Raw genomic sequence first — 64,584 nt, 5'->3', positions numbered from 1 at the left:
GATTGGAAACATTCTTGCATTTATTAGTACTGCCAATCACTGGTTCGATTTATTCCCGCTGTTCCCGCTGGACAACATTCTCAAAAAAAAAAATATTAAAAAAGCACAGTTTCACATATTTTTTCATAAGATGAATGAAAACAAAAATAAATTGAAGCACAAATAATTCGCTCACTTGAGTTCTTAAATTAAGGAGTATTATTGAAAATGCAAAAAAAGAAATAATTGCCAATATAAAGCTCAAACTTTTGGTATTGATTCTAACCTAAACCTAAGCAAATGTTCACTCAAATAAATAACCTCCATGGGCAGCAAAAACAAAAATTATCCATGTTGCGTTTTTCATAGTTTAGGCACAGTGAATATAAGGCTTAAAAAGCAAAAAAAAAAATCTGAATACAATTTGATGAAAAGTTTTCAATGATTAGTGAAACATGTGTTTTAATTTGGAAACAAAATATATTAACTCAACAAGTGGGAAACAAGCGCATTAAATGATTTATCAATCGGGAAAATACGAGGGAAAGCTACCAAAAATCATAAAAAAAACAGTAAAACGAATAAATACAATTACAACTGACAAAGAGAGCTATTGAAAAAACTGTCTAAAAATTCCCACCAATAAAATAATTTTTGTGTGATACATTTACTCTCGGGACCTCAATATAAATCCATTTTTCCAACTGCGCACAAACGTAAAAAATCGTCCATCCTTTTAAATGTGTGACCAGAAAAATGCTCTGCAGTAACTTTTTCTCGTGATCGTAGTACATTGATAAATGTATATTTTGCTATGGGTACGCAGATAAATCGTGTTGTAGTGTAATTCGTGACCTTGGGTGTACTGCTTGATGACAGACTAAACTTTTCTCTCTACACAGATAACGTCATTAGCAGAGCAAGCCGAATTCTCGGCCTAATAACTCGCTCAACAGTGGACTTCAATGATCCTCACTGCTTTAAAACTCTGTATGTTGCTCTGGTTCGATCTCTATTAGAATATGCCAGCATATTATGGAATCCTACCAGTATAAGAGGCATTACTGGGCTTGAACTGGGTGCAGAAAAAACTTCATCAGTGTCACTATTTGGCGGATGGCGCCCTTTTCTCCTTTTTCCCCATATGCAGTCCGTTGTCAACATTTGAGAATTGATTCTTTAGAAAAAAGACAAAAGAGGCATATTGCACAGGTCCTGCTTCGCTGCTGGTTAGCTCCTTAGCACTATCGATGGTCCTGACCTTCTCTTTACCATTCATTTTTACGTTCCTTCTAGATTACTCTGTCCTCGTCCACTACCTGCCATCCCAACTCGTCTAAGCTTATGCTGTCATAATGATCCCTTACTAACCTTACTAAAGACAATTTAATACTGATTCCGACCATGTCGACTTTTCGAGTTCTTTACCATCCTTCCGTTTCCGTCTCCAAGCCTCCTCTTCTCCCACTTTCACCACTAAATAGCGCTATTATTTACGAATTAGAGCTAGACAACGTTAGTTTCCAAGCATCATTCGTAACATTTGTAAACCCTTCATAATGTACAAATTAATTACAATAAATAAATTAATTAATTAATTAAAATATGTTACAAACATCCATTTATTACTGTAATTTTAAGTCCCAAAATGTGTTTTCATGCATTCTATTTTGCGGTTTACCCTAATTATCATACTCCACACTAAAACTCAAAGCGAAGAGGTGAAACATATGATTTCACAAACCGAAAAAAAGTCCCAGCTCCAACTTCCATTTGTCACGGGACGATAATACCAATAATAACAGTATGCGCATCTTTGCTGCGTGTGCACTCGGTCACGCCAAACAGCTTATCATGCTCGTTATTGCCGGTTAATTTTAAAAACATGTTCCTCCCGAAACCGCATCCCATCAGTCAGTCATCCAGACGGGGACACGCACTCGCCCTTTGCGTTTGGGGCCAAAAGAGACGGCGACGAGCCACGGCTTGTGTGCCACGTGGCTAAATTAATTGTCGTTCCCGAGCGTCGTCTTCCAGCACTCCCAAAACTCCAATGGCCAACGGGTACAGGATACATTAAAGGGGAAGGAAGGCAAGACAAGAAGCAGCTCGTGCAGAACGACTGTGGGACATTTTTGCTGGCGAACGAATTGAATTGATAGGATCAACAGCATATGTGTGTGTGTCTGTTAGAAAATAAGAGGAAAGATGACACAAAACAAAAAACAGACCAGCAACAAACGGTCCCAGGATCACTTCAGCCTGCTTCAGAGAGGATAGCCTCCCAAAAAACACGAAAATGAAGCAAGTACAGCAACAAAAGCCGGCACACACACAGCGCCGTGTTGCGATGCGACGATGACTTGCCATCCATTAAATATCATTATTCAATTTATGCTCTCGGTTACAATCTTACGTCATTTATTTCCCGCCGTCAAGTTCAAGTTCACGCACAGGCAGCGTCTGCTGCTCGCCCATGGTCCGACCCCGACCTGGCCTCCCCCCCCCATTCGACGTGCAGCAGCAGACAGACCGTCCGACAGGTTCTGCCGGCAACGGCCAAAGTCTTAAAGTCGACGGGCAAAAAGCATCGGGCCGGAAAGGGGGCCGGGGGTGGAGAAAGAAGGACCGGCAAGCATCTGCAAAAAGCCGCAAAAAGGCGAGAGTGTTGGGAGGCGAGGGAAGTGTATGCAGCGAACAACAACAACAACAACAAAAACAGCAGCAGGGGGAAACAAATGGAGGGTGAAACCAAAAGTAAAAAAAAAAAAAATGACGGCTGCTCTGTTTGCGGTTGAACATTTGGGATCGCACAGGGATGGGTGATGGGCGGTGGAGCTGGAGTTTGTGGTGGTGCATTTTGTCGTCGAAGGAAAGGACGAAAGAACAACGCGCCATGCTTGTGGGCTAGGGCATCCCTTTGGGCAGGATAATGCAGATCACGCTGGCCGCGACACGCGGTGGTGTTAAGTGTAAGTGAAAGGATGCGAAGCACCCTGCGCGGGCCCGGTAGGAAAGGACGCCAACAGGAAAGAAACACCACAGCAAGCAAGCCACGGTCAAACGAAAATGAAATGGGAGTCAAATATCGGTGGTGGTATGAGTTTGCTGAATTCTGCTTTTTTTTTTAATTTTTTTTAGCTATGCAGTTTACAGCCCGTGTGGGTTTGTGTGTATGGCTGGACACTTTGTAACGACACTCGCTACTTCTCTCCTTCAGGGCCGTTGCTCAAATGCAATTGAAGGTGGCAAGCCAAACATTTGGTTCAAACGTTGTTTTATGAATTATTTTAGAACGAAATAAAATAAATGCAAAAATACGATCGTCTAATATGTTTGAGTTGTTTTATGACTAACATGTTTATAAAACATCATAAACAAACTGATAAGAACAAGGAAATAATGGGAATGGAGAGCTTAATATAACAACCTCGAACTAAAGGCAACAACATTGAGAGAGAAATGCAGATTTAAAAATAAAACCAGAGACAATAAAGAATTTGGTTAAAAATTAAAATAAAAACATTTATGAAAAATATTAAAAATTGAAAATACTAACTAATAACTTACATTTCCTGCCCATATACTCGAGGGATAAATAGGATTGAAAGATGAAATTAAAAAAAGTGGAGCAAATATATTTAAAACTAAGGAAAAACCTAAAAAAATCATACCGGATGTTAAACTTGAAAAGAGCTAATCAATAAGCGAAAGGATAGTTTAACAAAACAAACGATATGTAAAGGTAAAAGAGCATTGAATAAAAAGACAATAAACATAGAAAAATAGAGAGACAGAGAGACAAATGAAAAATAAAAAATAAAAACAATTAAATTAAAATTATAAAAAAAAAACTAAAATAATATCTATAAAATTGCAATAAATCATTTGTATGCTGCAGAGGATGAAAATAATGAAAAGATAAAAGATGCTGAAATTATTTCATGAAATTTAGATCTAACTGATTGTTTTGTATAAAATAATGCAAAATAGCACTGTTTCTAATCATTATTGAGTGTTTTAAAAAAAGTCAATGAAAAATAGATTTTTAACTTACTAGCATTTAAAATAACAATAATCCAAATAGGGTTTTAAATTTTAAAAGTTTTTTCGTAACATTAATGATAATTAGATTAATAAAAAATAACCATTATCACAAAATAATCCATACCTTTATGTTGATTTTCAGTTTTTAAAATAATTCATTGATTTGTGACATAACTCTGTTGCAGGAAACCGACTCCAACCTATCCATAACGGTGTAAATTTCATTTAATTTAAATTTCAAGTGATTCAAATCAGCTGCCCGAAAAAGCTTCATATTTTAGCGCACAATGTGATTAGTTTTTACCACAACTTGCGTCTTGTTAAGACAAAACAACAGCAGCAAAAACGCTCAATTCTCCAAAACCAACTCGTCGCCCCAGCTTGGTGGCATCTTTGCCCCGCCCTGGCAGTGGCTTTGCCGCCGCTCTCTACAGGGCGAACAGGACGAAACTTTAACAGACAAAACATTCCTTCCATCAACCGCACCCACACCTTGCACGAGACATGACGAATCCGGCCGGCAAACCGCGCACCGAGGGTGAAGCACGCCTCGCTCAAGACACACGACCGTTAAAGCAAAACTCCCGAGAGTGAGAGAGAGAGAGAGAGTTGTAGCGAAACAGACATCCACAAAACCCAAAACCAAAAATTACACCACCACCCCGAAGGGCAACCGAAAGTGGCCAAAAGACGGACGGAACGGAAACAAAAAGTAAGCAACCGTCGCTCAACCACCACCCCACAACTTTGTAAACGGTCATACGCCGGGGAGAAATGCCAAAAACTTAGCTCGCGAAACGAAACGGGGGAAGAAAAAATGTAAAACGTCCATGACGGGATTTTAAGTTTTTGAAGACACAGCGACGTCGTCGTCGCGGTTACCGTGGTCGTCGTCGCCGTCGTCGGGTCGTCCTTTTGCGGGTCTGGAGTTCAAGTTCAATTTCCATCATATTTCTGGCATGTTGTGTAGTTATTTAATAAACTTTTCCTCTGTCCGTTTCTCCAGCCTTTCTATCCGGCAACGTCTCTCCCACGGACCGCTGTTTTCCCACGTTTTTTGTGTGTTGTATGTGTGCTTCGCGAGAGACGGATCGTCTGGGTTGGCTCGAGAGGCTCGAGGAAGGCAACGTCAGCCGAGCAGGGCGGTATCGTTACGCGGTAATTCTATTATCCTTTAGCGCTGGGCGAATGTGTTTTATTCGCCCGCCCAGCTCATTCACCGGTTAGGTGAAACGGGTCTCGTTGATGGTGGGGCAAAATCTCGGCCGAAAATCATCGTCATCACGGTGTTGGCACACGAGGCGACGTTACGGCATCGCGTACGGCTCTTGCCGAAAGCACGATGGATGCGGTGCGAAGGATAATTATAATCGATTGCTACCCGCCGTGCTAGTAATAGGCAAACTTTAAGCTTAATGTCGATTAGGATGGATGGAAAGGAGCTCATTAGGGTGAATGTAAAGTTATTTTTAGCCCAAATATCGGTCATTTTCGGTTAAATAAATTTGAATCAAATGATGTATTGCTAATTTCTCAAAGAAAAACTCACCGTGCCATACAATTCTTCACACGCGTTTTACATCCATTAACACCGATTTATTCTCACATCAACCGTGCTCACTCGGTATCCTCGCTGCTTGCCGCTTCGAACACGGTGGACCGTTCGAAGCGTTCCTGAGTTTTGCGCCAAATGCTGTGCCTCCGGGGATCGATCGGTTTCGCGTTGTGCGGACCACCACCGATCGCCATCTGACCGTGGCTGCCCAGCCCGGACGTGCCCACGTTCGTGGTCAGTGCGATCGGTTCGGTCAGACCGGTATCGTTCTTGCCGAGCGGTTTGCCCTCATTCCAGCCGAGCTTGGACAGCATCTGGAAGCCCTTGTTGCTGCTGCTGATCGATTGATCGAGCGACGCGACCTGCGTTTTTTCGTGCTCGTTCGAGCTTCCCTTCACCTTGCGCCGGACGGCGGCCCGGTCCTTGTAATCGACACTGTTGCCACCCGGTTCACCGGAACCGACGTACTCTGGAAGTTGGTGACAAAATGGCAATGAAATTAATGACAATTTGCTCATATAAAAGACAACCACTGCACAAAACTCACTCTCATTCTCCAGCCCAAAGCGCTTCTGTATCAGCTTTAAGCCTTCCTTGTGCGAGACGGGTTTGGTGATCTTCGAAACCGTTTCCGGCACAACGACCGGCTCCACGCTTACCAGCAGTCCCGGCTCGCACTTGCCGCACGTCGAGTTGCCCTCGTGCACGTGGCACAGCAGCTTTGTTTGATTGAGCTGCAGAATGCTACCGTGCGAGAGGTTTTGCGGTTCGCTCTGCGCCTGCTGCTCGTCCCGCTTTACCCGCACACCGTTGTACAGGGTGCCGTTGCGCGAACCAAGATCCACAAACTGGTACGTGGCCTTGCGGTCGTTGTACATAAACTGTAGATGCTTTTTGGAAACGTTTATGTCCGGTATGATCACGTCATGGTTGCCCTCCCGGCCCAACGTTCCACCCTTGCAGGTGACGATGAAGAGCGAACCGATTTTAAGCTCTTTCACGTTCGTCTCCTGCACTATCATGCGCAGGGACGGCGGGTACCGTTTCGCTACATCTGGGGAGGGAAGCAAAGCGTGAATGATATAAGTGTGAGTTCCGTTTCATTCGAAAAAGGAAATAGATTGTAAAAAAACGTAGCATTCGGCCCCTGTTACTGCTTTTCTTGTATGTACCTTTGTAGCCCGTTTGAAACTGTTCGGTCTGCGAGTCGGCACTATCCTCCGGGCTCGATTTTACCTCTATCACCGAACCGACCGACTTGGAATCACCGCTTTCGCTACTCTCCAGCTCGCCCTCCTCCTTGACCACCGCCTCCCCATCCGAGGAGGACGCGCGATGGCGCCGTTTCGATTTCCGTTTCTTTTTCGAGCGCTTCGAGCGCACCGCTTCGCTACTGTCGCTCGAGTCCGACTCCGAGCTGGAGGGCGATCGACGGCGCCGGTGCTTCCGATGGGACCGTGATTTCTTCTGCTTTCGATTACGCTTTCGGCTCCGTCGCCTACCACTACTACGCTCGCTGTCATCACTATCGCCCGGTCGAGCTTTCTTTTCACGCGCCGCATCGGAGCGTTTCGATTTCTGTGCGGTTCAGTGGTTGTGGAATGGAATATAGAAAAAGAGAGAGAGAGAAAGAAAACGGGGGGCCGCTGTTAACAACGCCGCACTCGATCACCTACCTAGCGCGTTTTGACGCATGTGGTCGATCTCCAGCGAGGAAAATCGGGCTACAAAACTGTCGTCTAATGAGAGAGAAGGTGAAGTAGTAGTGGTAGGAACCTACAAGAAAGCCAGGTTCAGAATGTGGAGTTAGGTTAGGGGTGGATTACGGGGTTACCCCAATCAGGGGTTGCTATAGTTGTCGGACGCTTCCTTGACTCTTTCCTATTGGAGCTGAACTTCATATTTTGGAAATTGGACTCTAAGGAATGCGTTTTAGATAGGCTCCTTGGGAATTCCAATTGAATTTGTCCAACAAGTGTGCTACAGATTCCAATTCCCAATAGATTAAGTTCATTTCACGTATGAAAGAGACAATAACAGGTTCCACAGCTATGAGAACTCCTGGAAAACCCTGTCAGCGCACTGAGAGGTGTTGTACCTTTTGTTTGGCATTCGGTTCGGCTTCTACCATTGTTTCGGGAATGACTTGCGAGTAGAAATCGTACTCCTTCGTTTCTTCGTTATACTTCAGGTAGCAGCCGCGGTGACCATCGTAATGTAAGCCGTAAATCTGTAACGAGAGTGGCTTTTGTGTTAGAAACTGAACTTTCCATCAAACGGGTAGTACCGTCGCGTACCGAATTGTAGTAATAACCCGTCGCCGGATCGTAATACATGCCGGACGTGGGCTCGTAGATGTATCTATTCTGAATGTCCACATCCTGAGCCGTCTTCTTGATGTCGTCCACAAATGCTTTTATATCGAGCGGTTCCTCGGAAACATCCTCTTCCTGGGCAGGACATTCGCCTTCCTCTGCCGGTTGCTCCTTCTCCTTTGTACCATTTTGTCGTAGGAACTTGCGTTGCAATCGCTGTGACCGAAACAATTAATAGTTTTGGTGAAATTGCATGTAAAACCTGAATAGAATAAATTACCAGTGCGTGAATCTTCTTTTTGAGCCTCTGTATGCGGGTACTTTGCCGGCGGATGTGGCGATGTAAGCCCTGCACGTACAGGGACAGCTGGTGGGCCGTCACATCGTACAGGTTAGTGATGCGAAACAGCTTAAGCTTGTGGTTCGGTTTTTTCGCCATCGGTAAGAGGTTTCATTTGCTTTTAGCTGAAATTTTGCGGTTTTTTTTTCTGGGAGTTACACATCCACAACAAAAGGGCAAGTGTTTATTTGGCGGCTTCGCACTGACAGCTGAAATGGTGTGGGGGGAGCCATTGACAGACGATGAAACAAAATCGATCATAATGGGCGCCAGCCGACCCGGCAAGCAGTGAGAAATCGATGAAAGCCAAAGCTGATGTAATTTTCGACTTGGAGAGCTCACAGCCACTGTTGAGAATTTTTCCACTAAAATGGGCAAAACTTTAGTTTTATGTGGCAATTAGTTTATTTTCTGAGAAAATACTATATTTGATTTGAAAATTAGATTTTTTAACGACTTTTTTCTTGATTATTGCTTGTTTAATAGAAATACTTTAATTTTGCTTATATTTTGACAACATTAACTAAAACTCTCCCGAGTGTTTTTTTGTTTTCAAAATGAAGAATTAAATTCAAATCTAACAACTGTCAACTATATCGATGACAGCCACCCGTTATGTCAACTTTGTTTGACGGGTAGCTCGCTCGATGACAGCTCACATCGTTGAAGCGCGGGCACCGGCATTTGGTCGTTGTTTACAACGGATTCCCGTAGCAAAAAGGGGCAGATGCGAAAAGCAAGAAGAAGCTTCCATTTTCTTACCAACCGCAGAGTCACGCTGCTTTCGGGTGTGTGTAGTTTCGTGTGGAAAAGTTATTAAAACCGGTACCAACAAGAACGTTCGCGATTTGGGGCACCCGCTTCTTCCGGCCGCGTGTGTAGTGCTGAGCGTAGCGTAAAAATGAAACCACCATCCTGGCTGGGGCTGACGCTCGCCCTGGTGCTGGTGCTTTTGACGGCCACCACGCGCTCGGTATCCGGCACCAAGCTGAACTATCCGCGTGTTTTACTGCCGATTTTCGATCACATTTCCGTCAACTTCACGCTTGAGGTGGTCGAGAAGGGTTGCTTCAAGTGGTAAGTGGCGCGTCATCATAACTCCTAACCTTGAAAGTGATACCTTCCCCCGCCAAGGGTAACCGGTTGGCTGTGGCGGTGGACAGCGGACCGGCAGTGACCTCACGGCGGGGTAAACAAACCAAAGTACCCTCGTTGGTGTGGGGAAGAGTACGCCGTCTGGCTATGATGTCAGCGGAGGTTAAATTAGCATATTACCGCACCAGCGACTCATTCTCTTCTTCTTCTCTCCCTCTTTCGTGGTGGCATCTATTTTTAGGACTTCGTCACGGCTTGATCTAATCCAAATCACACCCTCCTACGATGACGTCGATGAGGATTGCTCGTACCGCGTGGTGGTGACGGTGATCAACAAGGAAAAGCGTCGCAACACTGCCATCGTGCTGGCGGAAGATCTAGTTACCGGGGAGGTGCTGCGCTGCGATGTTATACTGGACGTGATCGATCAGCTGGGCGTGCTGACGACGACCCGCGAACTCTACCTAGAGGAGGCACCGGAAACGTTCGAACTGTGGGCGCAGGATGCACAGGGCAACGCGTTTACCACGCTCGAGGGCATTGAGTTTCACTGGCAGATTGCTTCCCACCGGTCGCACGAATCGCGCCACGGCGGGGCAGGTGACAGCAGCTGGAGTCAGGTGTTACGGTTTCTTACCTTTTCCGAGAGTAAGTTCCACGTGGTGCCGCGTGCAATTGAACGACTGGAGGCGGCCGGTGTGCAAGGATATATGGTGCTGCTGGAGGGCATCAATACCGGTTCGGCACGGGTTACCGCCCGACTGCCGCATGGCGAGTACTCGCACGTCCCGCCGGTGGACGTGAACATCATGGTGCTGGCCAACCTGATCCTCAACCCGAGCGATGTGTACATCCTGCCGGGCGATACGATCGAGTTCAAGGTGTTGCAGTTGAAGCAGGGCAAGCTGCACGAAATTGCCCTCAACAGTCAGTACTATCTGGAGATTGAGGATGAAACGTACGCCAGCATGAGCGGTAATGCGGCCAAGGGGCTGAAGGTGGGCCGTACCTTTGTGCTGTTGCGCGATCGTAACGTGCCGCACGATGCGCTCGCCGGGAATGATGAGGCAAACTCGAAAGCGACGCTGCCGAAGGCATCGCTCACCGTGGTGGATCCGATGAAGCTGACCATTAACCTGCTGCCGCACTACAACTGGGTGACGGTTGAGGGTGAAAGTCACGAGATTGCACTGAACCTGTTCACGCACGATGATCACCAGATAACGCTGGGGGCTAAGTACAAGATCCAGTCGACGTTCGACGAGTCGCTGTTCTATCCGATCCGAGTTACAGCCAACGGGAGCAGCATCTTTGGTGAAACGATCGCAACGGGTAGCAGTCCAGTGGCGGGCAAGTTTGAAAAGGTGAGTTACAACCTGGGTTTGTTTAGAATATAAAGGTAGTTTGGTTGGGATATAGCCATTTTGGGAATTTCAGTAGTCTCTAGAATGTTCTATCAAAGGTTGCTTGGACTACATTCGAGTTAACATAATGAATTTATCATGTACATTAGTGATAGGTGAAGTTGGAAAAATCAGGAGCTGACTCCGATTCGAATTCGTAAATTTTGGAACAGAATCCGGAATGTAGAATCGTCCATTATTATCCGGAGCCGTTTGCAATCGTCTGGAGTCGTCCGAAGTCAATTGGGGTTGTCCGAAGTCGTCCAAAGACTTAGTCATCTGGTGTCGTTCGAAGTCATCCGGAGACTGTAGGAGTAGTCTGGAGTAGTCCGGAGTCATTTGGAGTCATCTGGAGTCGTATGGAGTCTTCTGGAGTCATCTGAAGTCATCTGGAGTCGGCCGGTTTCGTCTGGTTTCGTGTCATCCGGAGTCGTCTGGAATCGGCTGGAGGCATCTGGAGTCATTCGGAGTCATTTGGAGCCATCCGCAGTCGTCTGGAGTCGTATGGAGTCATCCGGAGTCGTCCGAAGCCTTCCGGAGTCTGCCGGAGTAGTCTGGAGTCGTCCGGAGTAGTCTGGAGTCGTCCAGAGTAGTCTGGAGTCGTCCAGAGTAGTCTGGAGTCGTCCAGAGTAGTCTGGAGTCGTCCGGAGTCATGGAGTCATCTGAGTCGTCTGGAGTCATCTGGAGTCGATTGGAGTCATCCGCAGTCAGTCAAAGTTATCCGGAGTCCGCCGGAGTAGTCTGAACACCAAACTGTTTGGAGTCGTCCGGAGTGATCCGGAGTCGGTTGGAGTAGGTCGGAGTAGGTCGGAGTAGGTAGAGTCGGCCGTTGCAATGTGTTTGTGGTCAGGCATTTGATATCCGACTCCAACTTCTGCTGACTCCAGTTTACTCAAACCGAAATTCTTAGAAAGAATTCGGGCCGACTCCGGACGACTACAGACGACTTCGACTCCGGGCGAAACTAGTGGTTCAGATTTTTTCGGATCGGAATTGTGGGTTCGCTCCAAAGAGCACACCACTAATATACATAAATTTCATACAAAATCCTCAGCAACCATTTCTCCTCTGCAGTCAATTTCCATAGAAACTTCCAACCATCATGGCGACCAAAATCAATGCCATAAGCCATAACTTCACACTAACATTCGGTCTTCTCTTTTCACATTCTCCACAGCTTTCGGCAAAGGCGGAACTAGTCGTGTACAAGCGGTTGGCGATCAACCCACCGGAGGTGATACTCCCCTTCGATCCGAACCTGCGCCGCCAGAAGCTCCAATTCACTGCAACCGGTGGCGATGGTTCGTACAGCTGGTCGTCGCAGGACTCGAACGTTGTGGCCATTTCCCAAACCGGGCTGGCCGAGGCAAGACTCGATCAAATTAAAGGCGTCACCGATTTGGTGAGCGACACGGAACTCGCCAAAGTAACGCAGGTAAAGGTGGCCATGTCCAGGAACGTGCGCATCTACGTCACAGCGCAGGTAATGTTCCTGCCCCCGATAAAGCTCGAAGTCGTGCGGTACAACTTCGAAACGGTGCTGAAAGATTACGTCCGCCTGCACGTCGGCCTGTGGGCACGCTACAACGGAACGCTGAAACCGTTCACCTCGTGCGAGAACCTACACTTTGAGCTGGAGTTTAGCAATCCAATCTTCATGACGGAGGCACAATCGTCGAGCGAAGATGAGGAACCGCTGGCGGACGGTGCCTGCCGGATACTGTACCTCCGCTCGACGATGGTGGGACAGACGAGTCTGAAGATAACGTACCGGTACTTTGACAAGCTGCTAAGCGATCACGTTAGCTTGAACGTGTTCGAACCGCTGTCGATTGAGAATCCGATCGAGAACGAGGTCGTGCTGCCGATTGGCGCTTCGCGCAACCTTTTCTACTACAACGGGCCGGAGCGGCTGTTCAACTCGGAGGCGGAACTGCAGCGCCAGCTGCTGTACGACGAGAAGGCGCTGGAAGTGACGGAGGTTGGCAGTGGGTTCTCGAAGGACAAGCACATCCTGCGCGCGCTGTGCAGGAAGCTGGGTGATTATGAGCTTAGGCTGGAGGTGTTTAATACGCTCAACGCGCCGAATGTGGTCCCGTACGTGACGCAGTACGTGACGAAGGTGTACTGTGTGAAGCCGCGCTTTGTGAACCTAATCACGACGGACAAGGTGAAGACGGGCTGTCCGCTCGAGCGCCGCAACTCCATGATGCACGTCAAGACGGCGGACAATGCGGAGCAGATGATGATCGACATCGAGGTGCTGGATGTGCAGAACCGTAAGCTGGCGAACATTTCTTCCTTGCTGTTGGAGTGGAAGTTTGCGTCGGTTGATACGCAGTCCGCTTCCGGGGCGACGGTTGGAGCTGGGGAAACGGCGCTAGCGCTGAGCTACGACCACAAGACGGAGGTGGAACGGTTGGAGGGCGTGGAGATTCCTGGACGCGATTATCTTGTGCTGAATTTGCCGCGTGATCTAGAGGCAAGCTTGAAGGTGAAAACAATTGTTACGGATTACCGCACGGAAGTGCTGAAACGGTACGCAATCAAGCCCGAAAGTCCTCCGTTTGGGGTGCAGAAGAAGGCAGGAGCGCCGCTCGTGAAGCCCACCATCGAGAATGAGCTTAACTTTGTGTCGGTGAACCGTACGCTGCTGCCGTACGATCGATTGACGCTGTTCCTCACGCCCGATGCGGTCGAGCGCATCAAGGTGGCCCAGGGCAGCGGATTTTACGACATTAAAGCGTCCGAGGCGGGCATCGTGTCGGCACAGTTTGATGGCACTACGCGGCAGATCGTGATCAGCCCGCGCAAGATCGGCGAGGTGAAGCTGGAAATAACGGACCAGTGTCTCGCGACGGAGGCGAGCTTCCTGCACGTATCGGTGGTGACGGTCGGGCGCGTGACGCTGCTGACGCCGGATCGGGTCGAAAAGACGAAAAAGATTGAAGCGATCGCGCGGTTGTACGATAGCAACGATCGGTTGCTCGAGCTGAAGCGCGACCGGCTCGAAATGTACGAGCTGCGGACGGAGGTATACAATCCGGCGGTACTGAATCTGGCCCTGGGCAGCCAGTCGCAGCTGGGCGTTGGCGAGGTGCGCTACATCGTGACGGGCATGGAGCTGGGCGAGACCAAGTTTAGCGTTAGCGCGGGAAGTGGCAAGGAAATGGTTACGAGCGCACCGGCCCCGGTACAGGTGTTCCCGCCACTGATGCTGCTGCCACGCAATGCGACCATCCTGGTGGGAAGTACGCTGCAAATCTACTCCAAGGGAGGACCATCGCCGGACACGAACATAGTTTACAGCGTGCAGAACATGGATGTGATTGGTAAGATTTGAAATTCCAACCGTAATAGCAATCTCTTCCTGAAATCTAATTGGAATTCCGATCAATTTATTTGCAGACGTTGAATCCAACATCGCCAGCGGGCTTAAGGTCGGCCGCTCGAAGGTTACGGGCCGCTGCGTGGGCGTCAATCCCACCACCGGTGCGCAATTCGTTTTCTCCGAGGACTCCATCACGATACAGGTCATTCCGCTGGACGCGATCGAGCTGCGCACGCCACTGAAACGCATCCAGGCCGGCGCGACGATGCCCGCGTACGTGTGGGCCGTACCGAACATCTCGCCGCTCGTGCTCGGCACCGTGCCGGGCGTGCAGATCCGCTGGTCAACCGACCACGCGGACATTCTCGATGTGCGCGGCGTGTTCCAGGACGTGGGCGTCGAGTATCTGGACCGCGACGCGATTGCAATGCGCTTGAAGGCGCTCGCCCCGGGTCGGGCCACGCTGCACGTAACGCTCGTAACGCAGGGCGGACTGAAGCTAACCGCCAAAACGGACGTGACCGTGTTCCGCACACTGGAGCTGGTCGCACCGAAATCGATCCGGTACGATTCGATACTGCTGCCGCCGCGCGGTTCAATACAGCTGAAGGCAAACCTGGACGATGCCGTGTACCAGCTGGACGGTGAGGACGGTACTGCCAGCGGTGTGCTGCAGGTATCGCGCGACGGACTGGTTAGGACGGGCGACACACCGGGCCGGGTGCAGGTCGTTGCCTCGTCCCAGGACCAATCGCTGACGATCCCGCTCGAGGTGAAGCAGGTGCACTACATCATGGCCTCGCTGCAGCCGGGCATGGCGAAGCTGAAGCGCATCGAAAGCAGCATCCCGCAGGGGTTAAGCCTCTCGCTGAAGGTGTCGCTGCACGACAGCCTTGGCAACGAGTTTTCGCACGGGCTGGAGGACGTGTCCGTGCTGAAGCACAAGCTGTCGAAGCGGGGCAATGTGCTGATCAGCACCGGCAGCAACTACAGCGTGGCGGTTGAGCTGATTCGTGAAACTTCCGACATGATGGTGGTTGCGTTGCGCGACCAGACGGGTGTCCGATTCGGGGAGGATTTCCTCAAGCTGGTAGTGGGCGATGAGACGAGCGGATTGGCCTTCCCCGGCAGGGGTGTGTTTGCCGTTGGCGATGTGGTGTGCTTCAGCTCGCCGTTGCTCAGCTCGGATGCGCGCTGGAGCAGCTCCGATGAAGCGTTGGTGAAGATCGACGCGAAGACGGGCGTCGCTCAGGTGCTTGCCAGCTCGGCCAGTACCGGTGGGACGGGTTCCGACGGGACGGTAACGATTCGTCACGGCGATCGCCGGCACGGTGGGATTTCGTTCAGCGTGGACGTGCTGGAAGCGGATCGGATTGAGTTTTTCAAAAGCTACGACATTTTCAATGGGCAGTCGTACCGCGGGCATCTGGTGATCAAGAACCACCTGCAGATGGACAAGCTGGTGAACGTGATTGCGATGAATGTGTCCACTTGTCGGGAGCAGGTGGAGCGTTCGTACGCGGGGCTGTTCTCGTGTAAGCTCGTCGTGCGCCAGGGAATGCCGGAGCTGTTGAAGCACTTCAAGGTGGCACCGGGTTACGATGCTACGATCGGGGCGTACAGTTGCAACATTGAGCTGCTGACCACGCTGGACGATGTGGCGAATCTGATCAAGGCGAACGAGTACACGCTGGAGCTGGAGGTGCGGCTGCTAGCGTCCGGCCTGACCGACACATCCACGCTCAAGATGGTACCGGCGGTACGGATCGAACCGGAAGCGATCGCGGTAGAGCAGATCAACAAGCAAAGCCTGATGATTGCTGGGCTCGATCGGGTGCTGCAAAAGGTGGAGGTAACGTCGACGGATCCGGCCGTACTTGCGATCCGGCCGCAGCAGAAGCAGCCCGGCCTGCTCGAGTACCGGTTGGAGCTGCTGGACAACTACAAGGAGGAGTGGGCTGATAGTTTGGCAGTGCTGGTTAACTCACCGCTAACGCAGCAGAGTGTGAGGGTAAGTGCCGACATGGTGTTTGATGGAGAAGGAAAAAAGAACTTCTAATTAAAGGTTTTCGTTTTTTTTTTTCGTTTTCGTTTAGGTTCCAATCAATTCACCGATGGCACCGAGAAAGTGTGGCACCCAACCGTTCACCAGTGCGCCCGATTTGTTGGTAAACTATGTGAGCAACTTCGGGCTGCTAATTTCCGCTGTGACGGTGCTTGCTGCGACAGTCTGGGGTAAGGTGTTGGGCGTGTAGGCGCCTGCCGTCTTTGGACAGTTAAATTATGTATCATGTGCTAAGTCATCTAATAAGAGCGTGGATGAACGGTTCAGGGCTGGTGGAGAAACGGTGGTTGTTCACCTTCCCATCCGACTAGTGATGGAAAAAATGAAGTTTTTGTTGGAATCGATTTCGGATAGTAGGTCTGCAATCAGTTTCCGGAAACGGCTCCAGAATCTGAATCGGCTTCAGAATCGGAATCGGCTCCAGAATCGGAATCGGCTCCGGAATTGGAATCGGATCCGGAATTGGTTCCGCAATAGGAATCGGTTCCGGAATCGAAACCGTCTCCGGAATTGAAATCGACTTCGAAACGGAGTCGGTTTCGGCATCTCCATAAGAAAAGGCGGTAGAGTCCAATGATAGCCGCAAAGAATCAAAATTTACTTAATTAATTTAATAATTTTATTTCGCTACTGAAACTTCTTATCTCAATTCAAGAACTAATTCTCATTCCGGAGCTAATTCCATTTCTGGAGTCAATCCTGATTCAATTCGATTCCGATTCCGGAGCCAAATCTGATTCCGGAGCCGATACCGATTCCTGAATCGATACCAGATCGTCGGAGTTGGAATCGATACCGTAGCCGACTTCGAAATCGGCTCCGGAATCGATTTCGGAATCTGCTCCGAAATCGACTCCGGAATCAGAATCGGTTCCAGCATCGGATTCGGCTCTGGAATTGATTTCGAACATGGAATTGGAATCGGGTAGGTCCGATTCCGAGCTCCCACCACTACATCCCATCCCAACAACCGAACGGCGACACCATTAATTACTTGGACACGGGTGGGGAACCAGTGGCTAATTTCTTAACCAAACTCTTTCCCATTTTCTTTCCCTCACAGTCGTTGTGTTCTGCTTCCCCCAGCGCCAGAAGCCGGCCGCGAACGGAAATGGTACGTGTTGCAAAAACAAATCATTCGCGCTTCCTCTGGACTTCCGGAGGTCGCCGCCGGAACAAAACCGAACCGAAAGCTGCTGCTCGAAAGCTTCCGCAGGTTTCGTTTTGTTCGGCGCGACCGTATATATTCTCTTTCTTCTTCTTTGTAAGCGTTTTCCAATTTTACACAACCGTTAACCTAACCGTTGGCTTTTTCTTCTTCTACTTTTCCTCAACCCTTCTCGCTCGCTCGGGCGGATTCTTTTTCGTCTACAGTGCACTCGCCATTTAAAAATGAGCACAATTTATCATCCTACGATAATAGGATAAGCGGCAGTCCATTTGCTAGTCCATTAGAGAAGCGCGGCAGTAATCTACAGTCATCGTCACCGTTCGCCGGCGGTAGCCCCGGCCAGAGCTTCGGCAGTTCGCAAGGTAAGCCACCATTCCTCGTGTTTGTAGGTGTGCTTGCTAGTGGTGGTGGTGGTCGTTTTACCAACGTTCTTTCATCCCCATTTTATGCCACTTCCTCTCCTTGCTGGGGAGCTTTATACCTGCATGAACACCCTTTTTTTACATTCTTATCATTTGAAGGGAATATTTTGCTGTGTTTGGATAATATTAGGTTTAAGAACCCTGTGTAGATTTATTGCTGTTTTGCTTTAGCTTTTCTTTGCATTTGCATCAACCAAAAAACCCACTTCTACAACAACTTCAACACCTTTCCAACCACCCTTTTTACGTAAAAGATGTCTGAGGATGCATTTAATCCGATTACCTTTTTCTTTTTTTTGTTTGGAGATCGGGGGGCCGCCGGAGTGGGGGAATAAATTAGTCAAAGCATGGATCGTTAGTGGGTGCGCTATGGGGCATGTCGTAGCAGCAAAAAAAAGCGAATTACACCAAATCTGGCCAAAAAATATTCACGATTTCCATGCGCAAATCCTTTCACTATCCCATCCATTCCATTAGGTGTGTGGTGCTAATTGTTATTTCGTCCTTTGAGCTTTTTTCTTGAAAACTCCTTCCTCTCCTCCCATGTTGTGTGGGCCGCTCCGTGCGATGAAGAATTATGTTTTGTTCTGTTGTTTTTAAACGTCTTTTGTTGTTGGAGCTGGTTTTTTTTGCTTTTCAGTAAGGTTGTTTGTTTTGCTCGAGCTCTGCTGTTGGGGGGTGTTCATTAAATTATATTCACGATAAGGTTCGCGCACGCTCTCTCTCTCTCTCTTTCTCGTCGTGCCGGCTTGTCTTGTACATGCCCCGAAGGGTGTGTTGAAAATTGAATACAGAAAATTATTGCACCGGCAACAAAACAAAAGGGCAAAACAACAAGCCGGCCCCTGCCCACAGGTAATCAGAGGGAATGGTCTTCAACGGTCCATTTTTTCACCCGGATTCGGCCGCGGATCAGCAGGGGCGGAAGTGTGTGTGTGTGCGCGAAGTAATACCAGACGAACAAAAAGGGGGCGGAAACGAGAAAATATGTCCGGCCCGAAAACGAGCATTTAAGGAAGTGTGCCAACCCATATTTCGTACACTATCCACCACCATTCCCGTTTCATTGCACCAGACGCTCGCGCTCGCTCGGTACGGATTTTGGGGGCGGTTATTTTTTTGGGGTCATAATTTCTTCCCACCTCCCTGCACTCCAGTGCTATGCACTTTCTCGCCCTTGTCACGGGGCTTCAGCGCACGATCGCGAAATTATTCCCGCCGACAGGGGCGATAAGAGGAACCCCATTCTAGCGAGTGTTAAAAAGAAGCTTTCAAAAACGAGCTTTCGACCACCTTTTTTCTCTCTGTTCAGTATTACGGACATGGATTGTGGATGTCCCCGGGAGAGTGGATGATGGGGCATGAAAAATGAATGCTATATTTTCCGCTCACTCCAACTCCTATCTCCCTCTCCAGGCAGGTTCATTGTGGCTGGTACTTTACGGGGTTTGTGCGGGGTTGTAAAATAAAACGAAGCATAAATTAAAATGTTTCCCCCAGTCCTTTCACACACACACACACACACTGTCGCGCTTGATCGTGATGGTGGTGATGGTCTGGTAATAATTGTGGTCAGCTCAGCTCAGTACAGTCGGCGTTTGCTCTGCGGAGGCGTTAACATACGGGGAACCGATGTCTCTTTCCACTGCCAACCAGACTAAACCGTCGTTATTCTTTTTTTATTTTATTAATCCTTTTACAGCTCTTCCTCCCCAGCTGGAATTTGATTTGCCGTACAACAGGGGGGGTGTCGGTAGCCTGGAAAGTGAGTGCGCGCGCGAGTGTGTTTGATGCTGTCCTTACAGGCGCACCAAATTACAACCGACCGAGTTGATTGCATGCTTGACAAATTCATAAACGAGCATTTATTTGATTACGGAAAGGGGTGTTGTTTAACTACTCCTCCTGATGGGGGGGAGGGAGCTGGTGAGGCAGGTGAATTGGTCAGGATGTGGCATACGATCGTTTGTTCGTTTTTTGTTGTGTGTTTCAGTGTCCCATTTAGCACCTAAAATTTAATAAGGGTGATTTGAAATTTAACTAAAGCGCCTGAGAGGCACAATTCCCTATCTCTCTTTCTCTCTCTCTCTCTCTTGCTGCTCTTTGTTTTATTGAACGTGTTGTTGCCCTTCCTGGAAGCTTTCTTATATTTTGCAAATAGCAAGGGAGATAATTTGTTTACTATCATGCACATCAATCAACAAGCGCAGGGGACGAAAACATGCCAATGAGAGGAGGTTGCGGGAAATTGGCCGAGCAAGTAAACACATCCTGTATCGCCTTAGGGGTGCAGCGGGATGGTTAATATGATGAAAACACTTTGTTTTTTAACTTCACTTTACAGTTGTTATTTTGCAAACAGCACTATGTGGCAAACAGTCTGCTGCTGCTGCGCTCCGTTGATGGTCGCCCGAGGCGTCCGGCGTTGGATGATCAAAGCTTTTCGGCAGCGCACACCGCGGCGGTGTGTTGTTTAAGAACGTGTTTTAAGGAACTTCTAGCATACAAACAAAAAATATTGAAGATTCATTTAATCACTGTTCTGCTATCGACCGTTGGAATGAGTACGCGTGAGTTGCTGTAGAACCACCAACTTACCATGCCCAGCCCAGTCGACTGGGCAATTGTTTTTGCTGCCTGCCTCGGTGCCTGTTTTCTGTTTCGTTATTTATGGGTGTGTTTGTTTGCACTACACAGTGTGTGTGTGTGTGTGTGTGTGTGTGTGTTATGTTTGGCGCATACCTATTGCGTGTGTGAAAATTGTTTCAATGCGTTTGCGACATCAGCCATCCCACTTCCCGATGATGGCACGTGTTAGCAAAGGCTTCCGTTAGTTTGCATGGGCAGTGATTTTTTGTCATTTATGTTTCGTTTACATTTGAATTTCAAATGCGCATGTATGTAGCGTGTGTGTTGCGTACTGCCTGCGGCTAAGGGGAAGGATATGGGTACCCGTACACGAGTGCGTGCGTGCGTGCCTGCGTGCGTTGCCTTTGGTTTTGGTTAGTTGTTATGGAGGGAGAGAGTGTGTGTGTGCATTTGTTTGTTATTTTTTGTCGTTTACCTTACCTTTTCTTGTAAAACGTTACAAGAAGGAAGATGGGGCAATACGGACATAATAGGAATAGGTTTTTTGGTTGTTATATGAAGATTTTTAATCATACAATTTTTCTTGGTGCTGTTCGGACGACATCTCCTAGAGTAGTTAGACAAGTAGTGGGTTAAAAAAGTGTGCTGAAGGTGGGGAATCATCTCTCTAAGCATTGTCCTCTCGGACTACTCCAACAACTTGGTTTAACCGTTATGATGATTGGTTCTTTAATATTTGTGATATTTCTAAAGAAATTGTAGAATGACTTCTCCAAATCCCAATGACTCCTCCAAGAGTAGATTCTAATTCTAGTTCGGTTGCTAGTAGTTATTGGTTGGTTGTGTTTTGATTTGTTTATTAGAGATATATGTTGTGGCCTTCACTTTTATCTACCATTCAATCAATAAATCATCTTCTGCTCGAAGAACATACATTGTAATTAGAATTAGAATTAAACTTGTTTAAACAATAGTGATGGGAAAAATGACGTTTTCGTCGAAATCGATTCCAGCTAGCTCCGACGTTTTCTGGAATCGATTCCGGATAGTAGGTCCGGAATCAGTTCCGGGAATTGATTCCAGAATCGGCTCCGGAATTGGTTCCAGAATCGGCTCCGGAATCGGAATTCGCTCCGAAATTGGTTCCGGAATTAGCTTCGGAATCGAAATCGGCTCCGCAATTGGCTCCGGATTGGCTCCGGAATCAGAATCGGAATCGATTGCGAAACGGATCTCGAAACGGAATTTCCATAAGAATAGGCGATTGGGTCAAATGATGCTACGTATTGATAGTCGCAAAGAATCAAAATTTATTTATAAATGATCCATTCCCATGGATATTTCCGGACTAATTTCGCGTCTGAAACTTCTTATTTCAATTAAAGAAAAGATTCTAATTCCGGAGCTAGTTCCATTTCTGGAGTCAATCCTGATTCCGTTACCGGAGTACATTGCGATTTCCAAGTTGATTCTGATTCCGGAGAGAACTCCGGGATCGGCTCCGGTGTCAACTCCGGGATCGGCTCCGGTGGCAACTCCAGAATAGGCCTTCGAGTCAACTCTGGAATCGGCTCCCAAGTCAACTCCGGAGATGGCTCCGGAATCGACTCCGGGATCGACTCCGGAATTGACTCCGGATTCGGAATCGATTCTAGCATCGGAATCGGCTCCGGAATTGATTCTGAACACGGAATCGGAATCGGGCAGGTCCGATTCCGAGCTACCACCACTACTAGACAACCTTAGAAGTTGTAACATACCTTTAGAACTTATTTCTCCGGCATTGACTGCCATGTATACGTTACGGTAGACTGAAAACTACAGCGTCTTTGCCATCAGAAAATACATCCTCATCGAATAATTCAACGTGTTACGGCAACATGGGCTAGCGGTCCTCAAATCATTTGGTTCCATTTCCGACATGTAATCTGACATGGTTCTCCATCCGGTCTGTTAGACAACATTTAGTACACACTGTGCTGATCAATTGATTGACATTGAGCCCAAAAAATTATGAAAGCACAGGTGGTTGAATTTTCAAACCGTTCAACATTTAATGGAACTTATAAAGCTATCATAAATTTTGGGGACAGACCAATTTGATGCACGTGCCTACCACAAACCAGCCACATCTCAGCTTTTGCTGATTAGGGCCAACCTGTGTAGAGTCATTGAGCTGATTCAAGGAACCTTTGTGGCGAGCTGCAATCATTTTGGAATGAGACTGGTAAAATACAAGATTGAACAATTACCTTCTAGTCCTTATCGCACCGTCCATGTCCATATTTTACTTGCTATAATGTGGAAGGAATTTCAGCAAACAGGTTCTGGGCCTCTTTCGTTGTGACGTCAACGACTATGAATAGAAACGTTGCAATTTGGTCTATTTTTGGAAAACTTCGACCATACAGTTGACAGTGGTCTTGCAACAACTGTGTCCTTCGCTCATAATAGTAACCAACCGGCCCCTTCGTTCCCTACACACACTCTGCGCGAGCTCCACCCCAAACATCCTCTTTAAGCTTGGTACACAATTGGTGCCTCATGAATTGAGAAGAAAAGGTGGGAAAAGTCATAGCAGCAGCCCAGCCGGTAGCAGTACCAGGCCACCAGCACAGCACCAACCGGGCAGGCAAAAGTGACAAAGGCACAGGAAGTGTATTTTGTCCTTCCTGTTACGTGACACATCGTTGATATATTTAGCATTCAGAGACATTTCCTCAAAAAAAGGGAAACGATTCCGCAACACCCTCTTACACAGAGTGTCGGTTGGTGGCGGTGCGGCGGCTTTTCTTGCTCTCGTAAAAGCCAAAGTAAAGTGCTTCGCGATGGGAAGGTGATTTCCTTTCCCCGTAGTTAAAAGTTGGCACTGGCCATGTATTTTTTTGTTGCTGTGCCCCTCTTTTCGTTTCGTGTCCCCTTCGTTCGATTCAACGCCACCTTGCCTTTTGAGAAATCTACATATTTCATTTCGTTTGTTGACGTTTCGCTGATATGTGGTCGCGGAAATCGCAGAAGTTTTCGTTGCGCGTCTGTGGTGGAGGAGGATTCCCCTGTTTGGATTCTAGGGATGAGAGGGAAAGCTTGAAAGCTTTGGCTTTTCATTGGTGCGGGAAGCGCCCTTATCGGAGGGCGGCCTAAAACGGAATGTCAGCAACAAAACGCGCAAGCAAGGTTGATTGTTGTGAAAGGTCCTTTCAAGTACATCGTATTCGGTGAACGGTTCGTTTCTCTGTGTGCGTACATTGTAGATGATTAAGTAGTCGATCGCGCGGTTGGTGCGTTCCAAGTGTGCACCAAAGCTGTACACTATAATGGGAGAAAAGAGGGTGGCTGGCGTCAAGTTCTAGCATTGTGCCGTCGAATGCGCGTACGATTCGTTTTGAGGGGTCCTGGTCCCGATGTGTACTTCCGCAGTGTTCTTCTGACATTCCAGCGAGGCGGTGGGGAGACCTGCCAGGGCTGATTTACGGCACACGGCCCTTGCTGCTTTGCCGTAGTTTGCGGTAAAGTTTGATTGATTGGATTTTGATGACACACGGTTACACCTTCCGGGAAAGCGTGAAAGCGTTTTGCTATTGTTGTGCGGTTTGCTCGCAGCAAACTCCCCCTTTACTATGGCCCTATTTGTATATACACACAGAGACACGTACCACTTTACACAGCGCGCGCCCGTGTGATTGCGTGCGAAAACGGGAAACTGAGATTTATGCCAACAGGATATGGGTGTGTGTGTGTGTGTATGTGCCGTTTTATTCAATTGCTTTGTTGGGTCTCTGCCGGTTTGCCCCTTGACGATGGGTGCAGTGGTGGTTCTTTTGGAACCTTGAAGTCAAAAAAAACAGGTTCCTTTTCTTCCTCTCTTCCGTTAACGTTTAAAGTAGCAAGAGAGGGCTTCATTTAAATTTGATTTAACCGTACAGTTGACCTCGGTGTGGTGAAGCACAAAGGAAAAGGTAATGAAAATTAATTGTTTTCTACTGTTTCAAGGAGAGCAACAAAAAAAAACAGCTTTAAGGCGAAAAACACCCTTATTTGTAACTGTGTTTAAAGGAAATTAAAGAAAAATTTCTTATTTGTGTGTGCTTGGTATTTTTAGAATCGTTTTACGATCGCGCAAAGATTTATGAGATTCGGAGGAACGTCCATTGGCGACCAATTGGCCGTTTTCATGTGAGCGGTACGGTCACATATTCGAATTAAAGTCACGTTGTGTGTTGTGCGAGCGTCGTAAAATGTGTGCAGGGCGATTGGTGCCATAATTTCACTCCAAGTACCATAATAAGTGCGCATTAGGCAGGCCTGTAACGATGGACCAGGGTTCCAGTGTCCCAGAGAACGCACCGTATAGGCGACTAATGGCAAATGCGGTTGTCGTTCCTTACAGAGAAGCTTGCGAGTACAGTGGAACAAGATTTAAACAGCGCGCACACACACGCCCTGAATGCTTAAAGTCTGCTGTTTCGCTGGCGCTCGAGCACCCGGGCATGCTGAGATTAGATGTTGCAGTAGTGTACTGCTTCTTCGCATTCAACATTCATCTCCAGGCGCTTCCAAAGCAAACTCGAGCAACGCGCAAGCACGGCTAAGGTGTGCTCACGTTAATCCAAGGCCACCTTAGGATTGTCTGGCTGGTGTGTGGATGTGTTTTCCGCTTGCCTAAGCCACGATAGTCTCGCGGGGTGTATGGTGGCTTTTGCCTCGCCATGTAAGGTGAGCTTTGTCGACGTACAAACACACATACGTATCGAGCGTGTGCCGTGTGCGTGCCGAAGCATTCGGCAAGCATCAAACACCGGCTGGCTACAGGACGGGTGAAGCTGTGCAGCAGAAAATATTTACTCGCTTCAATTTATTTTCTAAACCAAACAACAAACATACAAACACACTCACGTGGCTTCCATGCGGCTCTCGGCGCGCGCGTTGGTGGAGATTCATCTTTTCGTGGTACAGAACTTACCAGCCGGCTCTTACACACGGCGCTTTGCACTGAGGTACTGTGGATGGGAGGAGGGACAGTATCCTTAAAATCCGAGAGACCTCAATTCTTTAGTGGAACTGTTGTGGGGCAGGGGGATGGTGGAGAAAATCAGTACACCGCGGTTGTGTTTGTCAAACACTTTGGTTTCCCTGCCAGCCAGTCTCGTTACGGCAAGGGGAAGTTTGTACGATATCCTTGCATATGTGTGGGTGCTCAAATTTCGAGTAATTGATTTTTTGACGAAAAAGTCAAACCCCCCGCGCACAGCGATGCTGTTCCTTTTGGGCCGGCTATTGGATTTACAAAATGGTGGAAAGGTTTCGCAAGAGGAAAGATTCGCTTAAAATTCGAGTGTACTAGCAGAATTGAAGCATGTTGAAGCGGATACTACATCAGAATGCAATTCAGAATCATTGGGAATTCTCAGCCTCTATGCCCTTAAACACAGACTGATCGTTAAGCAAAGATGGGTAAGATCGTGCAGCTTTGCTCGTTGCCTAGGAATTTACGTAGATACTTGATTTGATAAAAGCTCTTAGAGTTCATCCTTAAATTACGTAATGATCTTATATGTTTAGTGTAGTGGCGGGAGCTCGGAATCGGACCCAACCGATTCCGATGCTGGAATCGAATTCGATTCCGTAGCCGATTCCCAAGTTCCGCAATCAGAATCAGCTCCAGAATCAGAATCGGTTCCAGAATCGGAATTGACCTGGGAAGCGCAATTTGCCCTGGTAATGGAATCAAAATTGACTCCAGAAATGGAATTAGCTCCGGAATGAGAAGTTCTTGTATTGAAATAAGAAGTCTCAGAAGCGAAATCAGTCCGAGAATCTCCATCAGAATTAATAGTTTACAAGTAAATTTTGATTCTTTGCGGTTATTAATACGTAACATCATTGGACCCAAACGCCTATTCTTATGGATATGCCAAAACCCACTCCGTTTCGAAGCCGATTCTGATTTCGGAGCCAATTATGATTCCGGTGCCGATTTCGATTCCAGAACCGATTCCGATTCCGGAGCCGATTCCGGAGACGATTCTGGAGCTGATTCCGGACCTACTATCCGGAATCGATTCCAGAAAACTTTGGAGCAAGTCGGAATCGAGGGTCGAGGAGGTTTTCAAACTGTAAATTATTTAGAGAACATAATTCCTCTGCTATGTGTATGTGTTACAGTAGACGTAGAGTTGATGTAAATTTTCAGTGACGTAATTTATGGGCGCTTGATTTTGCACCTGAGAGATCAACCGACAACTAACAAACCTGCACGATGTAATTGCAAACAAATTAGCTTGGACTAGTCTACTTAGAGCCTAATTGTTTGATTAAATTTATAAATGCATCTTGTAATTAATTCATAAACCCGCTATTTGCTTGCCACCTATAACCTTGTATATACTATACGTCATCATGTATCGCTTTAAATTTTGGATTTGCTTACATCGCTTGTGTCATATAATTTTAGGTAGTTCCTTAAGCACGCATTGCTGAGAATCCATCGAACGCATTACATTTAGAACAATTTTAATATGAAACGTAATGAACCTTTTTTTTTTTGTTCTGTTAATCCTCTGTAGGCAATCTAAGTCACGATTTCAATACCAGCGGTACCTCGCACGGCTCACCGATCTACGGTGATGCGACCATAATATCGCCCCAGAAGCGGGTCAACCGACGTTACCTGTAAATAGAATGTAGGATGCAGAATGAAGGGCAGAGGAGACGAGCGGAATGTTCCAACAAAACCAACTTTCGGGTATATGAGTACGCGCCCCCCGTGGATGGTGGTAGTAAGGAAGAGCGGGGCATTTACCCGCGATGCGCAGACCAAACTGACTTTTCCAACAGCTGAAGTTAGTTACTGTTAATAAGCTTTCTTTTTATGTTGTGGTTTAAATGTTTTAGGAAGGCGTTTGATTATCTTTTAATTAATTCCCGAAGTTTGCTTTTGTGTTTTTTTTTTGCCATTTGAACTAAAATTTCGTCTTTGATTAGAAAATTGAACTTTCATTTACTGATTTACTTTTCAAAACTTTCCAATCCCATTACATGCTGCTAAATCAGGATACGTTTTACCTCACGAATATTAGTACATGATTCAGTTCTATTTAGAAGACAATCGACAATCGATACTGTTAACTTTATTAGTTTTACAACCATTTTGGTTGGATGCATTTCTTTCTGCGGAACCCTTGTCCCGCTTTCTATTATCCGGTGGTTGCTGTGCTGTGAATTAGAGCAGCTCGATAATTTGTGTGTGTGTGTGCGCGTGTGACTTAAGTTAAGTTTTGAGTTTGAATTCAATTCCCTTAGAATACTGTTCCGTCAGAGAGGAAGAAAACTAGACGAATGAATTAGGCGCAGGTGTCGATTACATTACAACGGACTGAACATATACCGAACACGGCTCTATGTGTACATACTACGGACTCTTGTTTAGGTTAGGGAAAGAGAGAAAAAAAAGAAAGAAACTAATAAAAAATTCAGTGAAACAACTCGAAATGTGTCTCAGAACTTTATCGTGTACGCGGCCTTTTACAATCGTGCCCGTTCCGTTACCGGGCACCCCGGTAATGAAGGGTTTTGTGAGAGAACTAGCAATAGATAAATAGATCAATAGCGCGGCCTTGCTTGGTTTTGATTGTGGCGTTTGTGGCACAAACATCGCTTTAAAAACATCGTAGAGCGTCCTTGCAGCAGGCCCAACTATCTTCCGGCTCCGGTTCCGGTACACCCATCAGGCAGGCGCGCACACCTTCCTCTATCGCCAGCTCCACGTTGCGGTAATCCTTCGCCGAGCACTCCACGAACGAGTTGGCGTTTATTGCGCGCTTCAACCGGTCGCCCTCCCCCGTCGACACTTCGTTGTTTTTCCCTTTGCGGTTGTCCAGCTTGGTGCCTGTTGCGAATGTGGCATGGAAGTAAGCAGAAATCAGCATATTTCTGTGGGTTTTTGGGAGGGTAATGAGTGTGAGTGGTTGCATCTTACCGAGCAGCACGATTGGGACGGGCGGGTTAGTTTTGATCTCCGGGATCCATTTTGTGGACGCATTCTCGAACGACACCCTGTTGTCGATGCTGTAGCACAGGAGGAAACAATCGGCCTGCGGGGGAAATAGTTTATTTACAGAGAGGATAAATTCTATTGCTCACGCGCCATATGTGTCGTTTGAGACATGCTGAAAGAAACACTGCAATAAAACAATCATACAGAGCTTTTTTTCTGTATAAAAATAGAAAGCAAATGTTAAACACCATGAAAATGGTGTTTCTCAAGTCGTCGAAAATTGGGTGCTACCATATGTGGGAGTGCATCATCGTGCTACACTGGTGTAGCACACAGCACACAGATCAAAGGGATGGTAGAGCGCGTTATGAGAACACTCAAACTGGGAAATTGCCGTGAACTGTGCAAGCAGCAGACGGGAGGCGGTGAATGGCATTGGTGTGAATTGGTATGCTGGATGAAACGACGGCGGACGGAAGGCAGGAGGGTAGCAACTCTATGCGGCAACAGCACTCAGAGATATCAGTGCAACTTTTGCTTTGTAATATCAGATTCTCGGTATTGCAATCGTCTAAGTACGTTTGCCTGCAGAACAAAATTCTCTTTAGTACAGAGCTCTAGTGAAAACAGTTCTAGAGTATAAGTGGATTATCTTTACTTATGCTGTCTCTGTTGCATCTCGCATACTAAAATAACAACTACAAATGTTAGATGGTTGCGTGACAGCAAAGGCTGGTTTGATAAATAGTAATACAGTAAAACGTTGATTATCCGGGGGTGGATTAACCGGTGGGCGGCTTAACCGTGCGCATAAATGTGACAGCTGCTCAAACGTACGGCGAACATTTGCAGCGATAGTCAAGTGGGCAACCAGTTTTTTGTGTCGTTTTTGTTCATGAACAGTTATTAAACCTATAGTTATTGATTAAAATAATATTCTACTGACGATTAATCGATTGATTCAAAGTGAATTAATCATAAAACTACCCAATTGACATTTTCGAGCACGAATTATCGGGAATTCGAGCAAATTCCCTTAAACTGGAGCCTTAAACTTCCCTTAAACTGCGCCAGTTTAAGGGAATTGAGAAAAAAGTCCTTTTAAATCAACTGTGATGCGGCTATTTCGATACTTTCTTCTAGATTCGCTCGGAAATGATGTTTCCTATCGTTATAGTTGGTCATGTGCCCATTTTATACTTAAATAATACCGATTTTTTATTGAATAACGTCACTCAAAATTAGCTAGGCATCGTCCATCGATTGAGGAACGTCTAATTTACGAACACACCAAATCTTGGCGCTAGCAACACACTTGATCACACACAAATCCACAATTTCAAGCGTATCGAGTACTAATCGAGCTGATATGGGAAACAATTTCGAGCAAATGTCACTTGGGTAGTGAATTTTATAATTTTTATATGAATTTGACATTTGTTGGACCATTATCCGTGCAAATCGATTAACCGACAACCGTCCGGTCCCGAGCTGCCCGGATAATCGACGTTCTACTGTATTGATAACTAGTGATTATTGATTCCAGTGTGTAATTATATTTAAAAATGAAAACTAATTGTTAAAATGCTAATTATTGCATTTTTTCCCCATATTGACATTTGGTCAAGGTTGTTATGCTAATAATACAGTAAAATGAATACCAAAAACGTTAAATGTTTATATACCACGATAGCTTTGAACATCTTTGAATCCTCATTTAATCTCTCGTAGCATAGACACTTGTCATTGCGAGGTTCTGTAATCGTAACGTAATGGATAATGCCTCAGTCTCCATACCCATGGACATTTGATATCTATTGGATTGAATTTCGGAACTCTTCTTTTGATCTTATTGTTTTAGATTGGCATACCATAATCGTGTTATTATCATTAATATGGCTCATTATTACCAATATGATTTTTGGTAACTTCTTTAAAACACAAATATAACTCCACCGAAGAGCTGCCACGGTACACATTGCTTGGATTGATTAGAAATGTCTCCAATCATTCCGAATCTAAAAACCGAATCCAAATCATCTTTCTCGCAATCAAACGCACTGCCCAACATTGGCCAATTTTGCTGTTGATTGCACCCGGCAATCTTGTAAAATGCCCCAAACCAACTCACCCGTTTGTAAAACTGCTGCCTGATTTTGTCGTACTCCTCCTGGCCGGCCGTATCGTGCAGCTGTATGGTGTACTTCTGCCCATCGAGTATCATTTCAATTGATTCCTTATCGTATCTGTTCTTTTTGTTTGTTGTTGTTCGTCCGGCGGTAAACGTCGATTGTCACGTTACGAGGAGGTAAAGAGAGAGAGAGAGAGCGAGAAAGGCAAATGCGCAATCGAACGATGCGGTTAAAACCGACGGGCAAAGGGGGAAGGAAGGGGCAAAGGGGTTTGTTGCCATACTTACATCGTCGGTTCGTAGAAGTTTTTGAATGACTTATCCGTGTAGGCGTGCAGCAGGCAGGTCTTGCCGACCGCACCATCCCCGACGACGACGATGTTGAATATCCGGGTGGTCATCGTTCCGTCGTAGGCCCACTAACACGTGGCTTCGTCTAGGACTATCTTCGCTTTCCTGCTCACAAATTACGAACCACCTCAGGGGGTAAGATCTCACTTCACGTGAATTCACAGCGCTTATTTATTTGCTAATACTACACACGGTGTGGCTGCTCGCAACGCAAACCGTGTACCTATCGCGCTCAGCTAAGCGGTCTTTCCGGTCGACCGGATTCCGGAAAGCTCCGAGGGAAGTTGGGTGGGAGTGGACACACTATTGCTACCTGTTAGTAGCCGGTTTGCAAAGTGCAACTAGCAAGCTAGCACCAGAAGCACCGACGACGACGCAACATTGAAACTCGCACTCGGCTTTAGACGGTAATGTACGGAAATTTGCCCATCTTTCCGTTATCGACGGCTGCTAAACACTGACCCAAACGGTACCGACCGGCTCACTTCCTGCCAGGGGCAAAGACAACCTTCTCGCTTATCTTTGCAGGCTCATGATGTATGGTGGAAGTGGAGGAATTTGGATGGCGTGGGTACTGCACGGTGCGGGTGAAGGTATCTTCACGAACTCACCAACATTCATACGCGGCTCGTTGCAGCTGACGGTGACTAATGTGGAGAACTCGGCGTGTGGAACAGGGCCAGCAATGGAGAGGCGGGCCAGAGGGCTGGTGGCAACCCTTTTACCTGGGATCTAATCGAGTGGTTCCGTGATAAGCGGGCGAAGGAAACAGTGACAACAAACAACATCGCACCTTCCTGTGTCTCACTTGCAAGGCATGCCGGTCGTATAAATATCGTTATGCATCGATGCGTAGGTAGAGGTGAAACTGCACCACGGCCAGTGAGTGACCGACCCAACCGGGAGTGTATTTGTGCACACGCCGGTCCGGGAGGGCTACGTTTGATGTCGGTGTTGGTTACATTTTGTGATAAGCGATAAGAAATGGTGTGCCGGTGATGGAGGGGGAAGTATCGACAAAGTTATGCACAGTGCTGTGCGCGAGTTTTGCCGATTGGAGAGTGGGAATTCAATCCGATATTGTTTATTTTTTTGAGTTTTTATTGGGGAATTGTACCAGGTCTAATAATTATATAAATTTTTATTTAAAGTACGATAATTAGGAACTGTTGGCGTTAGTTTTAAATGCTTTTTATTTCCCTTTGAATGGAACTTTTGGTACTTTCAGACTGTTATTAACTATTGGTTTTTATATTTTTGTGCGATTGTTGATTATGAGATTAAATTAATATTTCTTCACATCTCTTGGAAGTCTGTTACATAGCAGCTGGATGGCAGCAATCATTTTATCTGCTTGTATTTTATTAATTATTGTATGTATGCTTTGCAATGATTTAGGACAGTTTTGTTTACACATACAATACTTGACCTAATTACAAAAAATAGCTATATAAGCTTTAAGGTATTTTAATTTTTTTAGGAGGACACTAGTTCATTCCTTAAATATTAACCTTTCTCGTCATCAATGACGTCAGAAAACAAACTTTAGTCCCACACTGTATTACCTCTGCACACTGCTACATTGGCGAAAACTTGTAAGTTACTTCTTTAGCTCTCCAAAGAGCGCCATTCAAACGGGCAATGAGGAGTTGCGTGCATTTGATCAAACGGCTCAAGTATGGAGCAATTCGAACGCAAGTCTCCTCGTTGAGCTTAGTATGTTACTCGGGGTTCACCAATCGAGGTGAGTTTAACCGGCCTCAAGCTGCAGAACACCGTCCTGTGTGGTCACCGTTTCACACGCGGATCAACTCGTTCGATGGCCCTTATTAAGGGTTATCGATGGCGAGCTGTAGGACGTAAAGTTTGGCAGTGTGTTCGTGTGAATTTCACCGGAGGCTTAAATTGAAGTAGATGCCTATCGATGCAATGCGTAGGTATCTATGAAATCGACGGTCATGCTAAATTGTGCCTTGAGGTCAGACATTGAGCGACGAGCTTAGCGATAAAAGGTTTAACATGAAGCGATTTGAACGGTTCTATAGGCAGGGATTTCAGATGAAATTAGTCTTGAAATATGAATAAGCCAAGGGACGAAAGACATTTTCCATGCTATTCGGTCAGTTAAAATTGATAATGTTTCTTTCCCCATAATAAACAAAATTAAACAAAACTTGCATATTGACAACCACCTAAAAAAACCACCTCTTATCATGCAATTATTATGAAACATCCAACAATCAGGAATTTTACATACTGTTGCTCCACTTATCCTTGTGCTTCCGTGAATCTTTGAATCTGAGAGAGTTTCGATTTTCAATAAGACCCGATAAACGGCGTTCCACTTAGGTTTATTAATTAGCTGTCAGTCAATAATTAATTATTAGTTCCTGCTTATGTAAAGCATTCAAAAAGGCCCTTATTCTTTTCTATAGAAAAAAACATCATTAACCTTTAAACATCCAATCATCTGATCAGGCTGATGTGAGGTAAGTAGTTCTTTGAAGCTGCAGATTAACTTGTGCTACTGAGTAAATTGGCGCTAAACAATTACAGATCCAGTCGATATTTTTCCGTAGATTATTTCCAACGCATAATTGGTGCGAATTATGCTCGCTAATTTATCGTGCGGATAAGCTACTGGATGATTAATTAGACGCAGGAAGTCAATTAGCAGTGATTCTAAGAAATTAAGATTTACGTATTTAATGCGTAATGTTATTACATTATTTAGAAATACCAATGCTCGATAAACAGTGTGCCATTTATCCGAATGTATCACAACGAACAGGACCACCAATGTTTTCCACAGAAGTCAATTCAAAGTATCCAAAATACAAAATAATCCAAATTGTTAAAATTAATGCTTCATTATTGTGAAACTGTTTTTTTTAATAGTCCTTGTTTTGTTGTAGGTTTTTAGCAACAACTTGCATATTGCTGTGTCTGAATCATTTTGTAATAAATTTTACGATTAATTGGCGTGGAAACAGTCATGGTAACGCGAACCTGTTCAAAATGTTATGAAAATTAACAATAACCTTGTTTGATATGAATTGATTAACCCTATGATTAATCGAACTTGATGTAGTTCAAGTTTAATCAAGCACAATTAATCACAAAATGAATTATCACGCACGGAAGTCTGAGAAACAAGAGATTAAGCTCTTCTTTTGGCATAGCAAACCATTCCGTTTTTCCGTTCCGGAATGTAACAAAAAATTGTCGATTAAGGGTTGAAATGAATAGGAATTTATTAAAAATTTCAAACTTACAGCAATCCCAAATCACACTACACACTCAGAACTCCTGCTAGAATGGAGACGCCTGGTCGTTTAAACAAATCTTACCAAACAACAGGTACACCACGGGAAGCGGATACTGTATGCCGATCGACCACTGTTTAATTCGAGCCAATCATTCGCTATCGGGATGAACCAATTTGCTATTCTTTCAATAACGGAGCCGCTGCAACCGATCGTACTCACGCACACTCGGGATAATTCCCTTTTGGCTCACCGTGAACTCCGTGATCCCGAAACATTAACCGGGTATACAGTGACCCCGCCGGGGTTATCTACGAATCTTGTCATGCAATTAGATGGCATGCAGTGTGTGTGTGTGGTTATAATGTACGTATGTGCGTGTGTGCGTTTCAATGGAACTGGCTGGTTGTTGGTCAGGATTAGCATTAACGATAGAGCGATAGCGGAGAGCGCATAGCATAGCACAGGATGCAAAGTAGGCTCGAGATGGTTTGTGCGAAGAATTACGGCAAGGTGCAATGGTAATGAGTGTGCCTTATCGCGTTCGCCAGACCCCAGATCCTGGCCCGTGCAATCGGGCGGGAAAACGGGGGGTGAAGCAAGACGGCCGGGATCGGTGGGTTAAAAGGGTTTTCCTGTGCACGATGCTGCAGTGTTGCTAGGGAAAGCCGCTCGTCGAGCTCGGGATGCGGCTCAGCAGCTAATCGCATTAGAATGGCCATCCATTACGCTGACCCCTCGGGTTGATGCGTTGCGTTGTTTCGTTTCGGCCGGTTTCGGTTGCATGCAGGGTTTTTGGGAAAGCATTCACCCACACACACACCCACTCTCGGATGGGCAGGGACGGTTTTACATGTGCCCTGCTGTGTGAACCGACCAACCGGTGCCGAGCGATGAGAGGCGTGTTCGCGTTTGATGAGTGCAAATGATGGGGTACCTTAAAGGATTGCGTCCATCCATTCTGCGGGTATATTGCGGGCGATTGATGCCACGTTGCCCGATGCCCGGATGCGCGTGGTGCTGTTCAACTGCTATTACGATCGGTGCCGGAAATGGGCTTAAGGATATGTCGCATCCCTTTAGCGCTGCTGTGCCACGGCGTCCTGTTGCGTTTGCTGTCATAGGGCAGTGCAACGGCTGTATTGCAATACCGCATCGCGGAAAAGAGTGAGCGTGATGAGATTTACCTTGGGCCAGGGTTGAGATTTTTCGGCTCGGTTTGTGATGTCGTCGATGTCGCGCTCATCAATGCCATGGTGGCAGCAGACTAGAAGTCGAGCCTTTGCTTCTGCTGCTGCGTTGGAGTGGATGGATTGAAAAGCTCGCAAATAACAATCAAGCTCAAGCGGGCGAAACATTGAGTGATGGGGCCGTCCGGGACCATCCTCGATCGGGAAGCGAGTAAATATCACTTCCTGGGTGGGTTTTTGGGAGAACCGTACGCGGGTTTCGCTTATACGCAGCATCCTTGCGGTTGAAAAGTTGAAAGAAGACCGTTCGAGTGGTGTGTTTATTGCCCTGCCGAGCTTAGCAGTGGATGAGCGAAGCGTAATATGCTTCAGTGCGGTGCATTTTTGAACTATCGTTTGTTCAGTGCGGTTCTATTTCTGTGGACGCGTGGACGCTTGATTAATGTATGAAAAATACAATACAAAAATAAAAATACAAAATAAAAACGACGCACTTCAAGCGCTGCACCGAGTGTGGTTCGGCAATGGTTTCGCCAAATTGCAGGGATAAAGGTTTTGTTTTTGCGTTTTGGCCCGACAAACCTCAAGATCAAACTTGCGCTGGATTTTGGGCAATTTGGTCGAAAGTGTACGATAAACCCTTGAGAGGCTGTAGTTGTAAGTTGAGTTCAATGGTGTGAAGAAAAATATCATGAAAATTGTTCAATAAATGTTGATTGGCTTTCTCGTCAACTTAAAAATTTGGTGTTTGTAAAAACATAATAATTTCATTATTGTGTCGTTATTTTTATAAAAAAAAGTGTAGCTTGCGGCTCTTTTCTGCATAGTTGACTTCGAATTTCTCTCCTGGGAACCTTGGAAGACTAACCATATGGCTTTTTGAGGCTCGTTTTTTTCGTGACGCATAGCATGAGGCTGCGATCGTTGTAATATTTGTGTATATTATTGGTAATTATTACGCCATCCAATTGACAACTTTCGATTAGTGTTGGATGTATCTGTTTCTGATTCATGGATTGGAATGAATCTTTAAACTGATTCATTGAATCTGAATCTCAGTTGAAAAGATTCATGAATCTCAAAAGACTCGTGGAGCTTGAGCTTCTTATTATTCTTCTTCTTGGCGTAATGACCTACGTGGTCATGCACAGTCTTAACAGGCTTTCGAGACTTCTAAGCAAGTACCCCGCAGCCAGAAAGTATGTCCTTGCCACGGGGAGACTTGAACCCACTCCTGAGGCTTAAACCTTTATATATTCTTGAATTTTTAGTTATTAATTTATCTTTAGTAATTCATGGTTTCCTGGAGATTGAATTCGAAATTCGAATCACTTATCGTTCAATGAAAGACTCATGAAAAAAAAACAGAATTCTCGATGAAAAGCAATGAAAACCTTCGGAAATTTTGCATAAATTTTCATGAAATAATAGATGAAATTGACCAACATTTGCGCGGCATCTTTTGATATTTCAAAATCAGGTTATGTGGACCCATAATTGTCACCTACACTGTACTGTCTCATAATGCTAAGTTGTACAAATCCAAAGTTACAGAGTTTTCCAAGTTTTTTTTTGCTATTTTCCGAAAATTTTTGGTTGCCTCCTATATTTTTTAGTGCGTTCCCACGATGTTTTGGCCGTTTATCAGTTTTCTTTGGTTCAATTGTAGTGATGTACAACGGGACGATACCAATGAACCGTGGGAACGAACCAAAAATCTATGGGAAACGAAGAATAAATTGCGAGACGAGCTCAAACAATTATGGGAATCACCCAGTAAATCGTAAATATAAATGAATGGATGGATGAATGGGTGTTTTTTCACGTATAATCATTGGTTTGAATACTACATTTGTAGAATACTTGATATCTTCCTTCATGAGTGTTTTGTTCTTGAATTATCATTTAAAATGATTTTTTGTTGTTGCCCAAAAAGCAATTGCAAAACTTAATTTGTACAGCAGTATAAATACGATAATTGTGTTGCACAATGTTTGCTCACCACCATCACCTCTAAGGGTTGACAGGGCAATGATCGTTCCTCAAACGAGCCCCTGTGTGTGTGTGTGGCATGTCAATTCATGGCGCGCACCGGTGGGGAAACAGTTTGATTAAAAGCAAACACAAAGCCATACGAGAAAGCGAGCAAAATGACGGCAGGAAGCAGAGCAGAAAGAAGAGAAGGCTCAGTTCGCAGGGCAGACTTACAGGTGCGGCAGACATGTGGAAAACCTCCGGCACAAACGTGTACATTCCGGGCAAAGTTTGGCCCGGGGAACCGCGAAAACCACACTCGTACGCCCGAACGCCACCGTCGGTGAATGCTTTCCACTGGTCCCGTCCGGTCGGAGCCTTTGGTTGGTGAATTTTTGGTGCACCGGTATATCCGATTCCGGTTTTGCGTTTCGGTTGCTGTGGCGGTGTGGGCTCCACCGATCGTGCTGAAGCATTGGGGAAACCCTTTACGGTGGGAAAATGAAAGGCCCCATCCCCTCCAACCCCGAAGGTGGTGGTGTTTTGTTAGCTTGTGGCCAAAGCGCCAGCAGCAAAACTCCCACCAACTGTAGTAGTAGTCGGCGACCGCACACTCACTCCCAACGCACGGTGGTGCGTCACCGTGCGTTGGGTGACATGAATTAACGTGCTAACAAATGGTTGACCGCACGGTAGACGCTGCAAAATGGGGCGCAAACATCGAACGCGCATTCTATCGCACCCGCAAGCTATTTCGTGCTGCACTGCTTCCGGTCCGTTTCCTGTGATCGATCGAATCGATACCATGGCTAATTGGGCAGCGGTGTAAATAGAGGCACAGCAAAACCGAATACGACACAAAAAAAAAACACACACACACCCGCTCGTATCGGTCAGTTTAGTGAATGGTGAAAACGATTGTTTGTGTAGAAAAAAAAAAAACACCAATAAATTCCAACCATTTGTCGCATTTTAAATGGTTCTCGGTTTATGTTACGCAATTGATAATAAATATTTGCTAATTTGCTCTATAAAATAGCGCCAACCGGCTCGCTTTGTGGTGTGGAGTGGCACAAAACAAAACGGCTCTATAGAAAAGGCAACAAAGGAGGGTCCGTACAAGCCACAGGCAACGATTTGTGGCACTCCGCCTGACCTGCATGCCGCTACAGTGGTGTGTAAGCTTGATTAATCCCTATTTATTAGTATTAGCGATTTGTGATCTGGTTCGGCCGGGGAAGGAGCAATGAATGCAATGCCGCGGTACATTTACACCTTTGGCGCAAACTGTGGTTTTAGCTAGCGTGCACCTTTTTTCAGTGTGCCGTGAATAATTGATTATCTGACCCCGGTGCTCAATGTCAGATAATAATTTTGCAAATGGGAAATGCGGCAAATAATGGGAAAGCGTTGGCGCGGTGTAGGCAGATCGTTCCGTTTTATTAACGGTTGAAATTATTTTGTACACTCAGATTTATATTGTAAATTGTAAAAGAGTGTTTGTTTGGAGGAGGTTTGTGATGGTAGTATTGTACCTAACAATTTAGGAGTATTTCTGAAGAAAAAAATGGGGAAAGGAGCGCAACATTGAGTAGAGTTTGATTTGTTCTCTGTAAAACTATCCTGTTTGTATCGATATAATTGTGTTATGGGTTACTTCTGTGGAAATTGTAATTGCTACCCGGGAATGGTAATTATTTTACGCCTAGTGTTCTTACCTATTCCATGGTATCAATTTTCTAACCTTTTTCACAAAAAAGTGAAGAGCATGCACATAGTTTTATAGGATAATTAATGAACAATCGATCATTAGTTCCTCATTAGTTGAAGCGCTTTTCGGGAGTCAATTTTATCCAAAAATAATGGTAAATATTTTTGGTTGTATAAATCTATCTTTGAGCGATGAGTGAGTCGAAGATAGAATCAAATCTCCAAAGATTCATGAATCGCAAAATACTCGTAAATTTCAGAAAAAAAAACATGAATCTTTAAAGATTTATGATTTTTGTGATACTGAATTTGTGCGATCCCTTGGTGCAGCGGTTTACTATCACGATTTGCATTTGGTTTTCATAATCTCTTGCTAATGTGTGAACGCATTCGCATCTCTTGCAGGATTTTCCAACGCACTTTCGAATGTGCACAGCATTATTCACCACCTTCAAGATGTTTTTCAACAGCTGTCAAAAGTTGTATTAGCAAAAGATTTTCTTTACATTACAAAGAACTGTCAAACTCGATCCAGCTTAAGACGTGTTGAAAATCATGTGGAAGATCTGAAATATTATTGTGATGCAAATACAACATTTGATAGATATCAGATAGATATAGATATAAGATGTAACATATAAGCAATCAAGGCAAATCAGGCTCAAAATCTCTATACAGGGTTTTCCAAGTCACTTTCGAATGTAAACATTGATGTTTTATTTTCATCATAATAATTTTTAATTTCTTCAGTATGATTTTCAACACTTCACCTGCCAACGGGTGATGAGATCAGGCTTCAAACCCCGGTGAAAAAACAATGAAAGCAGCAGTTGAAGTGTTGAACATCTTCAGGATGAAATTGATGGATGAAACAATGTTTTCATTCGAAGCTGACTTGGAAGCAAGCAATGAAGAATGTTTTTGACATTTGAAATTAATTCGGGGAACCCTGTGACAACATCTCGAGATTCGAGATTCATGTATCTGTTGAGATGCATGATTTTTTTCAACTGAAATTCAGATCGATTGAATGATATCCAAGATTGAATCTGATCTGGTACACGCTACACTACTGTTTAGGCCAACACTGGGTGCATAATGAGGAAACTTTAACAAATGCAGCAGAGGAAATGGGGTTTTTGTCGCTAATATTTACAAGTTCTTGAAAGCTCACTTGACTTTCTTCCAAGGTTTACTTCAAATGTTTGATTTTAGAATTCACACTACAGCATCGTCAATTTTGTTATACTAGTTGGATACAGAAAGAATTTGATGTACCGTTCATGTATAGCAAACTATTTGTCTAACACCTTAATCACGAACAATGATGATCAATGAACAATCAAACTCTAGGTGTTTTACATGTCTCTTAACGTTAGTGGCTACATACTTCTTTAATTATGGCTCTATGCAATTACTTTTCTAGCGCAAGACAAACACTCTACTACACCGTACTATATCACCTAATAAAATCCGTTGTGCTAAACATTCAAACATAATTATCCACGATTATACCTGCTCATTGAATAAAGTGCCGATGGAAATATTTAAATCAACTCGCTCGCCAGCAAGTGCAATTCAATTTGTGTTTCCTGCACCAACGGCCTGTGTGCCTGGGTGTCCATTTAATGCTTCAACACGGAACCGATGAAACGGCCCGCACCGGTACGTCAACAATACGCCCGCTGCACTGCAATGGTCCTTCCGGTACCGATTGCCTACTCCACCGTTCACTGGTTCGATCGGATGTGTGTCGGTGTACCACACACGGCCGTATATGGTTGCGGTTAGAGCGCAAGCCTAATTGATAATTTTTTTCCGCTCTGAGTTCGCTCCCTCACGTCCGATCAATTACACCTTTCACCGCCGCGCCTTTTCGAGACGTTGCAGCTGACTCCGGGCACTAGGCACCGGGCGGTAAGTGCACTGCATAATGTGTACCATCGTCCTCAAACTTCTGGCTCCGGCGTTTGAATGCAGCAGGTACCAGGAGCTCCATTTGCATCGTTTGTGTTACGTGTGCCGAATGAAGCGGATGATGGCCGCCACGAGCATGATTATGATAGTGTTTCTGTCATATTTTTCGCCGCTGTCCCGCTTAGTGCCCCCCGTCAATGCGGGTCGTCCAGTTCGGGGGATATGTGTGCGCCCGTGTGTTTTTGTACTCCCGAGTCCGGTCGCACAAGTGGGGCACTTGTGGGTTTTAGCAATCTCGCACCGGAATATGATGCCAATCCTCGGCTGGCTTATGTCACCGGGATTTCGGGCAATCGGTCACTAGGCGGACGAGGCTTGCTGGTGAGACCCAGGTTGCCTACCACTGTGGTTGTGCGGTACATCCAGGCTTGCGTCCAGGGTTGGGTTTTAAATATCATTAACATTATCAACGTAATTACGGTTGGCAAACTGTTTTACGCTCTAGTTGCCGCTGGGTGAGCGCTGGGAGTGTGATAGTGTCCCCGGGTCCGGTCATCTGACCGGAGGTCCCAGTGTACCCAGTGCCCGTTCGGATGGAGAAATTATTCGAATATGAAATTGATCGAAACGATAGCCACGGAAGCGCTCAGGTGAGCGAATATGCTGATGAGCTAATGGCAGCAGCAGCGGCACTAAAACAACGGACTCGTGATGATGCCTAACGGACTGAGGTCAGTATGCTAAACCCACTGTTTTAGCATGAAACGTTAGATTTCGGGCGTGCTGGTAGCAGATTTTAAGCAAATCAGAAGAGTACAAAATTGCACGGCACAGCTGGAAGTCATGGACGGTAATAGATTGAAAAAGCGTGATTTTTGTTAACGTGATGTGCTGAATGAGTACATGCACCTGTTTTGTGAATCAGACCGCACAGGAAAATGAACGAACCGATTCTTTCAATAGGAAATAGTTGGCTAATTTCGTTTAGAATTGTGGCAAATTTTGTACAAAAATAGAAGAGTGTAATAATTATTTGCTAGCACAATGCTGGAGTTATGTGAATAACAAAACTAAGAGAGAATAGTTTATTATTATTATTATTATTACTACTACTATAAAGACAAGCAATTAAAGAAATAGCAATTAAATGGAAGAAGAGGCAATAGTAATGGAAAACAAGGATATAATACAAATAAACATGAAAGATGAACAAATTAATAGACATAAGGGTAATGCAATGGGGCAATGCAGAAGAATAAGAACAAGGTAAAGTAAACAAAATTGTTCGATTGAAAGTATTAATGGCGTAGGTTACGTCGAAAATCATGGATTGGACGTAAACCAAACTCCATCCTTGAAATGAAGTGGAAACAGAACAAGGAACAAGGATAATAAAACATTAAACAAGAAAGATAAATACAAAAGAGAAAAATAAAGAATAGACAACCTATCAAGAAATGTAAATAAAGTGAAAAGAATACGTATGAGGGAAATAGATGACATTATGACACTTATTCGTCGTGATGTCTAAAAAAGTTCTGCATAGGGCTTGGCTTATAAAATCAATTGCCCGCTCTTAGAAAATAGAGTGAAATTTCTGTAAGATGTAGTCTCTTGCAGATGTTTTGTTTCTTCTGAAGAGGAAGATTTTGACTCCTTCTTTTTCTTTGCCATAACAACTGTTGTCTGTCTCGATCTGCGCCTAAACTACTTTCAGTGACTCATTGATTACCCATAGCAGGATAGTCAGTCTCACATATGGGGATACGATCTATTCGGAGCTTGAACCCGTGACGGGCATGTTGTAAAGTTGTACGTGTTGACGACTGTATCACGAGTCTGGCCAATATGAAGGTCCCATCATATTCCATTCCATTCCAATATGAATGTCACTCGAATGCGAATATTCTCAAAGCTACATATGCGATTTGGCTGCCTCAAAACGATGGTTCCTTGAAGATTCAGCTTAGAGAGATTTCACTATAATTTATTTAGTTACGTTCATATTGTGTACTGTTTTGTGTTGAAAGCAAATGTTTCATCAGTTGTAGTGCTAAGTAATTGCACTCACTTAAACTAACAAGAAAAATGATATCGCAAGTGTATTAAAGTTGACCAAAATTCTGATCCACCAACATTAAACGATATTTAATAATTCACTCCGCAGGACTTACACGAGACAAGCTGATTTTGGTTAGCGCTTGCAGTTTAAAGTGCAAATTAATTTTCATAATTATCTCCCACGCACTTGTAAACGTACCACCCCCAACCACACTGCCTAGTGCCGCTGTTTGCACCATGGGTTGGAAGACCAACAGTTGTACCATTATCTGCTGGGCTACCATCCCGACACAGGTGTATATCAGTGTGTGTGCTGTTTTTGTTGTTGCTACTGCTGCTGCTGACACAGCAACATCTCTTCCAGCCCAACTCTCCCAGTCGGCCCAACTCAACCCGACTAGGGGGGGCTTGGGCAAGTTCAAAATGGGCTTTTAATACGCGTGCAAAACTCGGTCGCTCGCTGTACTGCCGTCGACCTCCGGTCGTTATTATCTGCGCGGGTCAATCTCGTCCCCTACCCCAGGTGCACGTGTATGGGAGAGCAACCTCTTCAACTGTGCTGGTGCTGGCCGGTGCAAAGCCTGACCTCGGAAAAGCCGGTGGGAAAAACTTCCGCCGCTCTCGGCGCCACGGCGATATCGAGTTTCGCACTATCCGCTGGGAAGCGGCTATGGTACACGCAATCAATTCATTATATCACAAAATCCATGTACACTTGATGCTCGTCGGATGTCGGAACGTTTAAGGAAAGTTTGTTTCGGGGCCGGTGCGGGATGAACATCCCCTCCGTTTCCTCCACAGCCGTCTCCCGCAAGGGGCTTGCGTACGGCGGGAGTGCGTACCGTCACCGTCATCGGGTGTGTGCTGTTTGAAAAATAATCAATTTTAAACTGTCATCGTGATTAATGCAGATAATAACGGTAATTAATAGGATAATTCAGGAATCCCAATGCTTTCGTTTCCATTTCCGTCTTTGTGCGCGTGTGTGTGTATGTGCTCAAACGGGATTCCGATTGCGGTTCGGCTGCGTTATTGTTTTACAGTTGTTGTTGCTGTTGTTGTTGTGCTTGGAAAAGCGACACCTCGCACTCCATTCCACGAACAGCTTACACCCCACCTCGTCTGCTGCTGGGTTGGCTGCACACGTTGCAACGATGTGTGGCATCCGTTTCGCGAACGCACGCACCGGTGCGGGTGTTCTCACTTTAACGAGGATGTTATGTGCTCTTAAGTGACCGCTTGAAAATCCGTCGGACGGCGCTCGGTGGGAGTTTTATTTTCATTTAACACGCTTACCGCACCATCCCTACCCGCACGTGTGCGCACACCCCGTTCGGAGGACATTTTCCTGCATCATTCGTATGATACGTGCGTTTGATTAATGGATGGTCATCGAAGGGAAGCAATAAATTGGCGATGTGAAAATTAAGTACCTGTTTTTGTATTTAATCTCGCCCGACCAGTGAGTGGTTAAGTTGAAAGGGGGGAGTTTTTGTTGTTGTTGTTGTTGTTACTTGGAAGCATTCAAACCACGGACCGTTAAGCCGATGCAACAGAGGTGCATCTTGCGATGCGGAAAGGATGCGCATGTTAATGATATTTTGTTGTTCAGGCAAATGGAAGGTGACGTGAACTGTGAAAATGTGTAACGAGGTGAATTGGTCGTGGCAAATGAAACTGTTGGTTAAGTAACAGATAGAGCAAAGCATTCGAAACCAACTGATGCATTCCAGTGTACATTCAATTCAATTTCACCTCATGAGTGGTATTCATTAATTCTTCTATTTGAACCTACATGCAATATACCATTTCTGAGTATCATTAGCAGTGTGTGTAGCTCTTTTACACGAGCAGATGGTTTTACGAGAATAGATGTACCTCTAGTGGTTTGTTTACAACGCAGCTGCACTTCTTGTTTATATTCGTTTAAATTCTGTATTATGGAGCAGCAAGTCTTTTTTTAAAACATTTATGAAGACTAACGTTGGCATAAACATTGACCAAATTTGTCGATTTTTTAATGGGTTGGTCTTCATCTACAATAACGAAAAGTTAATTACACTTTCAATATTAACATCCCATGAGTCTGCAGACAAAATTTGACACCTCCATCAGTCAAACTATTACTGTGATGTCCAAAAAAGTGAAGCAACTACGTTCAGAAGCGAGCGTGATCAAAGAACGGCACCTCATAGTGTCTTAAACGGACTTCGGGTGGGAGTTTGTGGACATCGTATGGGCGTGTTCCGGCATCTACAATATCTTGGCACTATGAGGCATCAATCACAGCATCGAAAGAAAGCTCAGTTCTGAGTAGCTTACGTCCTTGAGCGATAAGAAGCTAAAAAGGATGCTGAAAAAGAACACCGAGAGAAATGTCGTTACTTTATCTGCGTTCGCACGGCCGGGAGGCCGTTGCAACCGGCCAAACAATGAAATAGTACCTGGGAAACATAAACAATGTTTGGAAAACATGAACAATGTGTAATAAGCAAATAGAAATCGCTTCTACTGGCTTTACAGTGGCAAGCAATGACGCCCAAAAGCACTACTCCAACAATTTTGTTGCGAAAACTGAGGAGCAATCGTTGAAAAATGAGGTAAATCTTAAAAACATGCCTACACGCATGTCTTCGTCCGCCATGCCAAAAATGTTGGATAACTGACGAAAGGCACCTCGCAAGGTCTAACATGTTTTTTTTTTCATTCTTCAGCCAGTCGAAAAAAGTTCATTTTTTTAATGCAACTTTTGGTGCAACATGCGAATGTATCAGGCAAATGTTATCAAACAAAATTCAATTTTATTTCATATTTTATTCGAAAGATTATTATACTGTGTACTAGTTAAGGCCCGGTGAAATTTACTGGATGTCCCCAAATTTCGAATATGTTCAAATTCTACACGTTCAGTGGCAACAACCATAACTCAAACACCTATTTGTTCTTATTTGTTCTTACAACTGTGTTAACCTTATAACTTCCTGGTTCTTACAGTTCTTACTGTACATTGCAGAACCGTTAAATATTGATGAGGCTACTTTTGAGCCATACTGATGTAAATCTTAAATCATAAATAACCATAAAAAACCAAGTCACGCAATTTTGTAATTTTTTTTAACTGGTGTTCAAAAATAAGGTTATTTGTTATGCACGTAAAGTACCAGTGAATCTTATTTACTTACACTTATAAGTAATAACAATGATAATCATGATTGGCGAGTTTTGTGGCCATTTTGATAAAACAGAAAGTTCAGTAGCTGCATTCCTACTTATTTTCAATCGAACTGATACGTTCCATGCCTCTGTTGACACAAATGTATAATTTTTTAATTATTATTTTTTGGTTATCGGCGTGATTTTTTGGAAAGCATAGCTAAGTAGTAACCTCAACAACGTGTTCATTGAATATCGTATTGATGTGCAGTGGATTAAAAAATTAGTGTGCCGCTAATACATATACAATATGTTTAGATCCAATCCCAATTGCGTACTTAAAAACATACAATTTTTGAAATGCTCACTTGCTGTTTCAATCCATCTTCTGTTTTTTGTGCCCATAAATGTAAGATTGAACTACAAAAATATGTTATCGCACGTGGTTCGAATTCCATTTCTACTCTTTTTTTCGACTTATGTTTCATACGTTAGGTAATAAGTAATAGATGCTTAGAATAATTTCAATGTAAATTTGCTCCGTCTTTAATTTTATGAGGGTCATTTCCAAAAACGCCATCAACATTTTATTTTATTATCCTGAAACTGGTTTTGAAGTATTAAATGGAATTGGTATTTGTGTATGAGACAATTGTTATTGTTGTGCCAAATATCACATTTCAACAGTTCCCCTCATATAACCATTCCAAATGTGTAGTTCTAATATTCCGATCTATACTGTTATAGAAAAGAATGGTTCAACACTGTTATAGCCTTTCCAGATCAATTAACTAAATTCACGTTTACTTGTAAACTACTTTATTTATTCTTGCCGCCCCACATCTTTCAGATTTTGCTTTTAATTTGACATGTCCTTAATTATAACGTGGTTGTTCTTAATCAGCACCATAGTACGGTGATAGCATCACATGGTAGATATCGCCATCATTCTTGATAGATACAGTCAGAATCTTTTCAGCGCTCTTGGGCACGTTACAGTAAGCACAGTTTCATTGTGGATCATTCTGCAGTTGATGCTGGTCCGGCTAAATGCAGTGCGCATGGTTGTCTTACCTAACGCGCAGTATGTTGCAGCCATGTTGCGCAATGAACCATCTCTCCCTTTAGTGCTTTGTTCCGGAATGACATCCTGAAATAAGGAGTTCTTCCCACCCGCGAGCAAATCGTTACAAATTCAATTTTAATTTTCAAGCCATCAATACTCCCGCCGCTTCCTCGCTCGTAATTTCAGCAAGGTTTTTAGCATATGAGCAAGGTTGGGCGCTTAGGGTCTCTCGCTTACATCTGTTTCTTATTGTCATGCGTTTTCCTTGTCCCGACTCAGCCTATAATGCGGAGTAGTAGATTTGAGGGTGTAGTAGATTTGGGGCGGTCCCGTGGTACGTGGTCGTCAACTCGAACGACTCAATAACATGCCCTGCATGGGTTCAAGCCTAGAATGGACAGACCGCCCGCTGCAAGGATTGAATATCCGGCCACGTGGTAATGAATTAAGTCTCGAAAGCCTGTATAGGCCGGCATGTCCGCGTAGGACGTTACGACAAATAGAAGAAGATTTGAGGGAGTGAACATGTTCGACGTACCGGGTATAGCAACCCGTTTTACAGGATATCCTGTAGCACACTTATCTGCCGATGACAACGGTGTATGTAGTATGCGAGGTGCTTAAGCACCAATAATGAGTATGGTTGGCTTTATGAATGATTGAATGAATTGGAATATCAACCATTTCACAATGATGCTTTTTTGCATAGTTTTCAAACATGTTTTTTTTTAAATATTGCCTTGAATATCTTGATTTATAATGGGAAGGGGTATGAGATGGGACACCTTATCATCAGGTGGCTAATTTGCAACTTTAACTATTTAAAAAAATCATTATATCCAATGTCATATGAGTTCGAATCGGTTTGTGTAAACAAACAATCTAAGTAACCATTGCCCTCATTACCTGCGGGCTAGCAGTGGTGCATGGAGCAAGTCCTTTCGCAGCAACGCGCGTTGCTAAGAAAGCTCTGCTCTCATCGCTTTATTTCTCTCTCGCTGAATGTTTACTCTCACGTCATTGCGGCGATTTTCGATTTTATATATAGTGAGAAAACGCAAACTAGAACCCCATTATTGTCTTAATTTGTACAATTTTCTTCTAAAATTCATCTCATGATCATCTGGCTGTTCTATCCATGTCCGTGCAACACAATGCTCTAGTTATTACCTACCTTTACCATGCAGCAACCCATGACGGTGTAAACCGGAACACGGAACATTGTAAACGTATCCGATGTAATGTCTGTGCAAAACGGTAATTGAAAACATTTTGCTCCGCCGTCTTTCTGGTGCCGGTACAAAAAAAAAAAACAAACGGCTTGTTTCGAACGTATGAAGAAGTTCGTGGCAGTCCCTTCGACACGCGCCCGATCGTAAGGGAGGGGCATCAAATGTGCAAGTTTGCCATCGCCGTCGGCACCACCGGTCGGTTTACAAGTGAAAGTGTTCATTTACACATTATAGCACAGGAGCAGGATGAGGTGGAGCAAAACAAACGGTTGTGCCACGTGATTCGTTAGGTATCGGTGATTTTGTGTGGAGGTGGAGAGCAAAACAAATTCCATTCCCCATTCCGGGGTCGCTGTTTTAATTTAACGAAGCACAAACTATCGCTGTAGTTCCGCACACGTGGCACCAATTTTGAGGGAACCGTTGGTTGGAGCTGGAACCGCACATCCGTGAGCTTAATCCGTGCGGTGCTGCTGCTGGACGACAAAGTTTCTCGTTGGCAGAGATGGAAACACGAGCGACCGGACGGTGACATCTTTGTATGTCGCCAGTCGTGTTGGGCCGCCGGGAGAAGTTGGAAGCGAGAAGACATTTTCTGACGAACAAGAAAGTTGAGAGACAACATCCTGTCGCCTGTTGGTTGGTTTAAACGCGACGTTAAAGTAATAGAATTACCTTAATTCTTAATTTTATGATTTGGTATCATAAGGTTTGCCTTTATTTGTGTTTCGTTACTTATTTAAGCATGAGTCAGTAGTAAAGCATGGACATGATAGCTTTCGTTTCAAATAATCTTTATTGATGCACTACGATGCACTATGCTGCTCGCGTCTATCGAATCTCTTGTCGGATCATATTTACAGCGTAATGCGCTGCTGCCGTACATCCGAATTGTATTCTATTGTCCCGTTGCAAATCCCTGCCGGAAGCCAACCATAATGTCGACCGCCATTTTCGCCAGAGCAGGATTTTGTACGAACAGATAGGATCAACTAAGCTTGCCTGCTTTCGCAAGCTACAGCCGTGTGTAGTAGTGCACTCCAGCTCAGGTTTTAGTACTGACTCGTCTTACCGTGGCACAACTTCACAGAAAAGACAATCGACGGAGCATGGAGCACGGACGACCGAAAACGATCCACGTAACGAGTTGCAAGTTGAAAGAACATAGAAAGCGATAGCAGCGTGTGACTGGTGTTGCTTCCGGCGCGGTTCTCATTGTAACGCCGGACTAGCGTCACCAAAACTATCGTCCGGGAGGGGAGACTCGTTTCATGGCCGGGTTGTTTGACAAGCATCACTTTCGGGTGCCGTTTTCGGGACAATGTTTTGCAGCTGTGCAGCTGTAAATGCAAACAGCGATGCATAAGAATTGAAATTCGGACTTGCTTGCTTGGTGGTGAGATGGTGTGCCAGAAGCTCATTGGATTGAAGATGTATGCATGAGCCAAGGAGCTGCTGGCTGAAACGATGCTGACGAGTTCAACGTGTGACGCGCGAGAGTTGTGAAGAGCACAGTTGTTTTTGGAAAATCGCTCGTAACCTGCACTTTGCACCTGTGCCTTTTGACAGTAAGAGTGGACTTGGATTTGTAGTGAATGCAAGCAGTTAACGATGATGTGAGTTCTATTTTATTTTTGCTTTATTCACGATGACAGTTGGCTGTAGAACCAAATAATCAAAAACATTGCAATGATGCCAAGGTAGAACATTATCTTGACTGTTATTTAAGTATTTGAAGTTTGCGGGCGCTACTTTGTTTCATTAACCTGTCTGGACGTTATTGATAAATTGTGTTCAAACAATTGTTTTATGCTACAATTAATGGTTTGTTGTTATTAAGCATAACTGTTATTAGACCCAGTAGGTTTAACAACATAATTATCTTAATGACTATCCTATGCTTATATAAGGAACAAAATTAAGCAAGAACTTCATACAATACGTGGATCGCATAGGGCCGAGAAATTAATTGGAAAGCAAAGGAATATCAAGGAAAAGAAAGGAAACATAAAGTTCACTCTAGGAAAATTCAAAGCGACATGAAAAATTATAAAAAGCCTGTATGCATCGGAGAAGATGTTTATTAGTGTCATGTTAAAACTATTTATACTGTCTTTAGAGCATTCTTTTCACCGCCATTATATATTGACGCGCATAGAGATGACGAATTTATTTGAGAGAAAGCTTGTACTAGAAAAGCATGGATTTTTGGGTGCAGCAATGTGCTTCCACGAATATGGAATGATCAAGTCTTTCGTTTTGTTCGACCCAGTGAGCGTTAAAACCATTTCAGTGTATGAAATTTTCTCATGTGTTTAATAATCATCATGGTCCGATGGAGCTCTTTCATTGGGTGCATATGATTTCATTTAAAATTTCCAAGAAACCAACATACATCATAAGGGCATCATTTACCGGCTTACCAACGCCTTTGGGACTTTTGTTTCCTGGAAAAGCTACAATTAAGAGCAACAATACTTCCCAAAGCAACAAAAGCGCTTCGTATCTGTATGGAAACCGCTCCAGCCTAGTCTAGTAATTAATTGTTCCTATCGTTAGCTTTTTGAGTGTGTCTTTTTTGTACGAACCTCGGTGTCGCTGATGCGCTTGTGAAAAGCCACTTCCGCGAAGCGAGAGCGTTTGGAGCACACAAGTAGCTTGTATTTCATTCCATTTCCGAACCACGTCCACCTCATTACATCGTCATAATGTAATGAGTTTTACCACCAAAAAAAAACCCCTCCTGTGCATGGTGGTTCGTGCGCTTGCGACTGCTGCCGCACACGCGTGTGCCCTGCTGAAGTAATTTTTAAACATCAACCAAGCAGCACACTCACGTTCTGTTGTTTCCGGTTCGTAAAGATTATTAAATTTCCGAAGGTTCTGTAAATGGCCAATTTTTTCGCCTGTTGATTATTACGATGATTGCTTAATTTTCCCGCAACCACAGCACCGCAGCACTGCAATCGCTGCAATCGCTCCTGTGCTCGGTCGGCACGGCAAGGAATCAAAAGCTCACACGTGCACCCATCGTGTCTGGGGAGGCAAGTGTTGGCAGGATGGTCGTTTGTTCTGCCGTTACTACTCGTACATAATTATGCAGTAATTATTTACTTTTGTCGTCGTCCACATACAAGCTTTTGTGGCTTTCGAAATAGCTTCCGCCGGTGAGGTGAGCACATGCATTCCTGCCCAGGCGTTGCACTGAGATGCAGTTGCGACTGTTCATGAACACAAGCTTCAGGGGTTGTGGTTATATTTTCTTTTTTTTTATCTTGCTGAAACGATTGCTCCCGGTTATCGTAACATTTTCGTTTCGAGTGTTTAAGTCGTTTCACTGCTCGGGCACTAATTAGAATGTACTGAAATGGAATCGTGAATGAAGGCGGGCTACTCTTGGGTCCAGGACGATAACTCGCTCTTTCTAACTAGCTTCTCGTTGCCGTGGGACAAGTGGCCATCAATGGTGCACAGCACCGGCCTCCTGGCTAGGTGCTCCCAACGGAGGGAGGCGGGCATGTTTTATTTAAAGCCACTGTTCCGTACAGCTACTGAGTTATGGCGGGCACGCTGGTTGGGCTAATGCGTACATTAAGACTGAAGACCGTGTCATCAGTTTGGTGAGATTGGTTTTCGGAATGGTTTAGCCCTGCGAAAAAGTGTTGCCAAAGAGAGTGCAAGAGAGAGAGAGAGTTCTAGCTAGATTGTTGTGGTGCATGTGCTGGCATCGTTTTGTGAGGATGAGAGGCGGGAAAAAACACGTACATAAACAACAGAAGGTTTCGCTTTCTGATGGGGAAAACTTGTTGATTAATGTGATTTTTATGTGCCACTTTATTTCAAAGTTTTACCACAATGCTGCCTTTTGTTAACTTCTACAATGTGTTGGTTTTTTGTGCATTGATTGTAATTAAAAATTATTAATCGTCATTGAAAACGGACCTGACTTTCGGGGCCATATTTTACAAATGAGTCATTAGAGAGCTTTTGGTTTTTACTAGTACTTTGGAAATTCTCAAAGATATCGGTTTCTTTCAAGAAATGCGTCCAAATGCACTTGACAGATAGCTCTCTCACACTCCTAAATTCAGCTCCAGGGGCTTTGAGATTGAAACATTCCCACACGAAAATGACAATCATCAACTACCTTGCCGGTGCCATTAATTAACCTCTCCAAGGGGTTGTTGATGTTCTATACAACTACAAGGAAGTGCTCCCGCAAGATGAGCAAACAAAAGACCAATCTCGCTTACCACTCGACTCCCCCTCGATGTCATGTTCTTCTCAAGTGTGTGTGTGTGTGTGTGTAAATTATTGGCGAAAATTAACAAGCAAATCAACACAAAATTAACTCTCCACTCGCGTCGTGTTTGCGAAAGCAATGCATATCGCCTTGATTTACCGTGCTACTGTTTGTGTGTGTGTGTGTGTGTGTGTGTGTGTGTGTGTGTGTGTGTGTGTGTGTGTACCGAACTGGGCCGATTTCGTTCGAAAAGCAAATAACGGCGGCTCCTGTCATAATTCGATCCGCTCAGCGCTGTCGGTCATTAGTCAATCAGGCCGTTGTTCGGTGTCAAAATATTGCACTATCCAAACGCATCAAGTTCCCCTCCCCTTTTCTCCCTTTCGGTTAGGGAACATCCTTCCCCTCCCCCCCTCCCACCATGTTGCTAGTCGCTAGCCAAACCAGGAAACAACCCGCCGGCGCGGGCACGCTTCAACCTCTCAGTAAACTGTTGCCAATCCATTTTAAAATAAAGCACCAAAGGGCTGGGATCAGCGTATCCAATGCAAGCACGGCTGCGGCTCGTTTATCTTGAGCAACAGAGTTTTGCGTATTTACGACAGGCGTATTTACTGGCGCACACCGACACGCCCGTTTGCGCGCAGCGTTCCGTGCGGGATGGACTGATGGACCCGAGATTGATGTATGATGACAGTAAAAATGAAAAGAGCTGTAACGATGGCTGAATATATAACACACCTGCGATCAACCAACCACCCCTCCCCCCCCCCCCCCCCTGCAGTAAATTCTGCCCGTGTGCACGTTGTGCTCGGTCGGGTTTCGGGCGTGCCGTGGAGGGACGTTGGTGCTAAGTTTGTACGTGGGCGATGAGCCTGTCAGCAGCAAGTCACATGTATCCGCAAGAGGGTTTACTGTCGTTACGGCGGGGGTGGTTGGGGTGACGGTTGTAACGAGTAGATTGTACTTTGTAATAGGAAATAAGGTTTGTGTTTTAACCACTTTTTTTAAATACGATTTGAATTTAGCAACAGTATTTTAGTGTATTGATCGAGGTACTAGAATAAACATGATAGTTTAGAATGTGAGTAGAAGCTTTGGTGAGTATGTAAATGAGTATATGAGTGAGCAAATAGTCAGAAATGTCATGAAGAAAAAAATAAAACTAATCAAAAGTATGTAAAGCAAAACAAAAAAAAACAATACATTTAAGTAGACAAAGAGAAACTAAAAATATTCAGAAAAGGATTCAATCATGGCTGGTGAATCCCATTTTAACTGCAAGCTGACGGCGCTTGGTCGGTCCAGATTGCCGACGTTCCTGATCGTTTCCCATAATGTCTTGGGCACGTGCTGCCCGTTTCGAGTTGATCCCTTTTTTGTGTGTGCGTGTGTGTGTGTGTGTGTTGGTACGATTGCCCTCAGCGTGGTCCGGTGTGTCCTTTTTTTGCGTTCGTCCTGCGTGTTTTTTTTTTTATTTCATCCTTCTCTGTCGCTGTTTCCCTTCAATGAGCTTGACTGTGGAGCGCCCGGTGTGGAGTCCCGAAACGGCAGTCCCGGGCGGTCATTAGACTGCGATAAAGCGGAGACTTTCATCCCTTACACTTGCAAGTGCTGCCCGGCTGGCTGCGCTGCATACAAATGACTAATTTTGATGAACCGCGACAATCGTAGTACGTGCGGTGAAGCGGGATTTGCTTCTTGCGGGTAACAAAAAAAGGGATAAGCAGTGTGAGGGAAAAGCGCAAAAAAAAAGATAATGACAGCAGGACATCAAGACTCGGGATGGGGCTTGGAAAAAGGTCACTCACACACTCGCGCACGCAGCAGATGGTTGAAGGGGCGGGGTGTGGGAAAACGTAGGTTTCCCAGCGTATACTACAGAGGGAGAAAAGAAATCTACTTCTCTCCCAGCCTTACCTGCTGCCAGCAGGTTTGGTAAAAAATGGGAAATATTTATCATTCTACGATAGCGCGCCGGACTTGCGCCACCGGTTCATGTACATGGCAGTCCATTAGTAGGCTACTTCAGGGCCCTGGCCAGGAAATCGACCGAGCGACCCAACCGGACGTCGATAGATAGCCGGGGATGGGTTGCTGGACACGATCATGATCACTTTCCTCTTCCGCTTTCTCTATGATATTTTTTGTTTGGTGTGTTCATTTTTGGGTTTTTCCTTCGGTGACATATTATTGCATCGTAATAACGGCTCGCTTGAATCGTTGGAAGATAAAAACGATTCCCATTTGTTGAACATTGCCAAATCATTGGTCTGTAATCAGTCAGTTGTGTGACATTTACACCTTATTTCTCAAACCAAGACGGTGGAAAATTCGTTTACTGGCGAGTAATTGATAGGAACACTAAGGGACACGAATGTTTTATTTTTTTAAATTTTAAAGAAAAAAATCACTAAAGGAAATGTATATAAGTTAAAATTGTATTAAAACTTCTTGGTTTTGGACAGTATTCTTTTTATAATTTTTGAGAATTGACTTGATTTTTGTTCCATTCACTTATTTAATTAAAAAAAGAATATTTGAACTTTCACATGATAATTGAATCCATAAATATTTTCGTTTTAAGACGTGATGATACAAAGAAGCACGGCTGAATTGATTGTGTAGTGAGATTATGAAACATACCTCAAAGTGATTGTTTAACCAACGATTTAATTGTTTTTCTTCATTAGCTTCGTGCCAGCCAATGGACGTGAACTGTTCCGTTTGCATATTGGAGAAAAAACACTCGAACTGTACGTGTACCAGCATTTTCCTGCGACACTGGCTCATTTAGCGTATCACATTCCCCATAGAGCAGAGCAATGCTGGTCATATCAATTCTAATGGTAATAGATATTGCCTCTAATTAAGCGAAATAGTTCAATATTATGCTGCCGTGGCCGGGTTGTTCGGTTCCAGCTGTGCCCAGATGTTGCCCGACCGTTGCTGACCAGGCTGCTGGAGGAAAGTGGGTGGTTTTTTGTTGTTGTTGTTGTTGAAGGAATTTTCTTCCCAATGCATGCATAGCGGGAGCGTATCGCTAACCGGCACCAACGCTCTAACGGTGCTGATTCGCCTGCGGTACGATTGGCGCTATGTTGCGGTGCAATGATTACCTCAATATTTGCGCAATTGATATGATAGATGGTAAATATTGATCATAACGTGACTGGCGGGGGCAAACAAGCATGGTTTGAGCAAATAATGAATGCTGCTTTTTTGTTGTTTTGTTTTGCTCAATGTTTGGATTGTTACTGTTTTGCTCTGTATATGCAGCATTCGGCTCGGCAGTAACGGGTTTGAATGCGAAATGTAAAGCTCTAATCTGGATCAGGTCCAAAACTTTCTTATTTGTTAATGAAAATTATATTTTTTTAATTTACGCTAACATTAGTTTTATGTACAATTTATATCCATTTATGTCCATCAAAATTCTAACATGAGAAAGGAAAAAAAAACGTTTTTTATAGCTTCGTTACATTCATTTACTGTAAAGCATGGTGCAACGATGGCAATTTCATTCTAATGCACCCCATGCACTTTCACCTTTTCATCTGCACGTATCCAACATTTATCGCAAGCCGCCGGAACTGCTTTTATCTATGGTAAATGTGTCAATTTCATGATTATCGATTACCTTAGCTAAGCTCAGCACCCGTGAACTCGCTCTTCCATTGTGCAAGAGGAATCTAACATCCACGGAAAAGCTCCTAGTCTTTTGCTGCTTTACGTCTTGTACGAGTCGGAAAGTGGATTCAGTCGGCAGTCTGTAGCATCCGCCGCTGCTAAAGTGTATCAGCTAAGCACAATGGTACCTCCGGTAAAATGGGGAATCTTTGCACTGGCAAATCTTACGTAAATACCGGACCGGGCCCCTGTCTCTTCTCGGACCGTCTCGGTCTATCGCAAGATCCGAACGTCAGATGTGACATCCGTACCGTATCGTTTCCGGTTCGGTTCCGTTTTGTGGGCAATTGCATTCGAATTGTCACGATTCGTCGTCCGGTACTCTAACGGCAGCATGTCTGACCTACCGCAAGGCCAGTGGTGTGGTGGTGTCGGTGTTGGTAGCGGCATTCGCGTATGAGTCGATGCAGCTGATTGCTAATGGCAATTCACACGCTGAATAGTACTAGTCAGTGTTTCCGGATGCAGGCAAGCATGGTACGTTTGCTGACTTCAGCACCGATGTAGCATTGGCCGAGAAATGTTGGGTGCTTTCGATCAGTGGAGGGTTTTTGAAGCAGCGAAGAAGTATACAATTTTACTAAGGAATATGAATGAAATTGATTTGGAAAATATGATGCACATAAATACATAATCTACTTGTTGCGATCAATACATTTTGATAAAGGGGGTTTCTTCATTTAATAATATTAAGGGTCATCCATAAATTACGTAGCGCAAAAAAAATGAGCCTTATTTATTCTTTTCCCTTCAAGATTAAATGCAGGAAGAAACCGCTTTTTATTTTAAATTGTATCGGTTGAAAATGTTTAAATCTCTTTGATAAGAGATTGAAAAAAATTATTTTTAATTTGAATGTATTTTTTGTTTTGTTTTTGGAACGAATTTAACATGATTTTGAATTCTCCATGGGTAACATATCGTAGCGCAAAAAGATTCTTCTTACTAGTGATATGTAAAGTTGGCAAAAATTTCGGAATCGACCCCAGAAGGTAGGTACGACCAGCATGCTCCGTAGACGACCGTAGTCGATGACTTCGATTCCGGCCAACTCCGACTCCAGGCAACTTCGACTAAGGATTACTCCGATGTCGGTCGGCTCTTACTTGGGACGACTCCTACTTCGGACGACTCCGACTACGGACAACTCCGACTACAGAAGAATCTAACTCCGAACGACTCCAATTCCGGATAACTCCGACTTCGTACGACTCCGACTTGAGACTATTACGATTTTGGCTAACCCAACTCAAGACGGCTCCTACTCCGGACGACGCAGAGCGTAACTAGTGGTTCTGATTTTGCCAAAGTCAGAATCAGACTAACAACAACCGTAGTCGGATCGGAGTCGTAGGTGCACTTTAGAGAGCACATCAGTACTTCTTAACATTTTTTAACGTTACGTCTCGTATGGCAAAATATTTTAGAGTTTCATTGCTCAGTAATTGCAAGATCCTGTGATAATCACAGCTATTATGTTGATATCAACTATAAACTCTTCATATCAGCCTATACAGGCTTTCGAGATTTATTGAATACCACGCAGCAGGATAGTGAGTCCTTGTAACAGAGGAATGGTCGATATCAGGCTTGAACTCCCGACGGACAAGACGAGCGAGCGACCGACTGTATCCCAGAACCAACCCAAAACTATTAATTAGACCTCCAATTTTAACTGCTATTTGCCCTGTGTGTTAAGGTTATCGCAAACAGCAAGTGCCACCGCGTAAAATATCAGTTTGAATTTCGCTTATCCAATATTTTCAAGCTTTAACAAAAAGCACATGTTAATGCAAACCGTATGAACAAAAAAAAAAAAAAAGAAAAACAATTTAACGCCTCCCGTGCCGGCGTGTGTTGTTCCGGTGCCTGGGCGTCGCCGAAGAACACCATTTAGCGTCAAAATGTGTTACCTCTTGCCTTTACTTGTGCGCATTTTGGTGACGGCCGGGGGCGACCATGTAGGCATTATTTATTGCTGATATGTGTTTGCTTTTAATCAAACTCGGCGAGTGGTTCTGTTTTCTTCCTCTCCCTCCCGTTTCACGCGTTTGCCTGCCATGTGTGTGTGTGTGTTTCCTTTTTGTTTTTGCTCAATGCTGTTGCTTCGCCAGTACTCGTAACGGATACTACGAAACGCTCAAACAGTAGTAATATTATCCGTAACGCACCGCACGGCGCGGATCGTACGGGAGGACCTGGCTGCAAAATTGCACAGTAAATGTGGTGCAGCGTCCAGACGCGGCGGTTGGTTGGTGATGTTTCGTTGTTGAGCTTAAACAAACACACAACATGCACAACATGCCCGGCTCTTCCACACAAACACACAAACACACACGTGTATGTGTACACATCGTTCGTTTGTCTGTATGCTTGAGAAACATGGCGCACACGGTAGGATACATAATCGAAAAGTTTGCCAGGAAAATATTTATCATTGTGCGCGGCTGGTGAGATCGAACCCATTGGCCATGTAGCGCGCGCTCGTCTCGCTGGCAACGAACCACTCTAGCGGTGGAAAAAGAAATATGAAAATTGAAGCCACTGCCGGTCACTTTTCGCTGTGTGTATGTTCTTCTTTTTGTTGCTCCAATTTTGCGAATTGATACTTTGCAGCTTTTTTCACGCAAAACATTGAGGTTGAAATATGATAGCGTGCCGTTGTGCAGGAATGGGGAAACAGGAACGGCGAGACGCTCGTAATAAAACCCAAACATGGATTCCATTCGATTCACGATGACCCAATACATGAGAGAAATACAATGGGAATAATAAACGGCAAAGGGTTCGGGAAAAAGGGATCGAGCAGAACGCGGCGTAGCCTCTCGCCGAAACTATCAAATTTCAGCTGAGGTGGAAAGAGGTCAGCCAATACATGAAATGATGCGATGATATACCATTGTCCAGGGACACCGTGATCTGTGACCTTTGCCGTCCTTGATAGCAAAACACGCTGCTTTAACCTTTAACGGAGTAACATTAGAATGGTTTTATTTTGCCAATTTGAACAGCGCAGTATCATTATTGGCCAAATTTGAAATGAAGTCATGGGCCAATGAAGCAAAGTTTATGTTACTATGGATCATTTGGACCTGTTGAAGAATTCATTTCTTGAACAGGTTCTGTTACTGGTTATATTTTCGTTATTATAAAAGCGATCGCATCATTTCTCGTGAGATATTTAAGGGCAATTGATGATGTGGTTTTGAAGCAATCAACTGATTTTTTACGCAAATTCAAAGATACAATTGCTTTTTTTGTAAAGTTTTCGAACAACACAAATAGAAACAATCCGTCGAAGTTGAAGGTGCTCCAAACATAGTTAGCTGTATGATTTTAATCAAGTATGTGGATGGAGAAAAACTCTTGCCAGCAATCTTATCATTGTGCTGCTATGCTACTACGATTAAACATTTTGCAAGAGGAATGAGAAAGTGAACGTTTATTCTCTTCTCGTGTCTACCATACAAGATGCATAATTTGCTCACTCCCCACTCTGCTTCATCCTTTCCTGCCGCACACTCGAATAGTATCGACTCAATTCGATTATCGCATTCGAACGGTCAAACCCATCCAATTAAACTGTAATCTAACAAGCTTTCGGACCCCTGTCCCAGGCTGACCAACCGAGCACAAACGAATGGATCGTCCCAAGCTTCAGCCCTAAATTATGTATGTTGCCTTGATGCGGCAAATGTGACCACTTTGTGGTGGTGTGGCCATTGCTACCAGCCAACGGTGGCAGAAGTTCGATCAAAATTCGTCCACCTAAAGTCAACGGCGATGTGATTTGAGGTTCAGTAAGAAGTTTCATCGAAACCCAACCGTTCACGCCCTTTGCGAATCAGCTGCTCCGGTACGAACGATCGGGCCAAATTTCGTACCGACTGGAGGGAAGTGGTCAGAAAGTTTTCTTTCGGCATTAACTTCCCAAAAGCAAAGCTACCGTTCTTGACCGTTTCGGTGGGGTAATCTTCTGCAATGGAACGACCGGAGAGCCTCAATGCCCCTGACCACGTTAGCTTGCTGCTCTAGGGGTTGTGCTGCTTCTTTCTATCTTATCTGAGGCGTAGCAAATCTATTTAACTAATTTGTAACATTTGCAAAAGTTCGTTCGTTTGTTTGTATTTCATTGCTGCTGGTTGCTGGGTGCCCAGATTGCGGCATGTACCACACACACACACGCTACCGGCTCGTTTCCATTGGACCTCGTTCTCGGATGCAGGATCATTTTAGTTCAGCCGGTAACGGTGAACATTACTGTCAGTGTTAAATTTCTCCCCCCACAGTAGGGTGGGGGAAAAGCGTTCATTACCGTACCCGGAAGTTTGGCTAATCGGTACACAGTCAATGAAGGAGCTGGAATTAATATTATGTACTCGTACGGGCAGTCCAAGCAGCACGGTGTTATCGCACGGTATACGAAAGGATGAGGGCTGCACAGTGCAAATGCACACATACAGTAGGTAGGTAGAAGACGGTATACATGCATTATAAATTAATCTATGCTTTCACAATGAGCGGTGCTATAGTGCGGTTTTGGCATTTGCATAAACTGCTGTTCAATCTAAACAAGGACAGCTTCGAACAGGGTATTACGAAGTAAGAGAGCGTTGGTCGATAATGCAGGATTGCTGAAAATAGAATATCATTCTGTTTTAATCGACGACTAGCAACAATTCTTAACAGTATTTGTGTACTCTAGTCAAATGTACAATGTAAAAGCCCTGATGTAGAACAATTAGTGATGTTCTGATGAATTGAAAGAAACAATTGTATTATAGCTTCAACACTTTTACACTATGATTTCAATAAGGATCTGAATTTATTTGATAAAGTAGCATGAATTCTTTGTGTTTTATGTGTGTAAAGTTAAAAAATTGAGCTAAATTAAACTCCAATAAATTTGAAATTGATTAGGCAAAATATAGTACTATCAAACAGTAAACCTCCAATACTGACCCGCTACTTGATGTTATTCCCATCCGCCGACTTCAAGAAACTACCACAGCGGCTGTATGAGCTAAAGTACTGCAACATCATCATCAGAAAGTAGCAGTGACTGTAGTAGCATAAATAGCATACGTACCATGCACTAGCCGATTTACGCAAAACTACGGAAAGAATAACAACGAAAAACAAAACAAAAAACGATACCACAAATGACATCAAATCCAGCGACCGGAGCAGCGAAAGCAAGAAAGTGCGCGCAGAAGCAAAACTCTATCCGCGACGGAAGCGCACTCAATAGCCTTCCTTACGCTGAGCGGAGCGCACATCCACGTCAAATCCGCATTCGAGTTTCAGAGTTTCTTCACCGGAGTACCCGGTTTTTGCCCGGCTCGGGGAGGTTTTTTTTGCCACTGCAATGCTCTCGCCCCCGTTAACTGTGCATAGCGTACCGCTGCGTTTCGATAAGAAATCAGATTTGCTGCGAGATTGTGAACGGAATTTATACGAGCGGTAATCTCGATTGTTCTTACAGGCGCACACGGGCGCACGGGACAACGGCATATCGTCTGCATACGCAAACGGACGTCAGCCGGCAGTGCCAGTCGCGCACTGCGGGAAGCAGGGCAAATATGTTTTATCTAGCGAGCGCGTCGTGGATCTGCTGCTGCTTCAATTGAGTTAACATTTCGCAGGACCTGCAAAAGGTCGCGGTGGGTAGCGCTACGGGATGCGAAGCTGAGCAGCGGTACGCTAGTCGAACGATTTCGGACGGAGAATTTATTCCTCTCCGCAGCGCTCTGGCACACGAGTGTGGTACGGAATTTCTTGGGAAACTGATTTCTGGTTACCTTTCGGTCGGTCTGTAGACAGAGCGTGCAGGGGAAGCTGTGCGGGATACAATCCTTGAGTAGCGAAACATCGCAACATCATCGTTTTCTTCTGGCTTCTGGAGATATACCGGTAATACACCGCACCACCGTACCGTGCCGACACACTAGCGCGTCTACTAGCGCAAACCGACCTGAGCGACTTCCTGCTGCAAATGAATATAAATCCGAGTAATCGCACCGTGGAGTAAAATAAACGCGTCAGATTTTGTAATCGTAAATATTCAAGCAGCATTAATGTTCAATTACTTTACTGCGGATTGCGGAGGAAGGAGGCAACATAAGGGGGAACGCGTACACCTTCGTACGACAGGGAGTGGGCGATTTTGCCGTGGCACTGGGCGAAGCCTAAGACAATGAGGCAACATGCATACGTACTGGCCCGGGATGTAAGTGCTCGTTACTATTGATGATGTCCGCAGGGCATCGGGCCGAAGAAAGACCGTCTACAAAGGGCTGAGGTGGCGTCGATCCGCTCCAGCACGGACCAAATCTCCAGTGCGATAATGTTTTATGTGCATACAGGAATCACCCAGCATCCGCCCAGCATGAAGGAAGGGATGTGAGAGCAAATGGTACAAATTATAAGCCAGCACAGGTGAGCATTAAGTTGGGCTAGATTTTCATTACAACTTGCCGATGCCGAAATGGGTGCAATGAACGTGATGTTTCCAATAACGAATGGTTGAGCAGGAATATTGGGACATGGAGATGAAAATTCCAGATGGGATAACTTGACATTAATGTTTTACTTTAATTGCCTGTTGGTTAATATATTGATTTTAAAATTGATATCGTGCACACCATCTGAATGGAGGTTAGAATTTCTTTTTATAAGGTTCTTCAGAAATAGAACAATTTCTTTCTTGAGGCTACTTCTAGTTCCAATATTTTGTAAAATGACATGTTTTTGTTAATGTTATAAATGACTACCAAGCTAAGAATGTTTTATGTTCCTGGAGTTGACTTGTTCCTACGGTAATCAGTATCATAAAACCTGTTAAACCAAGTATTTTTAATTTGTTTAATATTACTTGATATGTTTGTTCGGAACACTTTAAACACGTAATAGTGTTTATAAAGAAAGTTTACTTATATTGTTGTCTAAAATATTGATGACTGTGGCTCAAATCAATGTTCAATATTGTTTTTGAATAAAACAAATCATTTTTTTGAAACAAATCATATGGATATTTGCGATCTTTGTTTTTCATATAAAACAAAGTTCCGCACTTAATTGCATTCCAGTATTTTATTAAAATTTGGTGGTGTTACTGATGAGGTAATTTTTGGAAAAAAAAATAAGGCGTGAGAAACGTTATTAGCTATTTTATCAACTGTACTCTTGGAGGAAAAACATACAAAATACGATCCTATCAATAATTGCTCTCTCGCTTCGGCGCTGTACAAACAAATCCATGCAAAGTACAAATTCTTGCAAACGTTTCACACCTGAGCTACATCGGCTATTGCTCCCGCTCGTAGCACGGCGTCATTTACCACCGGTCTTCTTGTTAACATTGCTGCAAAACCACAATCGTCCTCACTGTGGAAAATCCCGACGCCACCTCCGTTCGCCTCGAAGGTGTCAAATCTTTGCATACCGCAATCTTTACTGTACAACGATTCAAAAACCGCTCCCCAGACGTGGGTGAGGTAAAGGTGGTTCTTTGGCCTTTTGCATGGACAGAGGATGTTCTACCTATAACACGAGCATGCAAAAAATAGTTGCCACTCGTAAGGCGATGGAATTTCCCTTGTTCCTCTTGGAATTGTGGGAACAACAGTGTGTTGGTAAGCTGGTGTTCATTGTGTGAGAATTCTTGGACTTGTGCAAGCTGAGGGAGATACATTTCCCGAAGGATATGAACTCTAGCAAAAGGTATTTTATTTTCTCGTAAGTGAAGAGGGGAACGTATCAGTCTTTCGGTGCTGTTTTAGGTATTAACGGATCGATTATGCTCGCTGGCTGGGGTAGTTTGCTAGCACAGCATTAATGAACTAAAGGTCTGAGTCTTCACCGAGCGGCCGTTCTGGGACATAACTGCTCTAGGAAAGTATGTTGAGAACGTCGGGAGCGTAACAGCATAGCTAGCACACGTCTTTAGAGGGGTCGGAAAATCTACGGCCAATCTTCCAAGGGCCCCGCTTGGTCAAACCAGCACATACATTGTACGTGTATATACAATTGCATATCTACCGCACGTATAAACATCGAGTTTAATCTACCTCCTGAGAACTGCGCGGTTCAAGGTTTTGTCTTCTTTGTGACGCTGCTCGTCATCTCTCTCGAGCACACGGTGTCTTTCCTTGGCAAACAGCAGCAGCAGCACCTAGCAAGAAAAGGCAATTAAGAAGTCTGTCATACCTTTGTATGTAGCGGCTCCGCTGCCTTCACTTCTTAGATGCTGTCTGGTTATGGTGCGTTTGTTTGCCCAGTTAAGCAAAGGGTGTG

The 64,584-nt window shown here is 44.7% G+C and overlaps 3 protein-coding genes across 4 annotated transcripts; 1 reads left to right on the top strand and 2 right to left on the bottom strand.

Moving 5' to 3' along the window:
- Positions 1–5,600: 5,600 nt before the first annotated feature.
- On the bottom strand, positions 5,601–8,459 carry LOC1276935 (angiogenic factor with G patch and FHA domains 1). 2 transcript variants are annotated; one of them, XM_061643554.1, is made up of 6 exons: positions 8,177–8,459; positions 7,879–8,112; positions 7,680–7,811; positions 7,258–7,357; positions 6,129–6,635; positions 5,601–6,050 (listed from the first exon to the last, which is right to left on the bottom strand). In XM_061643554.1, the coding sequence occupies exons 1-6, from the start codon at positions 8,333–8,335 to the stop codon at positions 5,644–5,646; spliced, it is 1,539 nt and encodes a 512-aa protein (XP_061499538.1). In that variant the 5' UTR covers positions 8,336–8,459; the 3' UTR covers positions 5,601–5,643. The 2 variants fall into 2 exon arrangements, with proteins under 2 accessions (XP_061499538.1, XP_316345.5); XM_316345.5 differs by lacking the exon at positions 7,258–7,357 and adding an exon at positions 6,754–7,159 and having other exon boundaries at positions 8,177–8,458.
- Positions 8,460–8,887: 428 nt separating this feature from the next.
- On the top strand, positions 8,888–27,800 carry LOC1276934 (nuclear pore membrane glycoprotein 210). The gene is made up of 8 exons (XM_316344.5): positions 8,888–9,313; positions 9,573–10,695; positions 11,912–14,066; positions 14,143–16,076; positions 16,162–16,300; positions 17,194–17,244; positions 17,505–17,663; positions 26,876–27,800. The coding sequence occupies exons 1-8, from the start codon at positions 9,138–9,140 to the stop codon at positions 26,983–26,985; spliced, it is 5,847 nt and encodes a 1,948-aa protein (XP_316344.5). The 5' UTR covers positions 8,888–9,137; the 3' UTR covers positions 26,986–27,800.
- On the bottom strand, positions 27,781–31,586 carry LOC1276933 (ras-like GTP-binding protein RhoL). Its single transcript, XM_316343.5, has 4 exons — positions 30,725–31,586; positions 30,437–30,551; positions 28,288–28,402; positions 27,781–28,197 (listed from the first exon to the last, which is right to left on the bottom strand). The coding sequence occupies exons 1-4, from the start codon at positions 30,835–30,837 to the stop codon at positions 27,968–27,970; spliced, it is 573 nt and encodes a 190-aa protein (XP_316343.4). The 5' UTR covers positions 30,838–31,586; the 3' UTR covers positions 27,781–27,967.
- Positions 31,587–64,584: the final 32,998 nt, after the last annotated feature.

Source organism: Anopheles gambiae, chromosome 2 (genome assembly GCF_943734735.2).
Source record: "Anopheles gambiae chromosome 2, idAnoGambNW_F1_1, whole genome shotgun sequence".
Classification (NCBI taxonomy): Eukaryota; Metazoa; Arthropoda; class Insecta; order Diptera; family Culicidae; genus Anopheles; species Anopheles gambiae.
Note: the sequence above shows the minus strand (reverse complement) of the source record. Positions and strands in the feature narration are given on the sequence as shown.

Coding starts and splice junctions, on each gene's coding strand:
- LOC1276935 (XM_316345.5), bottom strand. CDS start 8,335: ATGGCGAAAAAACCGAACCACAAGCTTAAGCTGTTTCGCATCACTAAC. Junction 7,812..7,878: donor CGGGTTATTACTACAATTCG/GTACGCGACGGT, acceptor CTCTCGTTACAG/ATTTACGGCTTACATTACGA. Junction 7,160..7,679: donor AACCGAATGCCAAACAAAAG/GTACAACACCTC, acceptor TGAACCGCACAG/AAATCGAAACGCTCCGATGC.
- LOC1276934 (XM_316344.5), top strand. CDS start 9,138: ATGAAACCACCATCCTGGCTGGGGCTGACGCTCGCCCTGGTGCTGGTG. Junction 10,696..11,911: donor TGGCGGGCAAGTTTGAAAAG/GTGAGTTACAAC, acceptor CATTCTCCACAG/CTTTCGGCAAAGGCGGAACT. Junction 16,301..17,193: donor GCTTGCTGCGACAGTCTGGG/GTAAGGTGTTGG, acceptor TTTCCCTCACAG/TCGTTGTGTTCTGCTTCCCC.
- LOC1276933 (XM_316343.5), bottom strand. CDS start 30,837: ATGACCACCCGGATATTCAACATCGTCGTCGTCGGGGATGGTGCGGTC. Junction 30,552..30,724: donor AACTTCTACGAACCGACGAT/GTAAGTATGGCA, acceptor CAAAAAGAACAG/ATACGATAAGGAATCAATTG. Junction 28,198..28,287: donor CGTCCCAATCGTGCTGCTCG/GTAAGATGCAAC, acceptor CATTCGCAACAG/GCACCAAGCTGGACAACCGC.